The sequence below is a fragment of the Triticum aestivum genome, chromosome 3D (genome assembly GCF_018294505.1).
Source record: "Triticum aestivum cultivar Chinese Spring chromosome 3D, IWGSC CS RefSeq v2.1, whole genome shotgun sequence".
Taxonomy (NCBI): Eukaryota; Viridiplantae; Streptophyta; class Magnoliopsida; order Poales; family Poaceae; genus Triticum; species Triticum aestivum.
In genome coordinates, this window is record NC_057802.1 from 596,433,225 (window position 1) to 596,505,313 (window position 72,089).

Sequence of the window (72,089 nt, forward strand, 5' to 3'; positions counted from 1 at the left end):
AGGAATAATTCCGCGGAAGGTTGTGTTACTTTCTTTGATGCGGCTCCTATCTATTTTCATTTTATGGAGTGTGTCCTCATAAATGAGATTTAGTCCGCTGCCACCGTCCATGAGGACCTTGGTGAGTCGAAACCCATCCACGATGGGGCTGGGGGCTAACGCGGCTGGTGCTCGTACTGTTCTGTACTTTGGTTCGTCACCGGCGTTGAATGTTATAGCCGTGTCGTTCCATGGGTTTATTACAGCAATTTGGCATACTTCGTTGAGCTCGCGAAGTGCCCTTTTGCGCTTGTTATTTGAAGCGAATGTCTCGAAGACTGTCAATACTCTTGGGTCGTCATCTTCTGGGGGGTACTGTTCCAGGGCGTCCTTTATAAGGATGTCCTCGCCGCTCTTGGCTACCTGTCGTAGTATCCAACATGCTCTAAGGCTGTGGGTTGCCACGGTATCTATTATTGCATGTATTTTGCATGGGCTATCGAGCCACCCCTCCAGAACGGTGTCGTGCCGTATGGTGGCTTTGTGTTTTTTGACTGTTGGACTGGGCGTGCCCTGAGGGTACGCCCTTTTCGCCTGTAGGGGGAGTTGGGTTGGGGCTGGTGGTTCCCAGTGAGCTGCCCGAGTTTCCCAGGCGCTTTCCATCGCGTAGTACTTTTGTACGATGGTTGCTAAGTCAGCAAATTTCAGTATGCGGCGGCGATTGATGGTGTTGAGGATACCTTCGTCCGCGCAGTTGTTGCGGAATGCCGCTATCACGTCTTCGTCACGGCAATCTTTTACCTTATTTTTGACAAGGAGGAATCTGGCCCAGAAGTAGTGGACTGTTTCCTAAGACTTTTGTTTGATGCTCATGAGAGCGTCTATGTCCGAGTGGGTGGGTGGAGCGAAATCCGAACCCTGACCCGATTTTGGATCCGGAGTTTGAAGATCTACCGGACCTGGCAGTTCGGGCTCCGGGATATCGACTGATTTTTTAGGCTCATCGTCCGACTCCATGTTCGGGGGACGGGACATGCCTTTCTGCCGGAGAATATCCGGCCCTTCAAGATCAGAGATCCGAACATAGTTCGTCTTCAATATAGTAGAAGAGTTGCTCCGCTCCTCGACTACCGCTATCTGATGGGTGATCGGCGGAGTTTTGATTTCTCTCTGGTCGGGTTTAAGCCCAACCCGATCGTAGTCTGTAGCGACCCCCAAGGCGGCCATGCGATCCAGGAGTTCGCTTAACGACGACAACTCCATTGGATCCATGCGGGCGGAGTATTCGGGATCGACGCGGAGGCGATTTTCGATGACTTGAGAGGCCATCGTCGGCTTAAGGGCCGACCCGGCGGTCATGACAAATCCGCCTAGCAGGAGAGTTTGGCCTGGGGCCAGGACTCCTCTGGAGATGATATTATCCTTGGAAACAAGGCGAGCCATCAATCCTCTTTGCGACGGCACAGCGGAACTCTCAATGAAAGCACCAATGTCGGTGTCAAAACCGGCGGATCTCGGGTAGGGGGTCCCGAACTGTGCGTCTAGGATCGATGGTAACAGGAGACGAGGGACACGATGTTGACCCAGGTTCAGGCCCTCTTTATGGAGGTAATACCCTACTTCCTACTTGATTGATCTTGATGAATATGAGTATTACAAGAGTTGATCTACCACGAGATCGTAATGGCTAAACCCTAAAAGTCTAGCCTATGTCAATATGGTAATGAGTATATGTGGTGTCCTTTCCGGACTATCCCCTTCGGTTTATATAGACACCGAGGGGATCTAGGGTTTACAGGGAGTCGGTTACATAAGAAGGAATCTTCATAGTTGGTCGCCAAGCTTGCCCTCCACGCCAAGTAGAGTCCAATCCGGACACGGTGCAGTCTTCGGCCTTCACGTCTTCACAGCCCATCAGCCCGGCCCACGGATAACAGGCCGGACGCCTGAGGACCCCTTAGTCCAGGACTCCCTCAAGGGCCTTGGAGGGCAGGCCACCAGCCCCCTCCTATATAAAGGTGCGGAGGCGTTGTGGATAGCCGCCCTTCGACCCTTGCCCATTACCTCTCCCAACTCCTCCCACGTTTCACCTGTACGCGCTTGGCGAAGCCCTGCCAGAAATCCGCTGCCACCACCACCACCACACCATCGTGTTGGTTCAGATCTCATCTACCTCATCTCTCTCCCTTGCTGGATCAAGAAGGAGAGGACGCCACCGAGCCATACATGTGCTAAACTCATAGGTGTCGCACGGGTGGTACTAGATCGGATTGGATCGTGAAGAGTACGACTACATCAACCGCGTTACGACCTAACGCTTTCGGTCTACAAGGGTATGTAGACACACTCCCCTCTCGTTGCTTTACATCTCCATAGATAGATCTTGGGTGTTTCCTAGTAAATTTTTTGATTTTCATGCACGTTCCCCAACAGTTATCCTGTGTGATCGTGCATCGTGTGGAGACTCTAAGTCTGCCTTTTCATGATCCAGATCCACTTGATCTCCATCTGAAGCTCGGAGTGTCTCTATCCAATCTTTGATTCATTCCACCGCTTCATGTTCTTCATGATGCTCCTACCATCCTCACTCATGAAGCCATCAGGGAATATATTTTAGTCATATATATCAGTTCTTTGGTTATATGAGTTTTAAATAAATGTAACCGTATTTTACATTCCCCAAGTCCTAAATTCATAGCGACCACCCTATCATATAACAATATAGAAGGAACTAGAAAAACAATTTGTATCAAAACAAATGCAATAAAGCACCGCCACTTAGTATAACCTATTGAAAGTGACCTTAGGCCTTAGTGACATTAGAGATTTTTTTTTGCCGGTGCGGGAATGCGACGCGTAAATCAACCAACCCCCCCCCCCCCCCCCCCCCTTGCGTGCTATTCGATTTGCGAAGCACAACCGCTGGATCAACCATTTGCAATTGTGGGAGCCAGCTTGCCGACTAATCACACCACCTGCGGCCTGGCTCGTAGTGCACATACATATGTGTGATGAAGGGTTGTGCACGCGATGTAAAGTAAGGCTTCACTCTTTTCTCAAGATTTCGAAATTCCAGACTCACCGGAGCACAGTTTCCAAAACTTCACTCTTTTCATTACCCGTTTGTGCATCGTCATGGATGCATATAGTCCAACTAATTACAAAATGTATTACAAAGTCGCCAAATAATTGCCTTACAAAAGAAAGAGGGAAAGGCCAAGAACATAGACACCCCAAGGAAATAAAGATGTGACATGCCAACAAAGACTACAATATATATTAACAAGCCTATCATTGGCATGTCATCCAAATCGGGACATAAATCTATGTGAGATTTAAAACACCTGAATTCAGTCCCTCCCACCCGCACGCTGACGGCGAGTCTCAAAGTATCGAAGCCAGCATGCTTCTGTGCTGTTGAGATGCACACATCTAGACTGATTCACTTATTAGTTATTGTCCTTGAAGCCTGTAAGGAGGGGCTCTTTCTTCTCACTCCACTTGTTCAACCTTTTTTGTGCCTCCTCTACCTGAAGAATGTAGAAAAATTAACCAATGCAGTTATGTAGTGTATTTTTTCAACACATATTTTTGATCAGTTTGCATCAAGCGTATACTCTCAAGAAGGTTCTAAATCATGTGACGGAGGAATGGTGATGAGCAAGCAACATGTGTGCATGTTACATTTATGACAACATATATGGCGACAACGAAAGCTAGATTTATCCTTGGTCATCAGGGAGTTAATTTAGTATTCATCATTTACACTTTTGTACAAAAGAATGGAAATGCAAATTCAACTTTCTACACTATAGGTTTAATAACAAGCCATACCTCTTTCGTCCAGTCAGTTCTTATGGTGACCCACAACAGAATGGCTGTCTGCAAGGCTGTTCCCCCAATCAAACCACCCCAAATACCCTGCAAGTAGGCATACGATTCCATCAACATACGTTAGAACACATAACTGAAGATTTTGCCATCACGGAATATATATGAAAAATTTACAGACATGTCCATTACCTTTGCGCCAAGATTGAAGAAAAAACCAAGAACAACACCAAGTGGAACGCCTACGATGTAGTAAGAGCCGACGTTCACGTAAGCAACAAATTGTTGCCATCCACATCCAACAGCAACACCTAATGTTTCCATACATGTTAGTAAATTTCAGTCATTATGAATACGTGGTATCTCAAGAGAGAAAATATGCATCACAAAACATGGTAGACTTGTTTCCCTCATTGTACCTTCACTTTTTTCCACTAAGGGCCTACACATTGTCTTGCCCTATTCTTTTCTTGTATTTTGGTACTACAAAAAATAATCAAATCACGGTACGGAAACCTACTATATCCCTGAAATATGCGTTATCACAGTGTGGAAGAATTTGCATCTCAAAACATGATAGTCATGTTTCCCTCATTTGTACCTTCATTCTCTTTTTCCCGAGGGCCTACATCTTGTAGTATCAATTTTTTCTTTTCCCTTTCTTATGCGAAAAGAGAGTACCACATTCTTTTCTTGTGCATAATACTACAAAAACTAATAAAACCACGGTAGGGAAACATACTATAGTCCTAAAAAACATGAAAGACCTATAAAGGACTAGCCTGGAACTTGGGAGAGAACTTTGCACTATAGAACTTTGCACTATACATAAATTGGAGCTATGTTTAACACATATGATGCAGTTGCCCCACAAGTATGAAAGAGTCTACAGTCATTTCAAATATAGGTGTAGGTCATCTCGCAATACTCTGGTACGTTAGAATTTAGTAACTATGAAAATAATATAGATTGAATTAAAAAAACCGAAATTGCACATGAATTGTAACGTTAAACAAAACAGAAATGGGCTCCTATTGTTCTAATAATATACCTGCCATCTATCCTTTCTATAATTTTGTACTAACGGATTAGTCGAGAATCAAGAAATCACATGTTCTTCATGTAGAAAGTGTCTAAAATATTACCTGTCAGTACAGGTTGGATGCCACCGAGAACGAGTGTGACGGCGAGAAATGGGCAAAGATCCGCCACCGCATCCGAAACTGCTTCACCATCTGTGAATAAGTAGCTAATGTGGTTGCGAAGGCAAAGGATCACAACAGCAAGGATGGTAGAGATTGTTGTAGAGATCCCGGTCACGACCCACACAGAGAAAAATGCAGACTTCGGGTTGCCGGCGCCAAGCTCATTGCTCACTCTTACACTGAAGTGAAAAGGTATCCATTAGGTAGTTAGAGTACTTACCTAGTTGTCAGTAATCAATGCTATTGTTTATCAAGGCCTTTCAGTATAGACTTGCAGACCTTGCAGCGGCGTTGAACCCTACTGAGATCATGAACACCCAACCATAAATCGTCATACTGTACCGGCCAAACGCACAAATGAAATTTAATCAGCACCTACTCTGAAGATTGATTACTAGGAACAACAGTAAGTCTTAATGTCCAATGACACTCACCATATAGAGAGGGAATCCAGGGCAATCTCAGGGTTAGGGAGCAATCCAGCAATGATCACCAGCACCTGAAAGTACCATGTCTCAAGGCACAACATCACCGCAGACGCGGCGGAGAGCTTGAAGAAACTCGGCAAACCGGAGAAGGCCTGCCAACTGAACCCCGTCCACGTGTGCTGGCATGTCGGGCTGACGACAATGTACACAAATTGCGCGGCGACCATGATCCACCAGCTCACACTCAGCACCAACGAGGCACCGAGCAGCCCAAGGCCAACCTTGTACATGAGCACGCAACTCATCAACACATGTAGAATGAGCGTTGCCGTCGAGATGTAAGCACTCGGCAGAACGATACTCTGTGCCTGCAGGAACTTCTGAATCGGGAAGTTGACGGCGTACGCGAAGATTTGAGGAATCAGGCCGTACACGAAGATCGAAGCGGCACGGGCTATCTCCGGTGACTGTCCCATCAACAAGAGGAGTGGCTCCGAGAAAGCGTACATCAGAGCAAGTGGTATGCTGGTTAAGCCCAACAGTATGACGGAGCGCTGTAGGTAGATACCAAGCATGTCGTACTTGTGTGCACCGTAGGCCTGCCCGCAGAGGGTCTCCACTGCACTGCCCATGCCCAGCTGCAAACACGTAATGCTATAATTGTTAGGATTGTCACAAACTGCGTTCTAGCTAACTTGCAGCTTAGATTTAGGATAAATTAGGACTGCATGGGAAAAAAGGAAAGCCACAACTGAAATGAGCTTATTATTTTTCAGAATATGGAATGCGATTATGATTCACAATGATCTATATATCCAAGTGCAATGTGCTGTAGCACTACATCCTTAATACCGTTCCTCTTTTGTCTTCATTTGAAGTTTCATGGAGCTTCATCCCTCTTGATCAGATTCATCATTATGAGTTTCATATTGCTCCCTCCATGTCCTCCAATTTTTTATCTTACATAATTTGCGAAAGAATTTAGTATGTTTCATAGAGAAGAGCAAAAGAGCATGTAAACGTGTTTGATTTGCCAGGTTTCCAAGCAGACTTCTTATACTAGCAGTGTAACACTAAGTAAAATCTACAAAAACATGTGAAACGGACAAAATAGCTTAGAAATTAATTAATTAACAAATATGGAAAAAGGTACTGAATAACACAAAAACATTAATGAAGAAAAATGGACATTAAACAGTGAAGAAACACTGTTAAGCAACATGCAAGGAAACTTATGAATCTCAAGAGGCTCACTGAAATTCAAGCGACTTATTATCTTGTGTGCCTCATGACAAACTTTTTTTTGAGGTACAGCCTCATGAAAAACTTAATAGAGTTTCATGGAGCTTCACCGCTCTTAATCAAATTCATCATTATGAGTTTCGTATTGCTCCCTCCATGACCTCTAATTATTCTTCTTACATAACTTGCAAAACGATTTTGTATGTTTCTTAGGAAAACAGCATGTGCAAGTGCTTTCAAGATTACCCGCAAAAAAGGTGCTTTCAGGAAAACGAGGAAATATTTTCAACTGGTTCACCGTTTGGTGGATGCATGATTCATTTGCTCGGTTTCCAGGCAGACTTCTTATATGTAGCAGTAGAATTACACTAAGTAAACTGTACAATTATATGTGAAACAAACAAAACAGCCTTTAAGACTAATGAATTAATAAATAAGGAATAAGGTAAATAACACCAAAACATTCATGGGAAAAAAAGGAAATTAAACAGTGAAACTGTTGATCAACAACCAAGGTGACTTATCAATCTCAAGAGAGTAAGCACATTGAAAATTCAAAGCCGCATATAATCTATGTCTCGCATGATTGCAGAGTAGGTGCATCCGGTCCCTGAGTCCATATTCCCATTTACGTGCAGCGTCCTTGGAAAATTAATGAGTTAACAGCTACAGCATCATGATTTGTAGTACAACTAAGTGGGGTCGAAATAGTACTTTAGAGTTTAGACTAGCAAAAATGTCCGTGTGTTGCAACGGGTGAAAACATCCCAGACGCCCTTACCCACTGAGCATGACTAAAAATCTCACCCTCATGCCCCTAACATAGTAAACATGACGAATACCTCATCCTTAGGCCCGCATCTTCCATTTCAATATGACATGAGACCCATGTTTTCGCTTGTCCTCTCTGCGTCCTCGTCGCCGGTGGTCGCAGTACCAGTTGTCACTAACCAAGGTTGGCCAGGTCCAATAACTGGATCGTTGAGCCACCTTTGTGTCCGGTGAGATCAAGAGCGTTGAGCAAAGATATTTTTTTATCATCCGACTAATATAATAGGGAAAAGCACTGCATATAATATATGTCTGTGTTATCACGTAAACTGAATAGTTTGTGTCAGGTAGGCCATGAAATCTTAGTTGGACTCCTATTTTTTTAGGTGTAGTTAGACTCCTTATGCATTGTGACGGTGTCACTGGGCCGAGCGAGGCTGGTCGTATGTGAAGACGCGATGGAGAAAAAGATTCCTTCCATATCCCTTGTTTAATAATTCGAACTAAAACAATGCATCCGGGGGCATATTTCAAAAATTCACCTAGTTATATTAGTAGTATAGATTAAAAAACATAGCTACAGTGCCTCCTAGTTTTCAAAAATTATTCGTGTTTTGAAAAAATGTTTGCCTTTTCAAATTCAAAGTCCAAAAAATATTTGTGTTTTAAAAATGTTCGCAAATTCGGAAGAAACATTCACTACAGTACCTCCTAGTTTTCAAAAATTGTTCGTGTCTTAAAAATATTCAGCTTTAAAAAACAAAAAGCTATTTTATTTTTAAATGTTCGAGATTAAATTAATTGTTCACAACTTTGCAAATATTAAAAAAATTGTTTTGCTCTCAGTATATGACGCGGCTGTGTCTTAATTTCCGAAGTCGCGCCCCCAAGTAACAGCAAGCCTCATTTAGTAGAGTGGCTAGCAGTTTGAGGTGTCAAACGTGAGCACCCATCCCGGTTCTGTGCGTCGTAGATTTTTTTGGCAGAAACAAATCGGAGAACGTGGGTGCGTTGACGTACGAAAAACATGTGGGTCCCATCATAAATTTTAAGTTATATATAATAAAAATGCCTTTATCGAGAATGACATGAGACCTTTTTTACGTAGGGCGACGTATAGACCTTTTTTACGTAGGGCGAAGATTGATGGGATAGGTCACGTCATTAGACAAGCGTATTCTCTGCTTAGGAATTAATTGGCAATACACACCATAATGAAAACCATATATATTCACCTCGCGTAAGGCGTGCTCTGCTTAGGATTTGGAGAAATGATGGGGCTGATATGGTAGGCTAAAGTCATGCCTTCACTTAACTGAACACACTACACTAGTAGACGAAACAAGCTACTCTATCACTTATCTAGAAATTAATGAAATATGCGCAGCAGATCCCTACAGTATTTCTCACTAGTAGAAAAGGGGCTTTTGTCCCGGTTGGTAAGAGCCTTTAGTCCCGGTTTTTGAACCGGGACTAAAGGGTCGTTACTAATGCCTCCCCCTTTAGTCCCGGTTCTTATACGAACCGGGACTAAAGGCCGCGGCCACGTGGAGCTCCACAACCGGGACTAAAGGAAATTTTATGATTTTTTTTTCTGAAAAAAAATTTTTAATTTTTTTTGATTTTCAAATTTCTGAATTATTTTAACCTCTAATCTCTAATCACCACCCCTCATCACTGCTCAATTTATCCTCTAATCTCTAATCACCCCTCATCATTCCAAATCATCTAACTTCCCGGACGGTCACCCATCCTCTCACTACTCCAGCCTGAGCACGCTTAACTTCCGGGTTCTGTTCTCCCTCGTTTCCAAGTCTGCACTTGTTGTTTTCCTGACAATAGGAAGATGTCAATCCTATTAATCCTCAGGAATTTAGCTTGAGCATGAAGTGACACATTTCACTGTTTGAGTTTGAAACTATTGTTTTAAAAAACAATAATTATTTAGTAACACTAATATTTCTTGAATAATTAGTTTGACCATTGTTTGATCACAGTTTGACCAAAATTCAAAAAAACTGAAATAATTATTTAGTAACACTAATATTCTAGAATAATTAGTTTGACCATTGTTTGACCATAGTTTGACCACATTTTTTCAAAAAAAATTGAAACTAATTTTTTTTCTGTTACTAGTAAGTTTGAAATTTTTTCGATTTTTTTCCACTCTAGATCTTAAAAGCCCGTAACTTTTTTTCTGTAGGTTTTTGAGGATTTTGAAAATGTTTAACGGGGTTCCCCCCGGTTAAATTCGGATGTAACTTTTCGAGTAGATGATTTTTCATATAAAAAACTTTTTAATCCGAGTTCGTATGCAAAAGTTATGCCCATTTTATAAATTCCAGAGAGATTTTGCAAATAAAGTCGAAATTCATATTTGTAAATTTTCCCAACAACTAGACCACATATCATATGGGAAACTTTTTTTTTGACATTTCCATCATTTTCTTTTGTTTTTTCTAAAACGGAAAAGGCGGTCCGGGGGGGGGGGGGGTAGAGTTTGAAAATGGGACCTTTAGTACCGGTTCGTGCCATGAACCGGTACTAATGCCTCAAAGCCCATTAGTACCGGTTGGTGGCACCAACCGGGACTAATGGGCATCGCACCCTTTAGTCCCGGTTCGTGCCACCAACCGGGACTAAAGGGCCCAGGTGAACCGGGACTAATGCCTTAGCCGCACGAACCGGGACAAATGCTCACCTTAGTCCCGGTTCGTGACTGAACCGGGACTAATGTGAGCATTGCCCTGTGACCAAAGCCTTGTTTTCTACTAGTGTCTAAAGAAAAAGATCCCTCCCAAACTTAATATAAAACGTATTTTGACACTGTCATGCACTCTTAAAACGTCTTACAAAATATTACTGAGCAGTACAACTATCATAGACGGAACTAGTGTGGGAGGTGGCAAGTCGATTTTGAGCATTTCACACCTGCCACATACCACACGTACAAGACGGGCCACGCGGTACCTCCAAATCCGGAATACAAGTCATGAGTCATTGGCTTGTGCCAAATAGGCCTGCCAACCATAGAGACCCCACTCCATCCATATATAATCCCACTAGTAACCATGTAATCTACTGTAGGAAACATCTATGTCACGCTCCGTCGATCTAAGCAGTGGTTGGGCTGTGGCCATCACCTAGCCATTGATTAAGAGAGGGGAATATCCTCCCTATGTATATGTCCGCGACGACAAGGGTCCAAAATACATAGATGGCCACTCATGCAATATTAATTGTTGCGGCTGCTAGCGAGCGACCGCTAGAAACCAAACCATACATATCTAACCCTCATATCGACCGGCGATTCATGCATTTATTTAGCGTGGTCACAGTCGTCAGTGTACATCCCGAATTCCCGATCGACATTATCTCTCCCATGTCCACGCCGATGCTAGACCAGGTTGCCCTGTGACCAACGAGATGGATGGATGGATGGATGGATTGAGAGGCACGCACGTCACATTCGACCAGGTTCAATCCCCGCCATGTGCACGACCCATCTAGAAAGTGAGCAGGCAGGACGGGGCCACGGGGGCAGTGCCAAGTCGCCATGAATGAAAGACACTAGTGTACTTCCACTGATCCAGCCCTACTAATAACGATCGACAAGAATCTACTCCCACCAATCTAATCTACGGGTTACCAGAATCTAATCCACTACTTACTGTAACAGGAAACAATAGTACGTACTTGGTCTAATCTAAGCTGTGGGTGGGTGGGTTTGATCTGTGGCCACCAGCTTGCCAGCCGGGGACTACTGCATGCCTGCAAGATCCACGACCATCGGAAAGCATGTGCTCTCAAATCTCAGAGATCCTCCCAACATTTCGATCTACCCGATCGAGCATGTGGTCTCAGCAGCTCTCAATGAGCATGGGCAGCAGGAGAAACACAACGCTACTCGTCGGCTCATCAAACATTTCCATCTACCCGGCCGATGGAACAGTGCGGCCACGTATAGAGATGAGAGGAGAGAGTCGTGACGTACCATGAGGCCGTAGGCGAAGGTCTGGACGCCGGTGTTGCCGAGCGAGGCGGCGGCGAGCTCCAGGTTGCCCAGGTGGCCCGAGAAGATCTGCGTGGACATGGACATGACGTAGTTGATCATGTACACCACCACCGCCGGCGCCGCCAGCCGCGACAGCAGCCGCAGCTCGACCGCCCCCGCCGCCCACACGCGCTCCGCCAGCGGCGCCGACGTGTCCGTCAGGATGCTCTCCAGCCGACCCGGCGCGTCATGCTCATGCTCATGCTCGTCCCCGCCAGCCATGACGCTCGTGAGGTTTGGTAGCTAGGACAGGAGAGACTATGGCCAGTAGCTACTAGCTAGCTTGCTAGCTCGTATATATGGTGTATGTGCCAGTGTTCTCTCTCTCTCTCTCGGCGTTGACGCCCCGGTCGCCAATACCTACTACAAAAATAGTTGATTGCCTGGATACGCGCTGACAGTGGGACTCCCCACGCTCTGGCTCTGGCATCACCACGGCATGCCTGCCTTGCAAGTCGCCGTCCACGCACACCCACGAGGTTCGCGCGGCCACTTGCTGACAATGGTAGCTGGTGGTGGTGACTGCCTCTCCCACGCCGGCGCCAGCCCTTTCAAGGGGATGGGGGATCCGGGTCCAGACCTAGCTAGTAGTCCGGTGGCTCTCCTTCATCACCCGATCGATCCGCGGGGGAGTGGGTAGGTAGTGTTACGCAAGTGTAAGTGTGTATGGACACCATGCATGTGATGTGCGGCGATATGATGCGCGTACACATGGGAAAGAACATGGTCTTGGTTTTAGCCAGCTTGATCTTGCATCCGGAGAGCATCTATAGCCAGACTTCGCAACTCCGGCCAACAAAATCCCACAGACGCTCCCGGGCACACGGACTTATCCGGACGGCCCCTCATATATCATGCCTGGCATTCGCATATCTCAAAGTTCGGACAATTGAAATCATGCAAAGTATGCATGCCCATCGTACATGCCAATGCCGCACGTAAATAACAAATGTTGATACCGAAATACATAGTTTTAAAATAAAATTTATTTTTAAGTGCACAACTCAAACATTAGCTCTTTGATTTCTATTGTAGATCCACATATGCTGCACAAGATGATTGAGTAGCTGCGCATGCACAACACAAAATGGATCTGGTAGGACGAAGGGGTGGATTTGATGCAATTTGAGATGGGGTAGGGCTGTTGGATCCGACGTGGCTGGTGCGCCCGGGCGCCCCATATTTGGGTTGGATATGAGGGGTGTCGGCCAACCCGGACATTTTAGGCCCGTTTAAGAAGACCGTCTGGACCGCCTCTCCCGGACGTTTCAGGCGGGGTTGGGCGCCCGGCTGTAGATGGTCTGAACCCCAGTTTCCATAGCAATTATGGCTGGATATACATTTCACTAGAAACACTGATTCGGTCGTAGGACCGATCTTATGTTAACTAGTACTTCCTTCATTTCTTTTTAATCTTCATATAAAATTTGGCCAAAGTCAAACTTTATCAACTTTGACAAAGTTTATAAAAAAGTACAAGATTCACAATATGAAATCAATATCATTAGATGCATCATGACATTAATTTTCATACCGTATAGATTTAGTATTGTAGATGGTGATATTTTTTCCTACAAAGTTAGTCAAACTTTATAAAGTTTGACTTTGGTCAAATATTATATGCAGAGACTAAAAAGAAACGGAGGTAGTATACATATTGCTATAATCTTTCTTTGGTTACGAGATATTATTTGAGAAATGTAGTTTCCCTAACAAGTATGGTTGGACATACATGGCCCTATGAACACTGATTAAGTGTAGGATGGATCTTATGTAAACTTCTATATCACCAGAATCTTTTTTGGTTTCGGATATATTATTTGAGTGCTCTGCTCATCATGCTATAAGTTGTTGTAAATTTCTATGATATTATTTGCACATTGCAGCTAAGTAAATATATTATTCTCGTTCCTTTATCTCTCTCATCTTATCCGAATTATTTTCTAACATTTTATCCTAAAATGTTAAACTGATAAGAAATAACTCCACACTGATTTAATCTGAACACTCGAATCCTAAGATATTTTTATTTATTGGAATTGATGCTATAATTGGGGGTTTGAAGGCTCGATAACGATACTTCCCCTCCTCCCTCCGCTGGCATGTATGGTGGTGCTCAATCCAACTCGAATGATCCGCGCATGACATCCTGATCCACCTGCGGTGGGCGAGGAGATCATGGTGTGGCATTGGAGTCAGTGTGTTTATCACTAGTTTGCGGCGGTGAGGGCCACAATGGCAGTTTGTGGATCTGCAAAGCTTGATCAGTTGATCTGGTGTAGGGGCAGCGACGCTAGATTGAGATTTATGTCTCTGGTCATCGATCAATAGTAACACGTCAGGGTGGCGAGCTAGGTGGTTGGAGCCTTGAGGGGGTGTTTGGTTGCAAGGGACTAGACTTTTTTTTAGTCCCAGGGACTAAAGAAGAAAGGCCCTCCAGTAGTCTTTTTCTAGTCCCTATAGAAAAAGTCCCTTCTGTTTGATTACATAGGGACTAAAAGAGATTTTTCCTAGTCTAGTCCCTGTAACCAAACGGGGCCTGACGTGGTGAGATGTGCAGCTCTATGGCTCTTCTCTTTCTATGTCGCCACAACGATGGCGGCGTAGCACCCAAAAGTGACCCGGCCATGTGTTCTCTTTGGGTGACTAGACATGCGTGGGCGGATTGATAGAGAGGTGGATGGTTACGTTGGCGGTTGACGGATGTTTCTTGATTGAAAATATTATTTATCTATGTGTCGTTTTGCAAGCCATCAACCTCCCATTATCCATAAATAAATCGAACCCATGACACACGAGCTTGACTGCTGGCAGTAAACAAACGTGAAACATTACGTAGAACCGGAGGTCACTATTCCACCCCTGCACACGTCATAATCCAAGAGATTTTTGACGCTTCGCCTAAGCTGTGGGTTATGCCAGCCTGGAACCGAAGTAAACCTAGCAGGCAGAGAAACATAAACACTCCAGTACTTGCTAATTTGTTTCTTTATTGACACTAATTAATACTCCGGTACTTGTCAAGGGTTGATTACGCATTTCGATCTACTCGATCGATCGAAAGCGAAAACGGGGCATGTCATCAAGAAAAGGTACCCACGCGAATGATTTATAGCTGAAGCTGCCATGAGGCCATAGGCGAAGGTCTGGACGCCGGTGCTGCCTTGCGAGGCGGCGGCGAGCTCCACGTTCCCCAGGTGGCCCGAGAATATCTGCGTCACCACGGCCGGCGCCGCGAGCCGCGACAGGCTCGCTTCACACGGCTTGGCTGGCTGAAATCTCGATGACCTAGCGGTATACTATCAGCTTGGACCCACGCCGGCGCCGTTGTGGTTGCGGTGATACCTGGCAGTCGTCCGCACCCACGCGATGCACGCGCGCTCATAGCTGAGGGCATCGCCCATCCGTTTGCCTCCACCAAGGAACGACGGGCCTGTCACCACCTTTCCAACGACCCTGGTCCAAGACTCCAAGATATCTATTCCCTCCTTCCATCTATATAGGGCCTAATGTGTTTTTTAAAACCGCCTTCGACTATTGATAAGACTAATAATACATGAGATGTATATGTGAAAATTATATCATTGGAAGTTCCTTTCACATACGAATTTGACGGTATGCTTTGTGTAACTTGCATGTCATATATTATTGCTCTAACACTTGATCAAAGTTAGCCTTGAAAAACGATTAGCCCCTATATAGATGGAAGGAGGGAGTATTATCGTCTCTTTCCCCTGCATGCTTTGTTTACAAGACTAGTAGATTACCAGAAACGGGAACGTCACATCTCTAGATCTCCCTCAACGGTGGAGCATTGGCCATGCATGCCTTTAGTTGTGTCAGGTGCCACTCGCGCGACACATTCCATGGCGATGCATGCATGGTCCAGACGTAGGCTGGTTCAAGTAGCCGGACATTTCTTTGCCCGATCGTCCCCACCATACATCACAGTCGTTATCAATTTCACGGCCATGCTACGGTCCATATCAACTACGCTTGGAGATGCATTGTGCACTAGAAACACATATTAAGTGCTACAACACGGAACCGGATCTTCTAACATTGATAAGAAATGTTAGAGAAGCTACAGTACCCTAACTTTCCTTCTTTCTATTCATATGATTAAGGCGAAAATGACTTAAATTAATTTGTAAATTGATGATCTACTATGTACATTTATAGTAACTACATACAAATAAATTGATGGTGAAATAAAATCAATTTTGAATTATTTATATCTACAGTAAATATCAACAGTAAACAACCTGCTAACAGTTCCTAACTTTCCTTCTTGAATTTACACTAGACTAGCACTATAGCACGGTGACTTTCCTTGTGAATGTTAGAGGACCCACACACGGGCCCAAATCTCGCTAGCCTGGCAACAACATACTAAGTGCGACTCCAGCTCACACCAAGATCTAGCTAGCGCCGGCCATACCGAGCACACAACTCATAGGGCATCGCAATGACTTACGTCGCATTGGATTTTATCGCCCGGTAACCAGACCTTTGATGCGCAGTCACTCTTCGGAACACAATTGGGAGTGGACGATGCACGAGAATTGCAGATGTGCATGTGTATGTGGGTAGATGAGCTATCATGTGCACCGATTGGCAGAAGTATGCTTTTCGATCAGTAAGGATAAGCGCATAAGAAGGTTTGTTTGTCATGATTGCCGGATTAAGAGAAGATATCGCTTTGTCAAGATGGGGAGAGTTTGCAGATCCAAGACCAAATGGGGCTTGGCTGTTAAGGACTTGAGCAAACAAAATAACGGTTTATGACAAGATATTACTCATAGAAATTCTATCTTATCTTATATTATCTGAGTAAAACCTAGATTTAAGCACTCCTCGCTGTTAGAAGGATCAGATAATTGTTAAGGAGACATATTTTGGCTGGCAGGAAAGTGGACACAAATGATTGTAGTCTAGTTAGGCTTTGAAATGATCCATGGGCGAATGTTACCCCCTTCTATGTTCATATTATCCTTCTAGTCCAGTTAATTAGCTTTGAAATGATCCAAGACCTTTTTTAAGTAGGGCGACGTATAGGTGCCGACGAGGCATATTTCAACCTCTCACCCATAATCAAATGAGCTTGGGACTTGTCCTGCGTACGCTATCAATTGATTGGCTGATTGATTGAGAGAGAGAGGAGAATATATAAACACGATGACAAGAGTCGAAGATTGATGGGACAGGTCACTTCATTAGACAAGCGTATGCTCAGGTTAGGAATTAACTGGCAATACACCATCATGAAAAACCATATATATTCACCTCGTGTACGGCGTGCTCTGCATCCTTAGGATTTGGGACAAATGATGGGGCTGCCTTGACTTAGCCCAACACACTACGCTATAGCAGACGGGCCACGGGGGCACCGCCAAATCCGGAATACAAGCCATGAGTCGGTGGCGTGTGGCAAATAGGCTTGCCTACCATAGAGACCCCACTCAATCCCTGCTCCCACTACTAACCATGTAGGAGTAATCTACTACTGTAGTGCTCTCTCCGTAAAGAAATAGTGATCTAAATGTTTTATATATTTCTTTAAGGAGGGAGTACTAGTAGGAAATAGAGAGAATTCCTTATTTAGCCCTTTGTAAAAGTTTGGTTCCCTATTTGACCCATGTTTTCTCTCCTTTTTGACACCTAAATTTTATTTAGTTCCCTATGTGACATTTCCGTCAGTTTTGGCTAGTAACGGTGTTAAGTCTGACCAAAAAGACTGTTTTACCCTTAATGTAGTATGTGAACAGATTATTTACATGCAAACACAAACGTAATGTGAAATATTTTGTCCTGTTTAAATAAGTAAACAAAAAATGTATTTATATGACTAATAATAATACGATGAGTGAACAGTGATGAACCAATGTAGCCTCTACCGTAGCATATAAATTTGTACACATTAATCTAGCGTGTGATAAGTTAGAACGCGGCATGTCAATGGGTCATGTCGCATAGATGTGTTCATGCTTCAAGTGCTGCACACGCATAGGCCATTGCGATACAGATCGGCTCTCACGGATCGGGCTGCAATACATGGCGGGTTGTGTTGGCCCAGTCCCGACTACGCGAGTACTTCGGCGACGGCAACACGCAACGACGACGACAACGGACGAAGCAACAGACTTCCGACCGAGACGAGCAAAGCTAGCTACGTACGTACACCGGCCGTAGAAAAAAGCACCTCACACACGTATAAAACAGCAAACTAATCGATCCTTGCTTGATCGATCCGGGTAGCTGCACACACAGGAAACGCACACAATAGCGAGCTGGTTTGATACCCTCAAAAAAATAAAATAAAAGCTAGCTGGTTTGATGGCCGCACGAAAAAAAAGAATGTACACGTGTACACATGTATATAATCTTATATGACACAGGTGCACTTCGTGTTCAAGTCCTACAGGTTGGGCGATGGTGGCAGGAAAGTGCAGGGGGGATTAGGAGGAAGGAGAGGAGAAAGGAAAGAGGCACGAGTGCAGATTCCCCCATATTTTTTGTTTGTTCTCGCCCCTTCTCTATCCTGTTCTGTTGACATACTATGACCGGGGGCAAAATTGTCTTTACACGTTCTAATTAACACCTCGGGATGGAAAAATGGATGAAAGTGTCACATAAGGCACAAAATAAAGTTTGAGTGTCAAATAGGAAAGAAAACAGTTTTCTGGGTCAAAAAAGGAACTAAATTTTAAGAATGAGCCAAATAAGGAATTCTCTTTAGGAAATAAGGCTGTCGTCATGCTCCGTCTAAGAAGTGGGTGGGTTTTGGCCATCAGATAGCTAGCCGTGGATGCATGCTACCAGCTACCCATTGAATAAGAGAGGAGAATATCCTCCCAATATGTATGCGCGACGACAAGAGTCCAAAATACATGGCCACGTTATATTAATTGTTGCGGCTGCTAGGGAGTGACCGCTAGAAACCAAACCATCCAATCTAACCCTCCTTTCAATCGACCGGGGATTCTTGCATATCCGGATCGACATATCTCTCCCATGCCCAAGCCAATGCTAGAGCAGGTTGCCCTGTGACCAACGAGATGGATGGATGGAGAGGCACGCCCGTCGCATTCGACCATGTTCACCCCCGCCACGTGCACGGTGCAGATATGGCAGGACGGGGCCATGGGGGCAGTGCCAAGTCGCCATGAATGAATGACTGACTTGTGCCAAGTAGGCCTGCCATGTGCCATAGATCTCTTAAAAAAGACAAAGATGTGCTCTGTCAACTCTCAAAGATCTACTACCGAGCATCAACATGTGCTGCATGCTCTCTACGAGCAGAGAAGTTGGATAGGGTACTCACTAGTGTGGAATGATAACAAAAGTACCCATTGGTGTTAGTTCATGCGATGCAGAGAGGCTACACACGTTGCGAACAAGAATGCTTCCTCTTTCGAACTAAGTTGGTTCGAGAAAGAAAACTTTTTGGAGATCATTGCACGCGAATGGGCAAAGCCTGTTAGTGGAAGAACTAGTATTGAGAGATGGCAAAATAATATCAGACACCTGAGACCGTTTTTGCGAGGTTGGGCCAGAAATGAGAGTGGGATTTACAAACAAGAAATAGAGCGACTCACTCAGTTGATTGAAGCGCTAGATTAAAAGCTGAAAGTAACCTTCTTATGGTTAATCAGCAAAGCTCCAAGTCCGAAGCTAAGCAAGGATTACGAGCTCATCTTAGAAAAGAGGAGCTCAAGTGGGCATTGCGTGCTAAAGTGCTTAAGGTTGTCCAAGGGGATGACAATACACAATTTTTTCCATATGATTGCGAATGGCAAACATAGGAAGAAGAAAATCATACAGCTTGAACAGGACGAAGGGACAATTTTTGGGCATGAGAATCTGAAATCTTATATCTCTAATTACTATAAACAACTTTTTGGGCATCCGGAAGCAAGCACGGTGGCCCTAGATGAATCTGTTATTGGAGATATCCCTCAGTTTCAGGTAGAGGAGAACGATATTCTATCTGCATCGTTTACTGAGAAGGAGGTTCTGGATGCAATCTCACAAATGAAACCGAATAAAGCACCGGGACCAGATGGGTTTCCAGCTGAATTCTATAAGAAATGTTGGCATATTATTAAGGATGATCTTATGCCTATGTTTCATGATTTCTTTAACGGTCATTTAGAGTTGTTTCATCTTAACTTTGGCATGATTACGCTGTTGCCAAAGAAAGAAGAGGCAGTTCAAATCCAACAATTCAGGCCCATATGTCTTCTTAACGTGAGTTTCAAAATTTTCACAAAGGTGGGTACCAATAGATTGACACAGATTGCTCATTCTGTGGTACAACCGAGCCAGACAGCGTTCATGCCAGGGCGACACATACTTGAAGGGGTGGTCGTTTTGCATGAAACTCTACATGAAATTCATTCGAAGAAGCTAGATGGGGTTATGTTCAAAGTGGATTTTGATAAGGCATATGATAAAGTTAAGTGGCCTTTCCTTCAGCAGGCAATGTGCATGATAGGATTTAGTGAGGTCTGGCGGAACCAAGTGGGTTCTCAAGTCTAGAAGGGTAGTGTCGGAATCAAGGTTAACGATGATATCGGTCATTACTTTCAGACACATAAGGGTTTGAGACAAGGGGATTCCATGTCTCCTATCTTGTTGAATGTAGTGGCCGATATGTTGGCCATTCTTATTGGCAGGGCCAAGCAGCATGGTCAAGTGGAGGGGTTAGTTCCTCATCTGGTCGATGGAGGAGTATCCATCTTACAGTATGTTGACGACACTATCTTATTCATGGAACATGACATTGCTAAGGCGCGTAATATGAAACTTATACTATGTCTCTTCAAACAATTGTCTAGTTTAAAGATAAACTTTCACAAGAGTGAGTTGCTCTGCTTTGGAAAGGCCAAAGACGAGCAAGACACTTATAGACAATTGTTCGGGTGTGAATTAGGCTATTTACCATTTAGTTATTTGGGCATACCGATTCACTACCGTAAGTTATCCATTAAAGAATGGAAGTGTATCGAAAATCGAATTGAAAAAAAGCTTAGCTGCTGGGAGGGCAAGCTTATGTCTTATGGAGGTCGGCTAGTGCTGACTAGTATGCCGATGTCCCTACTATCGTTCATCGAAGTTCCGAAAGGGGTTCGTAAGTGATTTGATTTCTTCAGATCTTGATTTTTCTGGCAGTCAGATGAGGCCAAGATGAAATACCGTCTAGCGCGATGGGATATCCTTTGCCGACCAAAAGACCAGGGGGGTCTCGGTATTGAGAACTTAGAAATCAAGAATAAATGCCTTATGAGCAAATGGCTCTACAGGTTAGAGACAGAGCCGAAGGGCATGTGGGCACAGATTTTGCGTAATAAGTATTTACAGTCAAAAATACTCGCCCAGGTTACCATGAGACCAACTGACTCGCCATTCTGGAAAGGGCTTATTAGAACGAAGGACCTGTTCTTTCGTAGGGTCAAATTCTTGGTTGGCAATGGGATGTCAACAAGATTTTGGGAGGATATGTGGTTAGGAGAGACACCCTTGACCATACAATATCCTACCCTTTATAACATTGTGCAACATAAGGAGGATTATGTAGGCACAATTTTTCCAGACGATTCCCTTTAATATTCAGTTCAGACGCGCGTTAGTTGGTGAGCGATGGACTGCATGGATGCACTTGGTTCGGAGATTGATAGATGTTCAACTCTCCGACCAGCCGGATTCGATGCAATAGAAATTAGCTAAAAATGAGGTATTTACGGTGAAATCTTTCTATTTGGATTTGATTAATTCGGGCCCAATCTCGAGATCGTTACATATTTGGAAGATTAAGGTTCCCTTGCGTATTAAATTTTTTATGTGGTCCGCCCACAAGCAAGTAATACTCACCAAGGACAACTTAATCAACAGGTGATGAGTAGGTAGTCCACGTTGTTGTTTTTGTGATCATGATGAAACAATACAACATTTATTCCTTGAATGCCCACTCGCCAAATTGCTTTGGAGAACGATTCATATAGCTTTCAACATTAATCCTCCAGTTGACATTGAGTCGTTGTTTGGAACGTGGTTAGCTGGGGTTGAACATACTACTGCGGCTCGTATTCGGATTGGAATATGTGCGCTTCTGTGGGCTATATGGAACTGTAGGAATGATTTGATTTTTAACAGACAACACAGTTTAGCTTTCTTGCAGGTCATCTTCAAAGCTACCGCATGGATCTGTACGTGGTCTTTACTCACTCCTATGGACTCCAAGGAGCCTTTGGTTATTGGGTGCAATCTTTCTATTTGCATTTGATTAATTCTGGCCCAATCTCGAGATCGTTGCATATATTTGAAAGATTAAAGTTCCCTTGCGTATTAAAACTTTTATGTAGTTCGTCCACAAGCAAGTAATACTCACCAAGAACAACTTAATTAAGAGGCGATGGGTAGGTAGTCCACGTTGTTGTTTTTGTGATCATGATGAAACAATACAACATTTATTTCTTGAATGCCCACTCGCCAAATTGCTTTGGAGAACGATTCATATGGCATTCAACATTAATCCTCCAGTTGACATTGAGTCATTGTTTGGAACGTGGTTAGCTGGGGTTGAACATACTACTGCGGCTCATATTCGGATTGGAATATGTGCGCTTCTGTGGGCTATATGGAACTGTAGGAATGATTTGATTTTTAATAGACAACACACTTTAACTTTCTTGCAGGTTATCTTCAGAGCTACCGCATGGATCCGTACGTGATCCTTACTCACTCCTATGGACTCCAGGGAGCCTTTGGTTATTGGGTGCAACCAGTGGGAGATGGTAGCACGGGCTATATTCAACCGGTTCGAATGGTGGTCGCATAACAGGGTAGGAGTCTAGAAAGCTTGTCCTTCATATTGCCGTACCGGTTGTGATTGTCAGCATGTTTCTTTTATGCAATTGCTTCGCTCCGCTTGCGAGTTGTAATACTTTTATGACTCTATGATACTTCGTAAATTTTTTAATAAGATGGTTGCATGCATTATTATAATGCAGAGGCCGGTGGTACACCTTCATTTCGAAAAAAACGAGCATAGCCATGGGATCCAAGCACGCCTGCCAGAGAAACAAAACATTTCGATCTACCCACCGATCGGAGCATTGGGCACGTCTATCTAAAACCAACGACGTAGAGATGTGAGGGGAGGAGTGCCAGCGCGTACCATGAGGCTGTAGGCGGAAGTCTGGACGCCGGTGTTGCCGAGCGAGGCGGCGGCGAGCTCCAGGTTCCCCAGGTGGCCGGAGAAGACCTGCGTGGACATGGACATGACGTAGTTGATCATTTACACCACCACCGCTGGCGCTGCAAGCCGCGACAGCAGCCGCAACTCGACCACCCCCGCTGCCCGCGCGCGCTCCGTCACGTGTCCGTCAGGATGCTCTCTAACCGACCTGGCGCGTCATTCTCATGCTCATGCTCGTCCCCGCCAGCCATGATGCTCGTAAGGTTTGGTAGCTACTAGCTAGGACAGGAGAGACTATGGCCAGTAGCTACTAGCTAGCTAGCTCAGTATATCTCTACTCCTAATATCTTTTTTTTAACTAGAATACCTTGCATTCCACAGATTACGGTGGACCGACCAAATCGGCGGCCACAGCTCGGACTACATCGACGGGGAACTCCGAGAGCCAAACAGACTGGCCATTTGGGAGATTCCGATTGACAGAGGCTGCCAGCACATGCGCTGGTTTGTTACAATCTCTCGGCTGAAAAACTATAGTGGCATCGATAAACTCATGTTGCATCTGGAACTTGGCTTCTCTAAAAAGGACACCCAGGGGGTTGCGATCTAACATCGAAGAGGTAGTTGCTTGCTGCAAAGGGAGGCAGTCTGTCTGGAAAATCACCCTCCCCATCCCGACATGATCAGCTACCTCGATGGCCTTGAGCAGTGCAGATGCTTCCGCGTGCATGGCATCCTGCACATTCTGTAGCCCTCCTGCCGCAGCTAGCACCATCTCTCCTTCTGAATCTCTAGAAAGGGCACCCCGGCTCGCTGACCCTGTTGCCACATCAAATGAAGCGTCGAAGTTGATCTTAACATAGTCAGCAGGGGGGGGGGTGGGGGTTCCCAGCGGGCGGCCGGCCTTGACGTGCCCTGACTCTTTTTCCCGAGAAATTCTGTCCATTCAACCACATCATGACACACTTTTGCTCCGAGTGCTTCAGGCGTTAATCTCTGTTTATGATGATTAGCTTTATTCCTCTCGGACCACCATGACCACAGGAGACTAGCCGCTTTGAGGCCCGTAGCATCTGGGAGTTTAAAGATGAACTCCAGCATGGCTTTGGGAGATTGCATAAGTAGGGGTTCCGTTCTGATATGATCAAGTCCACATTCCCTCCACGCCTTCTTCACTTCCTTGCACCGTAGGAATAGGTGCCCTCCGCCCTCCGCCTGTCGGCCACACAGAATGCAGGATGTATTAAGCTCGACCCCAACACGTTCAACATTTCGGAGTAGAGGGTGGCTATTATGGGCCAGTCGCCACAGGAAATGATGCACACGCGCAGGGCACCGGATTCGCCAGAGCTTATTCCAAAACCACGCCCTTTGCTGGCTTCCAGCAATGCTCTCACCCCTTTGCCTAGTGCTTAGCCGCAACTTCAGATCATTATACACCCGGTAGGCCGACCGTACAGAAAAAAGGCCTCTCTTATCAAAGTGCCAAGCCACAAAATCCTCATATTGGTCGCAGATGGGAATGGCCAAGACCGTAAGTGCATCTGCCGGCGAGAAGGTTTGTGACACTAGCTGGTGATCCCACCGGTTAGTTGCTGGGTCAATGAGCTCAGAAACCTTCGTTAGCAGGTTTCCCCCTTCCAGCGTACTGGGTCTCCTTGTGTCATTAGACGGCAGCCATGGGTCGGACCATATGTGTATGTTTTCCCCCGATCCAACCCTCCAGATCATCCCGGCTTTGACAACCTCCAGTCCCTGCAGGATACTTCGCCACACATAACTCATCCCAGGTTTAGCCGTAGCTTCAAGCATGTCGTAGTCTGGGAAGTTCTTTGCCTTTAAGATTTGGGCACAAAGGGACTCCGGTGCCTGGATGAGTCTCCACACCTGGCGAGCAAGCATGGCCACATTGAACGTATCCAGGTCCCGAAAGCCAAGTCCACCTTGGTCCTTCGGTAAACACATCCTCTCCCAACTAATCCAATGATGCTTATGTTCGTCTTCCTGGTTAGCCCACCAGAATTTGCATACCATGGCACTGATGCTCTCACATAACTCTTTAGTAAGATCGAAGCAAGCCATAGCATATGTAGGTACGGCTTGAATGACAGTTTTGATTAGGATCTCTTTTGCAGCCTTCGACAGCAACTTGATTTTCCAGCCCTTTAAGATTTCCCAGATTTTGTCACGTAGGTACTCGAAACATTTTTGACAGGAACGGCCCACATAGCTCGGCAGGCCCAGGCGTTTCCCATGCAAGCTTTCAGACCAGAGCCCTAAGGCAGTGAGCAGGACAAGTTTTTTAGTAGAGGATGTATTTTTGCTGAAGAGGACCGCTGATTTGTCTCGATTAATGACTTGGCCTGATCCACGCTCGTACGCATACAGAATTTGATTCACAGCCGCAATGCTTTCCGGGGTTGCTTCCAAGAGTAACAACGAATCATCAGCAAAAAGCAGGTGGCTAATGGGGGGTGCCTGGGGGGCCAACTGAATCCCTTTGATCTGCCCTGCCTGCTCTGCATGGTTCAGAAGCGCTGACAGACCCTCGACACAGATTAAGAACAGGTACAGGGTGATTGGCTCGCCCTGACGGAGACCCCACTCAGGAACAACTTGGTCTGTACAAGTCCCATTAATTTTGAATCTGAAACGAACCGACCTGATGCATGTACTTATTAGCTGCACAAATTGTTCAGCAAACCCCAATTGCCTCATCACCTTCTCCAAAAAGTTCCATTCAACACGATCATATGCTTTACTCATGTCAAGTTTCAGCGCAGCATAGGACGTGCTTCCCGTCCGCTTTCTTTTCAAAAAGTGCGCCATCTCATAGGCCAGTATAGTGTTATATGAGATTAACCGTCCCGGCACAAAGGCACTCTGGTTTGGTGAAATGATCTCACCCAAGATGCATTTTAGGGCGAAGATCCTTCATATGTTCAGGGTTTTGTACCTTTGGGATAAGAACCACTAGGGTATCGTTCCATCCCTCCGGCATACTACCGCCTCGCAACACATGCAACACCTCCCGTGTTACCTCACCCCCGACAAGGTGCCAATAATGCTTGTAGAAAACTGCAGGAAGGCCATCCATACCCGGTGCTTTGAGGTCACCAATATCATCCAAGGCCGCTTTCACCTCTTCCTTGGTAAATTCAGCCAACAATTGTGCATTCATTTGGTCGGTTACCCTCAGAGCTATATGGTTTAGAATATCATTTGTGTCCTCACCTGCCATAGAGGTAAAAAGAGAAGAAAAATAATTAGTGACGAGCTCCTTCATCCCTCCTCACTTTCCACAGCTTCCCCATTGTCCTTCCTCAACCTAAGAATGGAGTTCTTCCGCTTTCTCTCCGAGGCAAAAGCTTGGAAAAATTTGGTGTTCCGGTCCCCATTAACATGCCAGTTGACATGAGCCCGTTGCCTCCAGACCAAGTCTTCCTATTCCTCGAGGCGACCCGGTTTAAAACTAATAGTTTGCTCCCGTCTCACCTGACTATCCGAAATGGGCTCCCTCCTAATAGCCTCCAACTCACTCCTCAGCTTCCTGATCCTCTTCCCCAGATCGCCCAAGACATCCCAGCTCCAAGTGTTTAGAGCCTTGACAACCCCTTTCAACTTCTCCCAAGCATTCACCCCCTCTCCCCCTCCCAAGATTCCTTCACAATGTCATCACATTTCTCTTCCAATAGCCACCGAGCCTCAAAACGTAACAGGCGGTCCCCTCCCGCATCTCGTCGCGGCCCCGGTCTACCATCAAGCGAGAGTGTGATAGGCCGGTGGTCAGATTTCCTTGGATCCCCATTAACAACTGAAAGATCGTGGATATCGCCTAGAGGGGGGGGGGTGAATAGGCGCTTTAAAATAATTACGGTTTAGGCTTGAACAAATGCGGAATAAACCTAGCGGTTAATTTGTCAAGCACAAAACCTACAACAACTAGGCTCACCTATGTGCACCAACAACTTATGCTAAGCAAGAAAACCTACTTAGGTGATAGCAAGATATATGACAAGAAACAATATGGCTATCACAAAGTAAAGTGCATAAGTAAAGGGCTCGGGTAAGAGATAACCGAGACACGCGGAGACGACGATGTATCCCGAAGTTCACACCCTTGCGGATGCTAATCTCCGTTTGGAGCGGTGTGGAGGCATAATGCTCCCCAAGAAGCCACTAGGGCCACCGTAATCTCCTCACGCCCTCGCACAATGCAAGATGCCGTGATTCCACTAAGGGACCCTTGAGGGCGGTCACCGAACCCGTACAAATGGCAACCCTTGGGGGCGGTCACCGAACCCGTACACTTTGGCAACCCTTGGGGGCGGTCACCAGTACCCGTCAAATTGCTCGGGGCGATCTCCACAACCTAATTGGAGACCCCGACGCTTGCCCGGAGCTTTACACCACAATGATTGAGCTCCGAACACCACCAACCGTCTAGGGCGCCCAAGCACCCAAGAGGAACAAGCTCAAGGGCACCAAGCACCCAAGAGTAATAAGCTTCTCAACTTGGAACTTCCACGTATCACCGTGGAGAACTCAAACCGATGCACCAAATGCAATGGCAAGGGCACACGGAGTGCCCAAGTCCTTCTCTCTCAAATCCCACCGAAGAACTAATGCTAGGGAGGAAAATGAGAGGAAGAACAGGAAGGAGAACACCAAGAACTCCAAGATCTAGATCCAATGGGTTCCCCTCACATAGAGGAGAAAGTGATTGGTGGAAATGTGGATCTAGATCTCCTCTCTCTTTTCCCTCAAAAACTAGCAAGAATCCATGGAGGGATTGAGAGTTAGCAAGCTCGAAGAAGGTCAACAATGGGGAAAGAACATTGGGGAAGAAGACCTCCTTATATAGTGGGGGGAACAATCCAACCGTTACCCCCACTTCAGCCCCGCAGAGAGCGGTACTACCGCTTGCCCCTATAAGCGGTACTACCGCTCCCCCTCGCGGTACTGCCGCTGGGCCCAGAGCGGTACTACCGCGGTGGCAGGGCGGTACTACCGCATACGAGCGGTACAACGGCCCCCCACTGCCGTGGCCAGTACCGTAAAACCCGACACGAATAAAGACCCCTCGAATCGAGGCGGTACTAGCACGAGACCGCAGCGGTACTACGGCTGGGGGCCACCAGCGGTACTACCGCTCTGGAGCGGTACTACCGCTCTTTAGCGGTACTACCGCTTGTAGCACCCAAGCGGTACTACCGCTCCGGCCCGCGGTACAACCGCTAGGAAACCAAAACTGCCATAACTTCTGCATATGAGCTCCGAATTGAGAAAACTCAAGCTTGTTGGATTGAGGAAGACGAGTAGCATCAAAACAGCCGAGGAGTGAAACCTCCAACCGAGAAGAACCGGCATAATCTCCAACATCGAAAACATCATAGAAGATGCGAGTGAACTCCGTTTTCGATGAACTCGAGCTTGTCATCAAGATGACCATAAGCTCCAAAGCTCACAAAGAGAAGAACCAAACAAGAACCAATAAAGATGATGCAAGGATGCAATGGTTTGAGCTCTCTATGAACGATACGATCAAGCTACTCATCGAGAGCCCCCTTGATAGTACGGCAATCGATCCTATAACCCGGTCTCCCACCTACCATCATGAGACCGGTAAAATAGAAAACCTATCAAGAGCAAACCTTTGCCTTGCACATGGTCCACTTGAGCTAGATGATGACGATCTTGACTCCCGCAAGTTGGACCACCTTTCTTGATTGTGTTGGTTCGATGAAGACTAGTTGATTGCTCCCCCATGCTGCACTATGGGTGAGCCACACTTCCGCACATCTTCACAAGTCCATTGTCACCACAATGGACGGCAAGCTTCAAGCATTTGATCTCTTCATGATGCTTCACTTGAACTTGCACACCGCAACCTAACCCCACAAAGAACTCTCACGAAGATCATGGGTTAGTACACAAAGCGTAATTGACAATGCTTACCACACCATGGGATCGCTTGATCCCTCTCGGTACATCTTCTACGCTTTGTGAGTTGATCAAGTTGATTCGCTCTTGTTTTCGTGTTGATCAACCATGAATCTTTTCAACTCTCTTCATTTGGATGATGTCTTGAAGATATACATGAATGATCACACAATCTTCTTCTCCAAGACATGCTTGCAATAAGCTCAACTCTCACATGACCAATCTTTGGATAATTCCTTAATAACACCTTGGTCACCACATAAACTCCTTGAAACCAACACATGAACTTCAAGAAATGCCTATGGACAAATCCTTCAAATATAACTCAAGGCAACCATTAGTCCATAGAGATTGTCATCAATTACCAAAACCAAACATGGGGGCACCGCATGTTCTTTCAACAACTTTATACGCCGGGAACCGGGCACGCCACTCCGGCGTGGCTACAACCCTGTCAAGTCTTTCACGAATATAGCCATCAACACGGTAGTTTTTATTCCTCCATGTAAAAACATCTCCCTCAAAGCCGAGGTCATGCAAATTACAAAAATCAAGGGCATCACGAAAATTTTGCATACACCTATGGGAGCGGGGGACCCCCCCTTGCTTCTCATGGTTGAAGAGGATTTCATTAAAGTCACGAAGACAAACCCACGGAAGCTGGACTTGATGATGGAGCGTCCTAAGTAGCCGCCATGTTTCAACCTTCTTGTCCACGTGTGACTCTCCGTACACACCCGTCAAACGCCATTTGAACCCATCCTTCTCCTCCACAATAGCATCAATGTGCATTCTACCCATCCACCTTACTGTCACATTTATTCCGCTCCTCCAGAACAGTGCTAAGCCACCGCTCTTCCCTTTATTATCTTGGGCCACCATATGATGTAAACCTAACATATCTCTAAACCTATCCATCCTCTCTTTATTCATCTTCGTTTCTGACAAAAACAAATTATCGGGGTCCTCCCTCTTTTGGATATCCAGAAGACCACGAACTGCCGGCCTGTTCCCCAATCCCCGGCAGTTCCAAGCGATTATTTTCATTGGGTCCCGCAGGGCTGTCCTGGCAGCCCCGCTTTCTGATCGGAAAGTACTATCTCCCCACCTCCATTGGCGTGCCCTTCCTTCTGCTTCATTCTCTTTGTAGCCTCGTCTCCATCACCTTCAAGAGTCTCAGCTGCCCTCTTAAGGCCAGATATGTTCTCATAGTTGCGTGCAGACAGTGCCCTTTCCTGTCCTCTCCCCTTCTTCTTGTAGGTGCCCACATATTTGCCTAGTTGTGCCTCTGAACTCTCCCTCTCCAAGGCTGCTCCATCCTCCCGCAATTGACGTACCGGGGAAGGGTTTACGTCGATCTGCATGGTACGTGCGGCCTGTATGGCCTCGTAGTCCGTGACTCGGCCAATGGGTTCACCCTGGGTCCCCCCACTGGATCGTCTTAGTTGATAGGACTGCGTCTAGGTTTTCTTTCGTCCCACAACTTTCGCACGGTTTATTTTTAACCGGTTTTTTTCGTCCCCACCCCCCACCCCACCCACGCACACAGCCCAAAGAACACCCCACAAAAAAAACCGCCAGAGCTCGCCTCCAGAATCCCCTTCCTATCGATCCCCTCGAGAACGACGCCGCCGCCAATCTCACTGGGAAAACCCTGTCAGATCTCGCCTCCACGTTACGAATCGGCGTCCGATCTCCTTGAAGACACAGCGCCACCGATGCCGATCTCACTGGGAAAACCCCGCCAGATCTCGCCTCCACGTTACGGAATCGGCGCCCGATCTCCTTGAGGACACAGCGTCGCCGATCTCACTGGGAAGAACCCACGGGATCTCGCCTGCACGCCACGGTTCTGGATCGCCGCCGCGGACGTAAGAGGTCACGTCGGCGCCGCCGCGGACACAGGGCGGTTTCAACCCCAGGTATGTTGTACGTGATCAAACAAACAAAACTCAATAATCTGGGGTTAAACAAATCGATAGGAGTGCACGCCCCAGGTATGCTGTACACGGATTCTATTTGTAAGTTCGTCGTGTAGAGGTCAAACAATTCTGGGGTTCAATCAAATGACGCCCCATCTTGACTGAAGTTCTGTAACATGTACTGGCTGTAGTTCAGTCAAATGACGCCTCATATTGATCCCTGTTCTGTGACATGTATAGCATAAATCTACAGCAAGCTGCCCTTATGGACCGAAGTCCTGTACAATAGCAAGCTGCCCTTGCGATCTTCGACGGCCTTTAGAACTGTTGTAATTTCACTTGATCTCGCTGCAATCAGATGAACAGTTCGTGTTAGCATTTTGAATTTTTAACATGTAAGGAGCAATCAGATGAACAGTTCATGTTTGCAGAGTAGAGTCTGTTAGACATGTCTTTTTTCTTTTGACCTCTACAGAAAAACTCATATATCAATGTAGCAGAGTCTGTTGGACATATATGCCCTTATGGACTGAATTTCTGTACAATAGTTCTAAAGGCATTATTAAGATGTAAGCAACAAAGTATTTGCTAATAACCTGAGTCTGTTGGACATGTCTTTCTTTTTTTATATTTACATATGGGGAATCAACACAGCAAGCCAACGGAGCAGACGACATCGTCACATGTACCTCCAGGTATATGTCCAACTATAAATCGTGCTATACATGTCAAACACCATCCCAGGAAACTGAATGTGTTGCAGGCCCGATGGAGGCGACAGATGTTAACTACTATAACCAAGGGATTATACCCGTAGCCGACGATGTTGACAAAATTTACCCAAGTAGTCCAGCTATAAGGCTGTGCAAAATTATGGAGTTAAATTTTACTAGCTTGGGCATGACCGATTCTAATGTACCAAGCATGTGACTTGTAGGAGTCCATATTCCTCCCTCGGAACGGGTGATAGTTGAACAGACCGATGGTGATAGCACATATGATAGTCCAGGTATATATGTACCTCCAGGTATATGTTCAACTACAAATTTTGCTATACATGTCAAGCACCATCACAGGAGACGCGATGGATGGGACAAATGTTGACGACTATGACCCAGATATTATACCCGTAGCCGACGAAGTTGACATGATTTACCCAAGTAGTCCAGGTTTTAAGGCTGTGCAAATATATAGAGCTTAATTTTATGTGTTTTATGTGATCAACCATACCTAACAGACTTGTGACTTGTAGGAGTCCATATTACTCCATCGGAACGGATAATACTTGAACAGACCGATGGTGATAGCACATATGTTCATCAACCTTCCCATCTGATTTCGGGTAAGTATTCTGTTCATCAACCTTCCCATCTGATTTCGGGTAAGTATTCTTTTGCTGAAGGGTTAACACCATGTGCCTACAACTTTGAATTCAGTTGTAGATTGCTATTCTATCAGCCCTCTATGGAGGTGATTATTAAATGAAAGTTATACATATGTACTTGCAGATAAAGTGATATGAACATTGAACCATGAATTAATTCCTAGGCATATGCATTTTTTAGTTCAGTTTGATTTCCGACTCATTAGCCACAAGATATATTTATGTAGTGATTTTAAAACCGGCACTCTAGAGAATTTTTTGTACTTCAAAGTTACAATTAAACCCTTTGGTTGCCGGTATGTCTAGCAGTCTGAACTAATCCTCCTATACCTAAATCAGAGGCCTATATTTCTGAACTAATCCTCCTATACCTAAATCAGTGGCCCATAGTTCTGAGCTAATTGTTCTGCACCGATTCCCAATTGTACAACTCAGCTCTGCAGCAACTGATCATCGGGAGCACTAACACTACTATGATGACCGAGAAAATCAAGTCTTCTTCCATGAACCGAAGCCAACACATGCTTGCGGCAGATTGAGCGACAAAAGGACCGGTCGCCACAGAACAGGATTCCTCACATTCGCTCGTTAAGATACTCGATTTGTTATATAAGAAGTTCTATCTATTGTAATGAGGCCAGTTTAATTTATTCATAGTTGACACTGATTTTCTTGTCATTGGTCATGGATTGAATCGGATATCGATAAAATTATCCCTATGCACTTAAGTCAACTTAATCAATTTCATAGTTGACAGACACTATTTTTTTATTTTTGTTCTAACTTGTTATTGACCATGGATTGAATAAAATAGCTATCATAAGCCCACAGGATTAGTTCATGCTCCTAGGAAACAAGCAAGAAATCGAAGCTCATGAGAGCAACAAAGCAAGAAGAGAATTTACCTGTGTTGTTCTATCATGTCTCATGTGGACGTACATCTGAATCTCCTTGCGAACGAAAGAAGGCACCGCGGGAGCACTCCATCGTGAGCATGCAGCGTCCGGGTCTGCCGCCTCCGGCTATGTGCAACAGGCCCATACACTAGAAAATGCTTGTGTCTAACTAGACAATAAATAATCCAACAATAATCATTATTGGCAGACTTCAAGCTAGGAAGGAACATGATAGAGAAGCAAAAGTAACTTGTCAAAAGAACAAAGGGATATTGTGAGGATAAACTGATTTCACACTGAAAGCCACATGATGAAGACCTACCTTATGAGGATTTCACATAAGTGCATTTTAATAATATAACAACAAAAAATCACATATGTGCATTTCACACTGAAAGGCACATCTATCTTATGAGGATGAATTTTGAAAATTGCATAGGTTGGTCTGGAGAGGGAAATGGCGAGGAAAACATGAAGTAACCAAAGATTATCAAGAAGTATTGGGAGTACCCCTAGGTATGAACATCTCCAGACCTTACTAGATTCTGCTTATGGTTCCGAAACTTATTACTCTTCTGACCTTCGGCTCTTCATTGACACGACAACTGTTGGGGAACGCGGTAATTTCAAAAAATTTCCTACGGACACGCAAGATCATGGTGATGCATAGCAACGAGCGGGAGAGTGTTGTCCACATACCCCCGTAGACCGTAAGCGGAAGCATTATGACAATGCGGTTGATGTAGTCGTACGTCTTCATGATCCGACCAATCCTAGCACCGAAAGTACGGCACCTCCGCGATCTGCACACGTTCGACTCGGTGACGTCCCACGAACTCTCGATCCAGCTGAGTGTCGAGGGAGAGCTTCGTCAGCACGACGGCATGATGACGGTGATGATGAAGCTACCGGCACAGGGCTTCGCCTAAGCACTTCAACGATATGACCGAGGTGGATTATGGTGGAGAGGGGCATCGCACACGGCTAAGAGATCAATGATCAACTTGTGTGTTCTAGGGTGCCCCCTTGCCCCCGTATATAAAGGAGCAACGGGGAGGCCGGCCAGCCCTCAAGGGGCACGCCCCCAAGTAGGATTCCTACTAGGAATCCTATTCCTAGTAGGTTTCCAACAAGGGGAGGAAGAGGGGGAAGGAAGGAGTGGGAGAGAGGGAGGGAAAGAGGGGACGCGGCCAGCCCTAAGGGCCCCTCCTCTCTCTCACACAAGGCCCATGTTGGCCCATTAGTTCCCCCGGGGGTTCCGATAACCCCCCGACACTCCGATATTTATCCGATGACCCCCGAAACTCATCCTGTGTCCGAATAACATCGTCCAATATATCAATCTTTATGTCTCGACCATTTCAAGACTCCTCGTCATCTCCGTGATCACATCCGGGACTCCGAACTACCTTCAATACATCAAAACACATCAACTCATAATACCGATCGCCACCGAACGTTAAGCGTGCGGACCCTACGGGTTCGAGAACTATGTAGACATGACCGAGACTCATCTCCGGTCAATAACCAATAGCGGAACCTGGATGCTCATATTGGTTCCTACATATTCTATGAAGATCTTTATCGGTTAAACCGCATAACAACATACGTTGTTCCCTTTATCATCGGTGTGTTATTTGCCCGAGATTCGATCGTCGGTATCTCAATACCTAGTTTAATCTCGTTACCAGCAAGTCTCTTTACGCGTTCCATAATGCATCATCCCGTGACTTACTCATTAGTCACATTGCTTGCAAGGCTTATAGTGATGTGCATTACCGAGAGGGTCCAGAGATACCTCTCCGACAATCAGAGTGACAAATCCTAATCTCGATCTATGCCAATTCAACAAACACCATCGGAGACACCTGTAGAGCATCTTTATATCACCCAGTTACGTTGTGATGTTTGATAGCACACAAAGTGTTCCTCCGGTATTCGGGAGTTGCATAATCTCATAGTCATAGGAACATGTATAAGTCATGAAGAAAGCAATAGCAACATACTAAACGATCAAGTGCTAAGCTAACAGAATGGGTCAAGTCAAGCACATCATTCTCTAATGATGTGATCCCGTTAATCAAATAACAACTCATGTCAATGGCTAGGAAACTTAACCATCTTTGATCAATGAGCTAGTCAAGTAGAGGCATACTAGTGACACTCTGTTTTGTCTATGTATTCACACATGTACTAAGTTTCCGGTTAATACAATTCTAGCATGAATAATAAGCATTTATCATGAAATAAGGAAATAAATAATAACTTTATTATTGCCTCTAGGGCATATTTCCTTCAGTCTCCCACTTGCACTAGAGTCAATAATCTAGTTCACATCGCCATGTGATTTAACACCAATATTTCACATCACCACATGTGATTAACACCCATAGTTCACATCGCCATGTGACCAACACCCAAAGGGTTTACTAGAGTCAATAATCTAGTTCACATCGCTATGTGATTAACACCCAAAGAGTGATCATTTTTTGCTTGTGAGAGAAATTTTAGTCTACGGGTCTGCAATATTCAGAGCCGTATGTATTTTGCAAATATTCTATGTCTACAATACTCTGCATGGAGCTACTCTAGCTAATTGCTTCTACTTTCAATATGTATCCAGATTGAGACTTAGAGTCATCCGGATTGATGTAAAAAACTTGCATCGACGTAACCCTTTACGATGAACTCTTTATCACCTCCATAACAGAGAAATATTTCCTTAGTCCTCTAAGGATAATTTTGACCAATGTCCAGTGATCTACTCCTAGATCACTATTGTACTCCCTTGCCAAACACAGGGCAGGGTATACAATAGGTCTGGTACATAGCATGACATACTCTATAGAACCTATGGCTGAGGCATAGGTAATGACTTTCATTCTCTTTCTATTTTCTCCCGTGGTCGGGTTTTGAGTCTTACTCAACTTCACACCTTGCAACACAGGCAAGAACTCTTTCTTTGACTGTTCCATTTTGAACTACTTCAAAATCTTGTCAAGGTACGTACTCATTGAAAAACTTATCAAGCGTCTTGATCTATCTCTATAGATCTTGATGCTCATATGTACGCAGCTTTACCGAGGTCTTTCTTTGAAAAACTCCTTTCAAACACTCCTTTATGCTTTCCAGAAAATTCCACATCATTTCCGATCAACAATATGTCTATCACATATACTTATCAGAAAATTATAGTGCTCCCACTCACTTTCTTGTAAATACAGACTTCACCGCAAGTCTGTATAAAACTATGTGCTTTAATCAACTTCTCAAAGCGTATATTCCAACTCCGAGATGCTTGCACCAGTCCATAGATGGATCGCTGGAGCTTGCACATTTTGTTAGCATCCTTTGGATCGATAAAACCTTCAGGTTGCATCATATACAACTCTTCTTCCAGAAATCCATTCAGGAATGCAGTCTTTACATCCATTTGCCAAATTTAATAATCATAAAATGCAGCAATTGCTAACATGATTCGTACGGACTTAAGCATCGCTACGGGTGAGAAGGTCTCATCGTAGTTAACTCCTTGAACTTGTCGAAAACCTTTCGCGACAAGTCGAGCTTTGTAGACAGTAACATTACCGTCAGCGTCAGTCTTCTTCTTGAAGATCCATTTATTCTCGATGCCTTGTCGATCATCGGGCAAGTCAACCAAAGTCCACACTTTGTTCTCATACATGGATCCCATCTCAGATTTCATGGCCTCAGCCATTTTGCAGAATCTGGGCTCATCATCGCTTCCTCATAGTTCGTAGGTTCGTCATGGTAACATGACCTCCAGAACAGGATTACCGTACCACTCTGGTGTGGATCTTACTCTGGTTGACCTACGAGGTTCGGTAGTAACTTGATCTGAAGTTTCATGATCATTATCATTAGCTTCCTCACTAATTGGTGTAGGGATCACATGAACTGATTTCTGTGATGAACTACTTTCCAATAAGGGAGCAGGTACAATTACCTCATCAAGTTCTACTTTCCTCCCACTCACTTCTTTCGAGAGAAACTCCTTCTCTAGAAAGGATCCATTCTTAACAACGAATGTCTTGCCTTCGGATCTGTGATAGAAGGTGTACCCAACATTCTTCTTTGGGTATCCTATGAAGACACATTTCTCCGATTTGGGTTCGAGCTTATCAGGTTGAAGCTTTTTCACATAAGCATCGCAGCCCCAAACTTTAACAAACGACAACTTGGGTTTCTTGCCAAACCACAATTCATAATTGTCGTCTCAAGGATTTAGATGGTGCCCTATTTAATGTGAATGCAGCGTCTCTAAAGTATAACCCCAAAACGATAGCGGTAAATCAGTAAGAGATGTCATAGATCGCACCATATCTAATAAAGTGCGGTTACGATGTTCAGACACACCATTACGCCGTGGTGTTCCGGGTGGCATGAGTTGCGAAACTATTCTGCATTGTTTTAAACAAAGACCAAACTCGTAACTCAAATACTCTCCTCCACGATCAGATCGTAGAAATTTTATTTTCTTGTTACGATGATTTTCCACTTCACTCTGAAATTCTTTGAACTTTTTAAATGTTTCAGACTTATGTTTCATCAAGTAGATATATCCATATCTTCTCAAATCATCTGTGAAGGTGAGAAAATAATGATACCCGTAGCGAGCTTCAATATTCATCGGACCACATACATCAGTATGTATGATTTCCAATAAATCTGTTGCTCGCTCCATTGTTCCGGAGAACGGAGTTTTAGTCATCTTGCCCAAGAGGCATGGTTGGCAAGTATCAAGTGATTCATAATCAAGTGATTCCAAAAGTCCATCAGAATTTAGTTTTTTCATGGGCTTTACACCAATATGACCCAAACGGCAGTGCCACAAATAAGTTGCACTATCATTATCAACTCTGCATCTTTTGGCTTCAATATTATGAATATGTGTATCACTACTATCGAGATTCAACAAAAATAGACCACTCTTCATGGGTGCATGACCATAAAAGATATTACTCATATAAATAGAACAACCATTATTCTTAGATTTAAATGAATAACCGTCTCGCATCAAACAAGATCCAGATATAATGTTCATGCTCAACGCTGGCACCAAATAATAATTATTCAGGTCTAAAACTAATCCCGAAGGTAGATGTAGATGTAGCGTGCCGACGGCGATCACATCGACTTTGGAACCATTTCCCACGCGCATCGTCACCTCGTCCTTAGCCAATCTTTGCTTAATCCGTAGTCCCTGTTTCGAGTTGCAAATATTAGCAACAGAACCAGTATCAAATACCCAGGTGCTACTACGAGCATTAGTAAGGTACACATCAATAACATGTATATCACATATACCTTTGTTCACCTTGCCATCCTTCTTATCCGCCAAATACTTGGTGCAGTTCCGCTTCCAGTGACCAGTCTCTTTGCAGTAGAAGCACTCAGTCTCAGGCTTAGGTCCAGACTTGGGCTTCTTCACTTGAGCAGCAACTTGCTTGCCATTCTTCTTGAAGTTCCCTTTCACCCCTTTACTTTTTTTCTTGAAACTGGTGGTCTTGTTGACCATCAACACTTGACGCTCCTTCTTGATTTCTACCTCTGCAGCCTTTAGCATCGCGAAGAGCTCGGGAATTGTCTTGTTCATCCCTTGCATATTATAGTTCATCATGAAGCTCTTGTAGCTTGGTGGCAGTGATTGAAGAATTCTGTCAATGACACTATCATCAGGAAGATTAACTCCCAGTTGAATCAAGTGATTATTATACCCAGACATTTTGAGTATATGTTCACTGACAGAACTATTCTCCTCCATCTTGCAGCTATAGAACATATTGGAGACTTCATATCTCTCAATCCGGGCATTTGCTTGAAATATTAACTTCAACTCCTGAAACATCTCATATGCTCCATGATGTTCAAAACGTCGTTGAAGTCCCGGTTCTAAGCCGTAAAGCATGGCACACTGAACTATCGAGTAGTCATCAGCTTTGCTCTGCCAGACGTTCACAACGTCCGGTGTTGCTCCTGCAGCGGGTCTTGCACCTAGCGGTGCTTCCAGGACGTAATTCTTCTATGCAGCAATGAGGATAATCCTCAAGTTATGGACCCAGTCCGTGTAATTGCTATCATCATCTTTCAACTTAGCTTTCTCACGGAACGCATTAAAATTCAAAGGAACAGTAGCACAGGCCATTGATCTACAACAACATAGACATGCAAAATACTATATGGTAAGTTCATAATAAATTAAAGTTTAATTAATCATATTACTTAAGAACTCCCACTTAGATAGACATCCCTCTAATCATCTAAGTGATCACGTGATCCAAATCAACTAAACCATGTCCGATCATCACGTGAGATGGAGTAGTTTTCAATGGTGAACATCACTATGTTGATCATATCTACTATATGATTCACGCTCGACCTTTCGGTCTCAGTGTTCCGAGGCCATATCTGCATATGCTAGGCTCGTCAAGTTTAACCCGAGTATTCTGCGTGTGCAAAACTGGCTTGCACCCGTTGTATGTGAACGTAGAGCTTATCACACCCGCATCACGTGGTGTCTCGGTACGACGAACTTTCGCAACGGTGCATACTCAGGGAGAACACTTGTACCTTGAAATTTAGTGAGAGATCATCTTATAATGCTACCGTCAATCAAAGCAAAATAAGATGCATAAAAGATAAACATCACATGCAATCAATATAAGTGATATGATATGGCCATCATCATCTTGTGTCTTTTATCTCTATCTCCAAAGCACCATCATGATCACCATCGTCACCGGCGAGACACCTTGATCTCCATCGTAGCATCGTTGTTGTCTCGCCAGCTGTTGTTTCTGCGACTATCGGTACCGCTTAGTGATAAAGTAAAAACAATTACAGGGCGATTGCATTGCATACAATAAAGCGACAACCATAAGGCTCCTGCCAGTTGCCGATAGCTCTGTTACAAAACATGATCATCTCATACAATAAAATTTAGCATCATGTCTTGACCATATCACATCACAACATGCCCTGCAAAAACAAGTTAGACGTCCTCTACTTTGTTGTTGCAAGTTTTACGTGGCTGCTACGGGCTGTGCAAAAACCGTTCTTACCTACGCATCAAAACCACAACAATTTTTTGTCAAGTATGTGCTATTTTAACCTTCAACAAGGACCGGGCATAGCCACACTCAATTCAACTAAAGTTGGAGAAACTGACACGCACCAGCCACCTTTGTGCGAAGCACGTCGGTAGAACCAGTCTCGCGTAAGTGTACGCATAATGTCGGTCCGGGCCGCTTCATCCAATAATACCGCCGAATCAAAGTATGAGCTGCTGGTAAGCAGTATGACTATTATCGTCCACAACTCATTTGTGTTCTACTCGTGCAAATAACATCTACGCATAGACCTAGCTCTGATACCACTGTTGGGAATGCAGTAATTTCAAAAAATTTCCTACGCACACGCAACATCATGGTGATGCATAGCAACGAGCGGGAGAGTGTTGTCCACATACCCTCGAATACCGTAAGCGGAAGCGTTATGACAACGCGGTTGATGTAGTCGTACGTCTTCACGATTCGACCGATCCTAACACCAAAAGTACGGCACCTCCGCGATCTGCACACGTTCGGCCCAGTGACGTCCCACGAACTCTCGATCCAGCTGAGTGTCGAGGGAGAGCTTCGTCAGCACGACGGCGTGATGATGGTGATGATGAAGCTACCGGCACAGGGCTTCGCCTAAGCACTGCAACGATATGACCTAGGTGGATTATGGTGGAGGGGGCACCGCACACGGCTAAGAGATCAATGATCAACTTGTGTGTTCTAGGGTGCCCCCTTGCCCCCGTATATAAAGGAGCAAGGGGGAGGCCGGCCAGCCCTCAAGGGGCGCGCCCCCAAGTAGGATTCCTACTAGGAATCCTATTCCTAGTAGGTTTCCAACAAGGGAAGGAAGAGGGGGAAGGAAGGAGTGGGAGAGAGGGAGGGAAAGATGGGGCGTCACCCCCCTCCTTGTCCAATTCGGACTCAACAAGGAAGGGGAGCGCGGCCAGCCCTAAGGGCCCCTCCTCTCTCACAAAAGGCCCATGTTGGCCCATTAGTTCCCGCGGGGGTTCCGATAACCCCCCGGTACTCCGATATTTATCCGGTGTCTGAATAACATCGTCCAATATATCAATCTATATGTCTCAACCATTTCGAGACTCCTCGTCATGTCCGTGATCACATCCGGGACTCCGAACTACATTCGGTACATCAAAACACATAAACTCATAATACCGATCATCACCGAACGTTAAGCGTGCGGACCTACGGGTTCGAGAACTATGTAGACATGACCAAGACTCATCTCCGGTCAATAACCAATAGCGGAACCTGGATGCTCATATTGGTTCCTACATATTCTATGAAGATCTTTATCGGTCAAACCGCATAATAACATACGTTGTTCCCTTTGTCATCGGTATGTTACTTGCCCGAGATTCGATCGTCGGTATCTCAATACCTAGTTCAATCTCGTTACCAGCAAGTCTCTTTACTCGTTCCGTAATGCATCATCCCATGACTAACTCATTAGTCACATTGCTTGCAAGGCTTATAGTGATGTGCATTACCGAGAGGGCCCAGAGATACCTCTCCGACAATCGGAGTGACAAATCCTAACCTCGATCTATGCCAACTCAACAAACAACATCGGAGACACCTGTAGAGCATCTTTATAATCACCCAGTTACGTTGTGACGTTTGGTAGCACACAAAGTGTTCCTCCGGTATTCAGGAGTTGCATAATCTCATAGTCATAGGAACATGTATAAGTCACGAAGAAAGCAATAGCAACATACTAAATGATCAAGTGCTAAGCTAACGGAATGGGTCAAGTCAATCACATCATTCTCTAATGATGTGATCCCGTTAATCAAATGACAACTCATGTCAATGGCTAGGAAACTTAACCATCTTTGATCAATGAGCTAGTCAAGTAGAGGCATACTAGTGACACTCTGTTTTGTCTATGTATTCACACATGTACTAAGTTTCCAGTTAATACAATTCTAGCATGAATAATAAACATTTATCATGAAATATGGAAATAAATAATAACTTTATTATTGCCTCTAGGTCATATTGCCTTCAACAACATATCATGGATTATTTTAATATTTAACTAAAATCCTTTAACAGTACAAAATTTGAACTCTAAAGAGTCCATTGCAGTAGTTGAACTGCTAAAATCAAGATTAGCTGAATAGGGACTAACTGATTTAATTTTGATGTAGATTCTCACATTAAAGTTTAGCTTCTGGCAATTGCTGAAAAAATGTCTAGCAAATACAAACCCAATTTATATTGACCATACTAATCCGGCTTCAGTTCCTGAACCCCACTTGAGCATTCTGTTCTTATCAATTGTATAAGCTACCTTAACCTTTGCATTCCCCAATAGCTTTTAGTTAAGTGCATCTATACTTCCCCAATAGAAAAAAATGAAAAAAGGAGACACACTACACACAAAATAAAAACAAACGGATGCGGATAAACACTTAAAAAGACTAACTGTGATGCAGTAAGAGCAAAAGTCAAACACCTTTGGTTTCCCGCCGGTTACTCTGCCAGAAATCACATACTTGTTGATGCCAGTGAGTATCCAATCATACACAAGCACACAGAAATCAAAACCACTTGTGCGCTCTATGTGAACAGAGAGTTGCCACGGAAGCGGTCTGTGGATAGAAAGTTGCAGAGCAAAATTTGATGCAAATTTGCAAAATGCTTAATTTGATGAGAACTTAAGATGATGCAAATTTGCAGATTAAAACTTAAGCATAGCAGAGCATAATGGCAAAAATGTTGTAAAAAGATGAACACAGCCTGTGAATAGAACCTCAATTCAGTAAAGAGCAAAACATAAGCATATCAGCATAGCAAAATGTGAACACAAACTCATGGAGTAGCATCAGTTTAAGCATAGCATCAGCTCAAAAACAAGCCGTATGAACAGAAAGTTGCCATGGAAAAGCGGTATATTTATAGTGGCCAGATTAGAAATCATGGCGAATATGCCATGTGAACACAAGTTAAGTTGCAGTAATCTCAATTCAGAAAAACAGGTTGGCACATACATGCTGATCATCTAATTTGCTGAAAATTTATGACACAAAGTAATGAAAATTGCCATCTCTAAGATACTAGGAAACTAACTACACACCATGAGTTTTGCCATGAGCAAGAAACATAGTGAAAGCTGCCATGTACTCCTACCTATTGTCCTTAGTTTAAGCAAACTAAAATGACATCAAACATGACCAAAAAAATATCACCAATGGCCACTAGGCGTCCATCAATAGCATCATTGATAGGAGCTGGGTTCCTACCGGGTCTAGCTTGTAGGTTGTAGGGGTGTAAAGGGGCTTGGCGTGGAGGAAGGCGAGGTCGCCGGCGCTGGGGCTCTGTCGCGCGAGAGAGAGAGGGCGCAGGAGGCGGCGGCTAGGGTTACGTCTCCCGGCTCCCTTCAGGAAGCCGAGCAAATATGATTGCTTCTGCTTAACTTCAAACGAGTCCTTACCTGAGTTTATATAATCTCCAAATACGATAACTGGGCTAAGCCCCTAATAACGATAAGATAACTGGGCCGGGCCACTAACTGCCTGGGCTGTAGTATATGCCGACCATAACATCTCTCCCCGCCCGCACAAACAGCTCGTCCTCGAGCTAGAAGGCGGGGAAGCGCTTGCGGAATTCCTCGAGGTGATCAACGGGTGCCAAACACCACCGCGTCAGCTGGGGCGGTAGGTCGCCGAGCCCGGCGGCGGCGGTGCCCTCCTCAATGTAGTCCGCAGCCTCCAGGTAGAAGAGTCGCGGGCAGACGTGGCCGGGCACGTAGGGCTCGTCACAGTTGAAGCACAACCCTTGGCGGCAACGCTCGAGTTGCTCGGCCGGGGTGAGCCGGCGAAACGGGCGCGCCCGGTCATGGTGAGGGGCGCCGCGGAAGCCCGAGCAGGCCGACCCTGCGCGAGAACTTCTGGCCAGGGTGGCGGCCCAGCGGCCTGGGGCGGTGATGCCTGCTGGATGGCCACCGCGCGATTCTCGAACGCGCGGGTGTAGTACATGGCCGTTGATGTCTACTACTAAACCTTCTTCTTGTAGACGTTGTTGGGCCTCCAAGTGCAGAGGTTTGTAGGACAGTAGCAAATTTCCCTCAAGTGGACGACCTAAGGTTTATCAATCCGTGGGAGGCGTAGGATGAAGATGGTCTCTCTCAAGCAACCCTGCAACCAAATAACAAAGAGTCTCTTGTGTCCCCAACACACCCAATACAATGGTAAATTGTATAGGTGCACTAGTTCGGCGAAGAGATGGTGATACAAGTGCAATATGGATGGTAGATATAGGTTTTTGTAATCTGAAAATATAAAAACAGTAAGGTAACTAATGATAAAAGTGAGCGTAAACGGTATTGCAATGCTAGGAAACAAGGCCTAGGGTTCATACTTTCACTAGTGCAAGTTCTCTCAACATAATTGGATCATATAACTATCCCTCAACATGCAACAAAGAGTCACTCCAAAGTCACTAATAGCGGAGAACAAACGAAGAGATTATTGTAGGGTACGAAACCACCTCAAAGTTATTCTTTCGGATCGATCTATTCAAGAGTCCGTAGTAAAATAACACGAAGCTATTCTTTCTGTTCAATCTATCATAGAGTTCGTACTAGAATAACACCTTAAGACACAAATCAACCAAAACCCTAATGTCAAATAGATACTCCAATGTCACCTCAAGTATCTGTGGGTATGATTATACGATATGCATCACACAATCTCAGATTCATCTATTCAAACCAACACAAAGTACTTCAAAGAGTGCCCAAAGTTTCTACCGGAGAGTCAAGACGAAAACGTGTGCCAACCCCTATGCATAGGTTCATGGGCGGAACCCGCAAGTAGATCACCAAAACATTCATCAAGTGAATCACGTGATATCTCATTGTCACCACAGATAAGCACAGCAAGACATACATCAAGTGTTCTCAAATCCTTAAATACTCAATCCGATAAGATAACTTCAAAGGGAAAACTCAATCCATTACAAGAGAGTAGAGGGGGAGAAACATCATAAGATCCATCTATAATAGCAAAGCTCGCGATACATCAAGATCGTATCACCTCAAGAACACGAGAGAGAGAGAGAGATCAAACACATAGCTACTGCTACATACCCTCAGCCCCGAGGGTGAACAACTCCCTCCTCGTCATGGAGAGCACCGGGATGATGAAGATGGCCACCGGTGAGGGATCCCCCCTCCGGCAGGGTACCAGAACAGGGTCCCGATTGGTTTTTGGTGGCTACAGAGGCTTGCGGCGGCGGAACTCCCTATCTATTCTGTTCCCCGAAGGTTTTAGGGTATATGGGAATATATTGGCGAAAGAAGTCGGTAAGGGGAGCCATGAGGGGCCCACGATGGTGGAGGGCGCGCCCAGGGGGTGGGTGCGCCCCCTGCCTCGTGCTCTCCTCGTTGATCCCCTGACGTGCACTCCAAGTCTCCCGTATTGCTTTCTTTCCAAAAATAACTTTTCCGAAGGTTTCATTCCGTTTGGATTCCATTTGATATTCCTTTTCTGTGAAACACTGAAACAAGGGAAAAAACAGAAACTGGCACTGGGCTCTGGTTCAATAGGTTAGTCCAAAAAATAATATAAAAGTGCATAGTAAAGCCCATTAAACATCCGAGATGGATAATATAATAGCATGAATACTTCATAAATTATAGATACGTTGGAGACGTATCAGCTGTCTGGAGGTCCTGTGGCCCACACATCTCCACGTCCACGCGGATGTGGTCAGGTAGGCCGCCGACGAAGAGCTCAGCCCGCTGATGAGCCGAAACGCCGGGGGCGTGGCACGCCAGTGCCTGGAAGCGGTCGGCGAAGTCTAGCACTATGGTGAGGAATGGAAGGCGCCCGAGCTCCGCTAGACGGCTCCCGCATATAGGCGGACCGAAGCGCAAGAGGCACAGATCGCGAATACGCTCACATGGTGGCATGCCGCCATCGTCCTGCTCGAGGGCGTAATACCACGTCTAGGCGGCGCCTCGTAGATGATAGGAGGCGATCCAGGTGGAGCCGGACGCGAGCGTGCGCTGCCCCCTGAAAAATTGGTCGCATTGGTTGAGCCAATTCAGGGGGTCGACGGTGCCATCGTAGGTCGCAAACTCCAGCTTGGAGAATCTCGGCGGTGGCTGGGCGTGGACGACAGGCGGGTATGTGTCATCCGCGCGGAACTACGAGGGCGACTGCGCCGAGTGTGCGGGCTGTAGAGTACCGCCATGGGAAAGGGGCCCGTCCACACCGTCGTAGGGACCGGCGGCACCCGAGGACCCGGCGAACTGCATGGCCGGGGGCGGCGCCGGCGGTAACAGCACGTGCGCCTGTCTTAAGGCCATCGTGTAGACATGCTCGATGGACCCGGCGAGCCAGGCCGGTAGCGGAGATGGCGACGGGGGATAACGGACCTGGTGGATGGGCACCTCGGGCGCCGTCGATGGATGTCGATGGAAGGCCCGGCCCCGAGATCGCCGGTGGCGGCGGCGGTGGCTGCTGCTGCTATGGCAGCGGCATGATGGATGCGACGGAGGTCGCCGGTGGTGGCGGCTGCCACGGGAGCTGCTGCAGCCCCATGATGGTGGTGACGGGGGCGGGCGGCTGCAGCCCATAGTGCCCCGCGAGGAAGGTGCGATGCCCTGGACCGCCTGAGTCAGGTCCCGGAGTGCCGCCGTCATCTCCTCCGGGGTGAGCACGACGGGGGCGGGTGCGGGTGGCGTCTAGGCGGCGGAGGAGACCGGCCCGGTCAGGGATGGCGTGCTGGCCGCGGTGGTCATCGGCGACGAAGAGGCGATCGGCAGCGAAAGGGAGGGGGTGGGCGGTGGCATGGGCATGATCAAACCTGAGACACCTAATACCAGATTGATAGGAGCTGGGTTCCTACCGGGTCTAGCTCGTAGGCTGTAGGGGTCGAAGGGGGCTTGGCGTGGAGGAAGGCGAGGTCGCCGGCGCTGGGGCGCCGTCGCGCGAGAGAGAGAGGGCGCAGGAGGCGGCGACGAGGGTTAGGTCTCCTGGCTCCCTTTAGGAAGCCGAGCAAATATGATTGCTTCTGCTTAACTTCAAACGAGTCCTTACATGAGTTTATATAATCTTCAAATACAATAACTGGGCTAAGCCCATAATAACGATAAAATAACTGGGCCAGGCCCCTAACTGCCTGGGCTGTAATATATGCCATGTAGTAGAACAATGGGGAGGTAAAAATGCTCACGGGGTGATTCGTCGTCGCATATGACGAAGGCCATGGGCACCGCGCCATTGTCCTCCTCGTCTTCCTCTGCTCTGTGCCTCAAGCCGTCAAGGAGAAGGGCCTTGACGACATCTCCTCGGCCGTCTTCCAAGGCACGCAAATAATGTACTAATATAATTTGCCATGTGTTATTCTAGCATGAACAAGTAATAGGGTGGAGATGACAACTAGGGATGGACACTGAAAAACTGCATATCAAAATGCATCGCCCATTTCTGGATACTTCACTACAAGAATGTGATCAGGCATCCAAAGTCATTTAATTATTTTCCTTAGGGATGCACAACATATAATCTTCCTATTGACTTAAATAATCACATAATATACAATAGTGTGCTTCTCTGAAGAACATTTCAGAGCACAGCCATTGTCTACACTTCATAGAGCGCCTAAAGTGGCAACGTTGCATACTACATGGGCAGAAAAATGGCACAAATAGGGGATTGAAACAAACCTGGACTGCTCAATCAACAACAAAACAGTGAGAGGAACCGCTGATCACCATCTTCCCCGCCTTCATCGTTGACGCGTCCAACACAGTCTGCTACCGTGCCTCCGCGACACAGCCCCCGCCCCTAGCACGGCGAAGAATCAGCAGCAGCAGCAGCAGTAGCAGCAGTAGCATGGGCCTCCTGTAGAAAGCGCAACGCGTCGCAACCAGCACGCCCGACGGGCGCGGAAAGATGCAGCCGCGTCGACGGGATTTCCGCAGCTTGCGGGAGCGGCCACGGAATGCGGCGACGACGAGCTGCCACATCGGATGTGAGGCAGTCTCATAGAGAGGGTCGAGCAGCCCGGGGCGGCGGCCTCTAATGGCGGCGCGGACGATCAGCTCGGCGACGGAGGACTCCGATGGCGTCGAGGACGGTCAGCTCGGTGACGGCAGCCTCGGATGGCGGCGAGGACGGACAGCTCGGCGACGGCGGGAAGGGCAAATGGAGGCTGCTCAGCCGCCGCCGCGCACTCGGCCTCCGCCCACGACGGCAGATCGAGCCGGGCAGCGCGGATCCGGAGCACACCGGCTGGTGCTTCACGTCAGCGAGTATCGCTGCGAGCTACCCGCGGTCGGCCTCCTCCTCACTCTTTGCTGGATCACGGGGTGTGTTAAGGAATGGATAACAGGACCTCTCCTCGCCGCCAGAACCTCTCCTTGCCATCCTCTCGCCGGGTCTCGAGGTCGCCGGCCGGAGTGGGGAAGAGAGTGGGGAAAATGGATAGGGGAGTGGGGCTGTGTGCTGTGGGTGGGGAGTGGGATTCGTTCGTCACCACCGCTTCGGATTCCGAACTCTTGGCTCTGGATGACGTGGCGGGGATGAGCTCTAAGATCCGTGCATTTCGATCAAGTGGCTCTGGACGCGTTCAGGACGAGATGCAAAAATACAGGTCATTCCGGAGTTATTGATTCCGAAAGAAAAACGACCCAGACCTGACAGGCGCCACACAGGGGATAGACGGAAGCGAGCAAATAAACCGAAGAGAATAAATCGAAAAAAAAACTCTTCATAGAGCCGATCTGAATCGAATCCTGAATTCTCAATCCCTAAAATTAGCACGTTGTACTTGTCAATCCTAGCCAATCCCGTCTTTAGACCAGTTTGTCACATCGGGAAAAAGGTCAATCGCGAACGCAATGCTCACGTGTCATCTACATCTTTTTCCTTACTCTTTCTATCGCACGCCCGTGCAAACCCAAGAATATGCGAACAACATTGCTAACTTGTCGCACATAATAACTGTGTTACTTAGCAATGGTTGGAGACTTGCCTCTCCATGAGCATGATGGAGGAAGAGATTAGCATGCTTTACGCTGTCGACATTCATGATGTACATGTCTATGCTCTTCAAGTGGGGAGAAGATGTATGACAAGTGGACCCGCTTAGTCAGTGAGAGAAGTTATGATCTCACTAAGAATTGTCTGTTTGTCAGCGTCCCAAACCAATATAGATCATAGAAGGTCAGGATTGACCGGGATCGATAAGTATGTAGCGCTAATTTCAGGGATTTTTAGGATTTAATTCAAACTGGCTCTACGAATTTAATGTTTTCTTAGACTTTTCTCTAAACCAAACAGTGCTATGATTTGTGCTAATCCGACAGTCACAAAAGATGGCCTGAAGCCAATTTAAAAACAGAAGACTGGAAAGTACAAAAACTGTTCTTTTATACATGCGAACATTGACACGCATTATGCTAACCACACAAAATTTAAAAAGCCCGTGGCAGGCGTTCCACTAATATGGTGATGTGCCAGTGTTCTTTCTCTCAGCGTTGACGCCCCGGTCGCCAATACCTACTACAAAAATAGTGCATTGCCTGGATTCGCGCTGACAGTGGGACTCCCCACGCTCTGGCTCTGGCTCTAGCTCTGGCATCACTACGGCCTGCCTGCGCTGCCGTCCACGCACACCCACGAGGTTCGCGCGGCCGCTGTTGACGGGCCACTTGCTGACAATGGTAGCTCGTGGTGGCTGGGCTGCCACCGGCGCGACCCCTTTCAAGGCGATGGGCGGTCCGGTCCAGACCTAGCTAGTCCGGTGGCTCTGCTTGATCACCCGATCGATCCGTGGGGGAGTGGGTAGGTAGTACGCAAGGGTAAGGCCAACTCCACCGCGCGACTCCATCTTGTCCGGGTGCGTCCGTTTGGGTTAGAACGGACGAATAGCGCGGCCCAAATGCGCGGCCCCAAACGGATAAATGTTCGGATTCCTTCCGTTTTCGATTTATCCCCGGCCCAAACTTGCGCTGAGTTTGGGGTAAAACGGACATCGCGCGGACGGGCTTGCCGCACGCCCTTGTCCCCCCGTGGCCCGCCTGTCGGGGATACTAGCAGTCCCTTCGCTTCCAACGCTTCCACCCCCTCTCCCCTGCCCGCGCCCGCCGCCCGCGCCACCGCTATTCTCCGGCCGCCTCCTCACCGCGCAGCCCCCGGCCGTCTATACCAAACCACGTCTCAACATGGCTGCCACCACGCCCGCGCTTTCGCCGTAGTTTTGGCCGTCGATCGGAGGTCGTTTGCCCGTCGCCGTCGCAGCCGGCGGCAGAGGGGATACGACCGCCGGCGATGTACCACGGCGGCCACGACAGCTTCCGTCGGGTGCTCCAAAGCATGGCAGGATCTTTGGATATGGCATTCTTTCTTCGGCATGGCAGGTTCTAACAATGATATCAACGTGCTGCAGCTTTCTCCAGTCTTTGCAAGGCTTGCAGAAGGCCACTCCCCACCTGTCAACTTTGAGATCAACGACCACCAGTACAACAAGGGATACTATCTAGCTGATGGTATATATCCTCAATGGTTAACTTTTGTGAAGACAATCTCCAACCCCCAAGGTGAGAAGAGAAAGAGATTGGCCCAAATGCAAGAAAGTGCTAGAAAGGATGTGGAACGTGCTTTTGGTGTGCTTCTATCCCGGTGGGGTATCGTTCAAAACCCTGCACTGTCATGGGATGAAAGGAAGCTTTGAGAGGTGATGACTGCTTGTGTGATCATGCACAACATGATCGTTGAGGACGAGCGTGATGAGAGTATCTTCGACCAAGAATTTGATTATCAAGGTGAAAATGTTGAGCCCCTGCACCAAGAACCGGTCACATTTGAATAGTTTGTGCAATTTCATCGTGAGCTGCGTGATTGGCACACTCATTTGGATCTTCAAAATGACTTGGTTGAGCATGTGTCACTAGTAGAAAAAGCGTCTTTTGTCCCGGTTTATAAGGAACCGGGACTAAAGGGTCGTTACTAAAGCCTCCCCCTTTAGTCCCGGTTCTTACACGAACCGGGACTAAAGGCCGTCCACGTGGCCGCAGCCTGGAACTCCACCTTTAGTCCTGGTTGGTAACACCAACCGGGAGTAAAGGAAATTTTATGATTTTTTTTCAAATTTTTTTTTGATTTTTTTTATTTTCAAATTTTTGAATTATTTTAACCTCTAATCTCTAATCAACACCCCTCATCACTGCTCAATTTAACCTCTAATCTCTAATCACCCCTCATCATTCCAAATCATCTAACTTCCCGGACGGTCACCCATCCTCTCACTACTCCAGCCTGAGCACGCTTAACTTCCAGGTTCTATTCTCCCTCGTTTCCAAGTCTGCACTTGTTGTTTTCCTGACAATAGTAAGATGTCAATCCTATTAACCCCCAGGAATTTAGCTTGAGCATGAAGTCACACATTTCACTGTTTGAGTTTGAAACTATTGTTTTAAAAACAATAATTATTTAGTAAGACTAATATTTCTTGAATAAGTAGTTTGACCATAGTTTGACCACAGTTTGACCATAGTTTGACCAGATTTTGACCACAGTTTGACCAGATTTGACCAAAATTCAAAAAAACTGAAATAATTATTTATTAACACTAATATTTCTTGAATAATTAGTTTGACCATTGTTTGACCATAGTTTGACCACAGTTTGACCAGATTTGACCAAAATTCAAAAAAACTGAAATAATTATTTAGTAACACTAATATTCTTGATTAATTATTTAGTAACACTAATACTTCTTGAATAAGTAGTTTGACCATAGTTTGACCAGATTTAACAAAAATTCAAAAAAAACAGAAATTTAAGCATAACTTTTTTCCTTTTAGAATTTGAGGATTCTAAAAATTTGCAAACAGGTCATAGGCGGTCAAAATCGGTTGCGGATTTTCGTGCTGAACATTTTGATATATTATACGTTTTTTCTGACATCGTATGCAAAAGTTATAGCCGTTTTACATTTTCCCTACACTTTTTGCAAAACATGTTCAAATTTAAGTTTTCAAATTTTCCTAACTAGTACATGTAGTAACATAACTACATCTGGAAGGATTTTAATTTTTGAAATTTTTCTCATTTTCTTTTGCTTTTCACAAAACCGAAAAGGCGATCGGGGGGGGGGGGGGAAGAGTTTGAAAATGAGCCCTTTAGTCCCGGTTTGAGACACGAACTGGGACTAAAGGGCATCACACCCTTTAGTCCCGGTTCGTGTCTCAAACAGGGACTAAAGGGCTCAGGTGAACCGGGACTAATGCCTTAGCCGCACGAACCGGGACCAATGCTCACATTAGTCCCGGTTCAATGTTAATATTGCCCTGTGACCAAAGCCCTGTTTTCTACTAGTGTGTGGGATCACATTGGCAACCAATAGATGTATTGGTTCATTTTATGTTCATTCAAGACAATTTCGATTTGGTTGTAAAACTATTTTATTAGAGACAATTTCTATTGGGTTGTAAAACTATTTTTATTTTCAGACAATTAATATTTGGACGTGCAAACTTGTTTTGATTTGAAAATATGGGCATTTTTGGCCCTGGCGGACAGGATGGGGCAAACGGATGCGGCCGCGCGCTGGGCACACAACCACCGCATCCCAGGACAGGCTGGATGCGACCCCATTTCCCTATCCAAGCGGACCGATTCCGGGCAAAGCGGATGTTCGTTTAGGGTCGCGCGGTGGAGTTGGCCTAACTGTGTATGGACACCATGCATGTGATATGGGGCGATATGATGCGCGTACACATGGGAGCGAAATATTGTCTTCGTTTTAGCCAGCTTGATGTTGCATCCAGAAACGTAGTTTCCATAGCAATTAAGCCCTCCTCCTCGAAACAAGCTTGCGCCATGCTGTATTAATATAGCAAACATCCGACAGAGCCAACGGTAGGTGCAAGGGCGGCAGCTGCACAATCATGCCCAAAAGAAAAATGAAAAAATACAAAAGAAACAAATGCCGACAACGACGGATCAGCAGAAACGATGAAGCCCCGCGACCGTTGTGCTCACCTCTGACCTCTGACCATGCTCCTTGACTCCGAAGGGCCGGTACGAAACAACACCTTCAAGAAAGGACGCAACGATGACGACGCTTTGCAAAGGGTTTCCCCTATTACACGGCAAGGAGAAAGGAAGGGTAACACCCGACGCGCTTCACCATCATCGGGGGGGGGGGGGGGGGGGGGGGGGGGGAGGGGACGAATGGGAAGGGGGCCGCGCACCGCCCCGGCCTTCTACCGGGGAGACGGGGCCAGGAGCGTGCTTGACAAATGACCATCCGCTCATAGATACATCGCACTAGAAACACCAATATTAAGTGTAGGATGGATCTTAAGCTAACTTTCTATATCAGTAGAATCTTTTTTTGTTAGGAGATATTATTTGAGTGCTCTGCTCATCATGCTATTGACTGTTGTAAATATATATGATAATTATTTATACATTGCACCTAAGTAAATATATTACTCCCTGTCATGACACTTTCTTTTGGATTAGAGGGAGTATTCTCTTTACTTTATCTCTCTCATCTTATCCAGAATATTTTCTTAAACTTTTCTCCTAAAATATTAAACTGATAAGAAATTACTCTACATGGATTTAAGCTGAACACTCGAATCTTAAGATTGTTTTTTTATTGGAATGGATGCTATAATTGGTGGTTTAAGGCTCGTTGACGATACTTCCCCTCGTCCCTTGGATGGCATGCATGCTGGGGCTCAATCCAACACAAATGATGTGCGCATGACAACCTGATCCACCAGTGGTGGGCGAGGAGATCATGGTGTGGTGTTGGAGTCGGCGTGTTTGTCGCTAGTTTGCGGCAGGGAGGGCCACACTGGTAGTTGGATCTGCACAACTTGATCTGGTGTTGGGGCAGCGACACTGGATTGAGATTTACGTCACGAGTCATCGATCAATAGTAACACATCATGGTGGTGAGTATTGACGGTTGGCGTCTTGAGGCAATGAGATGTGAAGCATTGTGCCTTTTCTCCTTCGATGTCGCCACAACGATGGCGGGGGAGCACTCAAAAGTGACCCGGCCACATTTACTCTTTGCATGGCTAGACATGTGTGAGATGGCTGATAGAGGGAGGTGGATGGTTACGTTGGCGGTTATAGGTCGTTCCTTTGGTTGGAAAGTCATTATTTAGTGTTATGACTGGATCCAAAAAGAGTAATGCTAGACACACGGAGGGAAGGATTATGGGACTCACGGACTAGCAAACGTGGGAGGTTGGGATTGGAGAAGAGGGGAGGATGGGCCCCACCGCGGCTGAAAATCGGGGGGGGGGGGGGGGGGGGAGTGAGTTAGAGAGAAGAATCCGTATAGCCCCGTAATAGTCCGTGCGTATAGCATTACTCTTTTATGATTGCGAGTGAAGTGAATTTCAGTTATTTTTATTACTGCTGCAGGCTATCTTTTGTATACATACAAAGTTATATATGCATTACATTTACAGGTGCAATCAGGAAAAAAATCTATATCTGCAAAATTTGATATGCATTGTATTAGTAGGTGCACATAAAAAAAAATGTCTGACGTCCGTGTGTCGTTTTGCAATCCATCGATCTCTTATCTCCATACACAAATCGAACACATGACAGGCGAGCTTGACGTGAAATATTACGTAGAACCGGAGCAGGTCACTAATCCACCCCTGCACACGTCACAATCTAAGATATTTGTCACGCTTTGTCTAAGCTGTGGGTTATGCTAGATCGATGGAGGGTGTGCTTGAACAGAAGTATGCCAAGCAGGCAGAGAAACACAAACACTCTAGTGCTTGCCAAGTTTTACTTTTATGATTGACACGATTCGCACGAATACTACAGTTGGGAGTTGGGATTGGGTCGTTCGTGGCTCTACTGTAGGCTCTGCCTGCTCCACACGGCTTGGCTGGCTGAAATCTGAACAACCCACCCACGTGATGCACGCGCGCAGATAGCAGCTGAGGGCATCGCCCTCCCATACCAAGGAACGACGGACCTGTCACCTTTCCAACCCGGGTCCAAGCTATCGTAATCCCTGGTGGCCCCTCTCTATTATCGTTTCTTTCACTGCATGCTTTGTTTACAAGACTAGTACACTAGTAAAAAACAGGGCTTTGGTTGGGGCTGGCCAGCCTATTAGACCTGGTTCTGTCACGAACCGGGATCCATGGGGCATACGTCCCGGTTCGTGTGCAAACAGGCATACGCCCCGGTTCGTGCCAATGGACCTCGCTCCTGGCCCACAGCCACTGGTCCCGGTTCGTGCCTAGAACCGGGACGGAAGGGGGCCTTTAGTCCCAGTTCCTGCCACGAACCGGGACCAATGAGTTGCCTATATATACCTATCGCCCGCGAGCAGAGCACTCCACAGTGCTCTGTTTTTTCTGGCCGGCGAGGGGAGAGCTTTGTGGTGCTCTAGCTCACCTCCTATGCACATGTGGTGTTCGATGAAATGCCCGACCCATACTAGTTAAGCTTTCTCCTCTCGAAGCTCGACCTCCAAGCTCCATTTTCCCCGAGATTTGTCTAGGTTTAGCGGTCCGTCATGTCCCGTCCCCGTCTTCACCCCCGTCGACCGCCCGCGCCGATCTCGTCGCCGGCACCACCGTGGTGAGCCTCTTGTTCTTATCTTCTTCTGCAAGAAAAAAAATTCTTACTTTAAATAGATACTTGTCTAATTTTCTTACTTTTATTATTGCTTGTTATTATATAGTGCGATGGTTTTGGTATCCGCACCCCGTCGGCCCTCGTCCTATCTATGATTCGGATGTGGTATATATTGTCTTTTATAACTATTTGGTTCATTTAGTATTATGACAATTATGCCCATCAAGTTGACATAGATTTTATTTATCTAGGAGGTAGTTGAACCGAAAATTCCAACCGACCCTATTGTCGAGAGGTTAAATTTAGTTGAAGAAGAAAACAATTATTTGAAAGAAAAAATAAAAAAAAAATTAAGGAGGAGAAGATGATATTGGTGTTGCATGTTGCGGATGTTGGAACACGCGGTACGCTACGCTAGCGCCAAATAAAATTTTCTACCGCGCACCAAAGATCATGCTGCTGGAAATAGATCACGGGATCGGGTTTACCACTAGACGCGCAGTCACCACAGCGGAAGTAGAGTTGGTGATGCGTGTAGCCGATCTCCCGGGCCGTCTCCTCCTCGCGTTGCCGATCTCCTGCGAACAGCGAAGACCCGTGAACGGTGATCTCCCGCGAACGGCACCTCGCGGTTCCCTCGAACGGTTCGTCCAAGCACCGCAGATGCGATGCGTCCAAGGTATCCACACGTACGGGGAGCAGCGTCGAGCGGCGGACTGCTAGGTCCGGTCGCGCGGCATGGGCATGGGGAGTGGCGGTGGCTAACCAGGGTTCAATCCGATCAACCCTAAGTGGTGTGCCCACTCCCCTTTATATAGGCCTCCGAGGTGGGCTCAACACTTGAGCCCACTAGGAGTCCACATCCATTTTCCACTCAGATCCAATCCGAATGGGCTGTAGCCCCTTCAGTGTGCGACCCTATAGGTTCACGTACACATGGACACGACCAGAGTCGATAGTTGGTAGCGGCTCCTAGCAGAACGTGCCAACTCCCATGTGGGCGTAAAGTCGTTTGACGAACCTCAACAATGTGGCATATGCAACATTCCTTTTGCCTCACGATATTTGTTGTCGAGCTCAAGGCGAGTACTTGTCACCCTTGTGTTAGCTCGACCTCTCTTCTCGAAACCATGATACAGATTCCCGAACTGGGTTAACACTTAACCCAAGTCGCATGGCCATGCTTTCCGAATCTGATCACTCGAGAGGGCCCAGAGAATATCTCTCCAAATAGGAGGGGCAAATTCCATCTTGGTCAACCATGTCTCGCGGCATGTCTCACGACTCACCTGAAAGCTACCTTTATAACTACCCAGTTACGGAGTAGCGTTTGATAGACCCTAAGTGAGTCGATCCTCATCCCGAGAACATGCGAGGACCTCAGGTCTAGGACATGGCATAGACATTGCACTTGAGACTAACAGATGACTATATCTCGCTGCGTCTCAAAGTGGGTCTGTCCGGCTCGGTGATCTCCATCCCCGAGCCCATACTATCGGTTTAGCATCTCCATGCACATGACTTGTGAAACATAGTCATCAACCGAGTCGTATACTAGTCAAGGATATGTGTCCGCATAACCTTATCAACTAGGGACCATTAAAACAATCATCATACAATACATAGTTCCACAAACAAGTCACATACTTATTGATACATATCATTGATGATGTTCAAGGACAATACAAAGGACTCATGAATACATATGGAAATATCATCATCACATGATTGCCTCTAGGGCATATCTCCAACAGTCTCCCACTTGCACTAGAGTCAATCATTTAGGCATCGTATGCCCATGGAGCTCATGTGCGCCTCATGCTTCGGACGTGGGAGAGGCTTCGTCAATGGATCAGCAACATTTGCATCCGTGTGTACCTTGCATATGTTTACATCACCTCTTTCGACAATGTCGCGAATAAGGTTAAAACGCCTGAGTATGTGTTGGGTTTTATGATGGTTCCGTGGTTCCTTGACTTGCGCAATGGCACCACTATTATCACAATAGAGGTCCAATGGATTAGACGCGCCCTCAACCACACCAAGATCAGAAATAAAATTCTTCACCCAAACACCTTCTTTTGCAGCTTCAGAAGCCGCAATGTACTCGGCCTCTGTTGTAGAATCAGCTACCGTATCTTGCTTGGAGCTCCTCCAGCTCACTGCTCCTCCGTTCAGAATGAACACAAACCCAGATTGCGATCGACTATCATCCCTATCTGTTTGGAAACTAGCATCGGTGTAACTATTTACAACGAGCTCATCCTCACCTCCATAAACCAGGAACATATCCTTAGTCCTTCTCAAGTACTTAAGGATATTCTTAACCGCTGTCCAGTGACTCTCCCCTGGATCAGCCTGGTATCTGCCCACCACGCTAAGAGCAAAACTAACATCGGGACGAGTACATACCATAGCATACATGATGGACCCAACAGCCGAAGCATACGGAATCCCATCCATGCGTCTTCGCTCATCAGGAGTCGTAGGACTCTGAGTCTTGCTAAGACTAATGCCATGTGACATGGGCAAGAAACCTTTCTTGGCATCTTGCATGTTGAACCGCTTCAACACCTTGTCAATATACGCACTCTGGCTTAATCCAATAAGCCTTCTCGATCTATCTCTATAGATCTTGATTCCCAAAATGTAAGCTGCTTCTCCCAAGTCCTTCATAGAAAAACTATTTTTCAATGAGTCCTTGACAGATTCAAGCATTTGAACATCATTTCCAATCAATAATATGTCATCCACATATAAGATCAGAAATGCAACTGAGCTCCCACTGACCTTCTTGAATACACAATGATCACAGTCATTCTTGATGAAGCCAAACTCTTTGACAGCTTCATTAAAACGAATGTTCCAATTCCGAGATGCTTGCCTTAATCCATAAATGGATCTCTGAAGCTTGCATACCATGCTAGACTTCTTTGGATCGACAAAACCCTCGGGTTGTGTCATATACACATCCTCGGTTAAATTTCCATTAAGGAAAGCCGTTTTGACATCCATCTGCCATATTTCATAGTCGAAATATGCCGCTATAGCAAGAATGATCCGAATTGATTTAGGCATCGCTACCGGTGAGTAAGTCTCATCGTAGTCAACTCCTTGAACTTGTCGATAACCTTTAGCAACAAGTCGAGCCTTATGGACTGTGACATTTCCGTCCATATCAGTTTTCTTCTTAAAGATCCACTTGCACTCAATGGCTCGAACGCCATCTGGCAGATCAACCAAGTTCCAAACTTGATTGTCATCCATGGACTTTAATTCGGATCTCATGGCCTCAAGCCATAACTCGGAATCAGGGCTCTCCATCGCTTCCGCATACGTAGTCGGCTCGTTGTTCTCCAAGAACAACACATTGCAGTCATGCAAATTGCGTAACCTTTCCGACCTCCGTGGAACCGGTGTCGACTCCACTACGGGTTCCCTGACTAACTCCGGTGTGACAGTATCACCTACCGGAACGTCCCCGTGTGGTTCTCGAATTTCTTCTAGTCGGACCGTCCTCCCACTAGCCTTCCGATTGAGAAACTCTTTCTCAAGGAAAACTCCATGTCGAGCGACAAACACTTTGCCCTCTTCACGGTTGTAGAAGTAATATCCCAAGGTTTCCCTTGGATATCCCACGAATATGCACTTGTCCGATTTGGGTGTGAGCTTATCCGACTGGAGTCGCTTGACATATGCTTCACATCCCCAAATTTTCAGAAAAGACAAACTGTGACTCTTCGCAGTCCATATCTCATATGGTGTCTTATCTACGGACTTAGATGGTACCCTGTTTAGTGTGAAAGCTGCAGTTTCTAGAGCGTATCCCCAAAATGACAAGGGTAAATCCGACTGACTCATCATCGATCGGACCATGTCCAACAGGGTCCGATTCCTCCGTTCTGACACACCATTTCTCTGTGGCGTACCCGGAGGAGTCAGTTGTGGAACTATTCCACGATTCTTCAGATGATCATCAAACTCCTGGCTCATATACTCACCGCCACGATCAGATCGTAGAAGTTTGATTTTCTTGCCGAGTTGATTTTCCACTTCGTTCTGAAACTCCTTGAACTTTTCAAAAGTTTCTGACTTGTGCCTCATCAAGTAGACATATCCATATCTACTCAAGTCGTCGGTGAAAGTCACGAAGTATTGGAAACCACCTCTGGCTGCCGTGCTCATTGGTCCACATACATCACTATGTATAAGTTCCAACAACTCGGACGCCCTCTCGCAACTCTTTGCAAAAGGAGTCTTAGTCATCTTACCGAGTAGGCAAGACTCGCATGTCTCGAATGATTCAAACTCAAACGAAGTTAGAATTCCATCATCATGGAGCTTCTTCATGCGCTTTTGACTAATGTGTCCTAGTCGACAATGCCAGATGTAAGTCGGATTTATCTCATTAGGCTTATGCCTCTTGACATTTATGTTATAGACTGATTCACCTTCAAGATCTAGGATAAATAACCCATTTACAACGGGTGCAAAGCCATGAAACATATTATTCAAGTAAATAGAACAACCATTGTCCTTAATACTGAATTCATAACCTTGTCTCATCAAACATGAGGCAGAAATAATGTTTCGACTCAAAGCAGGAACATAATAACAATTATCAAGTTCCATTACAAATCCTGAAGGTAAATTAAGTTGCATAGTGCCGACGGCCAATGCAGCAACTCTTGCTTTATTCCCGACGCGAATGTCAACTTCTCCTCTTGCGACATTCCTAGTTCTGCTTAGCCCCTGCATCGAGTTGCATATGTGAACAACCGATCCGGTATCATATACCCAAGAGCTACTAGAAACATCAGCAAGATAAATGTCTATAACATATACAACAAGTGTACCTGAAGAAGAAGTCATACTTCCAGTCTTCTTGCCCTTCTCGGCAAGCCACTTGCTACAGTTCCTTTTCCAGTGTCCGGGTTCCTTGCAATGAAAGCAAATACTCCCCGAAGCCGTCCCTGACTTAGGCGCAGCGGCTGTAGTTGGAGTTGCCTCCTTCTCTTTGCCCTTTGCCTTAGCCTTTTTCTTGGACCAGCTCTTCTTGAACTTAGCCGAGTTCTGCACCATCAACACTTGACGATGTGTACCTTTCTTGATATCCTGCTCTGCCACTTTGAGCATCCCATGCAATTCAGTGAGCTTCTTTTCCATCCCATGCATATGGTAGTTCGAGATGAACGGCCCATAGCTGTCCGGAAGAGAACCCAGAATTGTATCTGTGGACAACTCATCCCCAAGTGGGAAGCCCAGCCTATCCAGAGCTTGCATGTACCCGATCATCTTGATCACATGCGGGCTCAGTGGATCACCCTCTTTCAGCTTACAATCCATCAAGGATCGCCAGACGTTGAACCTTTCGGTCCTAGCCTGCATTTGAAACATGCTCTTAAGGTTCTCGATCATATCGAAAGCCTCAATATTTTCGAACTGCTGCTGCAGATCGGGCTCCATAGAAGCCAGCATGAGACAGCTGATCTCGTTTGATTCATCAACGAGTTTCTGGTAGGCATTTCTGGCTGTGGCATTAGCATTATCGGCAGGTTCCTCTGGAAGCGGATTCTCTAGAACTTGTTCCTTTTTCTCATGCCTAAGAACAATTCTCAGGTTTCTATACCAGGTGGTAAAGTTTGTTCCATTCAATTTATCTTTTTCCAGGATTGATTTCAACGCAAAAGGGGTAACTTGAGCAGGTGGTGCCATTGATCTACAACAGAAATATGCAAAACACTAAGACATGTATTCATGAAGAGTAATTCATATTAAACATTTTAATAAGATCATTACTCCCACTAAAATCAACATCCCTCGGTTGATACTTAGTGATTCAAGATCCAAGATCAACATGTCAACTAGTGAGCTTTTGCATCACCGCTAGAGGACAAGATCACTCGGTAAGCAACTCTTGCTAATCGTATCTCCATACGACTCTTGTTGTTGGGGACATCTCATGCCTCGCCAACTCCTATGCCTCGTAGCCCAAAACTGTTTTGATAGCCACGACAAGTCAACCAATGCTCCGCGTGTAAGTGTCCGACACAAACCCATCACTTCAAGGAGATCTAGTGGCACCCTAATTTCATAGGCCCGCCACTAAATATACTTGACATGTGAAGGTGCAGCAATTGGGGAGGCATTTGTACTTGACATTCTTTGAGGGATCACCCTACTTAAAACATCTACCATGCAAAAGGAAGGGTGCATAAAAGGGATAAACTTTCACAGGCAGTTTATGTATGTGTGATATGGTATAGCCCCTTTTCACAGCGCGTGGTGATCTCCATCTCCACGTGCGCAGTCTGCCCATGCATGGTTGTCCTCGTGGTGATCTCCATCTCCACGCCATGGTGTCAACCGCCAAGTGTTACATAAGATACTATGCTATTAAAAACTAATAGCTACTGAAAGTAAATTACATTACATGGCTTCTCATGTTGACACGCAGGTCATTAATACAATAATGGGACAACCATATGGCTCCTGCCGGTTGCCGCACTCATGACACGCAGGTCATGAAACAATAATATACAAGCAACATACATGGGCTATACCAAATCACAGTCATTCCCTGCAAAAACGAGTCAGACGTTCTACCGCCGAAGATAAAACCTCCTGAAACTCTATCTTCCAAGCGGATTTTGGCCTAGCCAGAAGCGCCGAAATCCTGTTCTAGAATTTCGCCGCTAATCCAACTTTTCGTTAGCTTCAGTTTGACAGGTCGTGGAGCAAAATCGGAGTTCGTATGCAAAAGTTACAGCCGTTTTACCGAGACCGCTCCAACAGATTTCAGCACCGTGGAAATCACATTTCCAAGGTGTTGATCTATGTTCCGATTCGATCAATCTCATCGATCTTCGCGTGCTGCATCCGGATTTACGTTCCACTGTCTACCCCGATGGCGGACAACCGACCGGTAGGGGTAAGTTGTGTCACGACCTCTGCATCACGATCACGGAAACAAGATCACGAAACCAACCTTCAACACTGACATGCGCGACCGATCTCATTGACCCGCACCTGAACCGATCTACATATCTCATATGCATATCATCGAATCTATTACCACACAGCGGAGGCTCTGATACCACTGTTGGAACGCGTGGTACGCTACGCTAGCGCCAAATAAAATTTTCTACCGCGCACCCAAGATCATGCTGCTGGAAATAGATCACGGGATCGGGTTTACCACTAGACACGCAGTCACCACAGCGGAAGTAGAGTTGGTGATGCGTGTAGCCGATCTCCCGGGCCGTCTCCTCCTCGCGTTGCCGATCTCCCGCGAACAGCGAAGACCCGTGAACGGTGATCTCCTGCGAATGGCACCTCGCGGTTTCCTCGAACGGTTCCTCCAAGAACCGCAGATGCGATGCCTCCAAGGTATCCACACGTACGGGGAGAAGCGTCGAGCGGCGGACTGCTAGGTCCGGTCGCGTGGCATGGGCATGGGGAGTGGCGGTGGCTAACCAGGGTTCAATCCGATCAACCCTAAGTAGTGTGCCCACTCCCCTTTATATAGACCTCCGAGGTGGGCACAACACTTGAGCCCACTAGGAGTCCACATCCATTTTCCACTCAGATCCAATCCGAATAGGTTCACGTACACATGGACACGACCAGAGTCGATAGTTGGTAGCGGCTCCTAGCAGAACGTGCCAACTCCCATGTGGGCGTAAAGTCGTTTGACGAACCTCAACAATGTGGCATATGCAACATTACTTTTGCCTCACGATATTTGTTGTCGAGCTCAAGGCGAGTACTTGTCACCCTTGTGTTAGCTCGATCTCTCTTCTCGAAACCATGATACAAATTCCCGAACTGGGTTAACACTTAACCCAAGTCGCATGGCCATGCTTTCTGAATCTGATCACTCGAGAGGGCCCAGAGAATACCTCTCCAAATAGGAGGGGCAAATTCCATCTTGGTCAACCATGTCTCGCGGCATGTCTCACGACTCACCTGAAAGCTACCTTTGTAACTACCCAGTTACGGATTAGCTTTTGAGAGACCCTAAGTGAGTCGATCCTCATCCCGAGAACATGCGTGGACCTCAGGTCTAGGACATGGCATAGACATTGCACTTGGGACTAACAGACGACTATATCTCGCTGCGTCTCAAAGTGGGTCTGTCCGGCTCGGTGATCTCCATCCCCGAGCCCATACTATCGGTTTAGCATCTCCATGCACATGACTTGTGAAACATAGTCATCAACCGAGTCGTATACTAGACAGGATATGTGTCCGCATAACCTTATCAACTAGGGACCATTAAAACAATCATCATACAATACATAGTTCCACAAACAAGTCACATACTTATTGATACATATCATTGATGATGTTCAAGGACAATACAAAGGACTCATGAATACATATGGAAATATCATCATCACATGTTTGCCTCTAGGGCATATCTCCAACAGCGGATGTCATCGATGATCACAAGATCAAGATGGATGCAATGCGGTTGAAGATTAGAAAGATTAGAAAATATGCCATTCATACCGAGGCTTGGTATCATTATGCCGTTGGATCAATTGTTACCTTGATTGTGATTATGATCGCATTTGTTGTTGCATTGAAATGTGTTACATAGTTTCAATGTATGGTTTAATTAGATGCTCTGGAGAGTTATATGTTGTTGAATGAGAACTTTGTATGTACTTTGGTTTTAATGTGATGATGAACTTCTATTAATTTGGTCACTTATCTATCCATGTGAATCTGTAATGGTTTTTGACACACATAATTATATGTAATGCATGCAGATGAACCGGCAATGGATGTACGGTAACAGACACACCTCCGAGTACGTTAATGGCGTGCATAATTTTCTCAAAGTGGCTGAGGCAAACAAGCAGAATGGTTTTATGTGTTGTCCATGCCCTATATGTGGGAATATGAAGTCTTACTCTGACCGGAAAATCCTTCACACCCACCTGCTTTATAAGGGTTTCATGCCACTATAATGTTTGGACCAGGCACGGAGAAATAGGGGTTATGATGGAAGACATCAAAGAAGAAGAGGACGATGACAACTATGTGCCCCCGGAATACGGTGATGCTGCAACGGGGGAAGCTGCTGAAGATCAAGAGGAACCAGACGATATTGTGCCCGATGATGATCTCCGTCGGGTCATTGTTGATGCAAGGACACAGTGCGAAAGTGAGAAGGAGAAGCTGAAGTTCGATCGCATGTTAGATGATCACAAAAAAGGGTTGTACCCCAATTGCGAAGATGGCAACACAAAGCTCGGTACCGTGCTGGAATTGCTGCAGTGGAAGGCAGAGAATGCTGTGCCTGACAAAGGATTTGAGAAGCTACTGAAAATATTGAAGAAGAAGCTTCCAAAGGATAACGAATTGCCCGACAGTACGTACGCATCAAAGAAGGTCGTATGCCCTCTAGAGTTGGAGGTGTAGAAGATGCATGCATGCCCTAATGACTGCATCCTCTACCGCGGTCCGTACGAGGATTTGAATGCATGCCCGGTATGCGGTGCATTGCGGTATAAGATCAGACGATATGACCCTGGTGATGTTGACGGCGAGCCCCCCAGGAAGAGGGTTCCTGCGAAGGTGATGTGGTATGCTCCTATAATACCATGGTTGAAACGACTGTTCAGAAACAAAGAACATGCCAACTTGATGCGATGGCACAGTGAGGACCGTGAGAAAGACGGGAAGTTGAGTGCACCCGCTAAAGCAGTGGAGAAAAATCGAGAGAATGTACCGGGCTCAGTTTGCAGGTGACCCAAGGAACGTAAGGTTTGGTTTAAGCGCGGATGGCATTAATCCTTTCGGGGAGCAGAGCAGCAATCATAGCACCTGGCCCATGACTCTATGTATGTATAACCTTCCTCCTTGGATGTGCATGAAGCGCAAGTTCATTATGATGCCAGTTCTCATCCAAGGCCCTAAGCAACCTGGCAATGACATTGATGTGTACCTAAGGCCATTAGTTGAAGAACTTTTAGAGCTGTGGAATGAAAATGGTGTACGTGTGTGGGATGAACACAAACAAGAGGAATTTAACCTGCACGCGTTGCTATTTGTAACCATCAACAGTTGGCCCGCTCTCAGTAACCTTTCAGGACAGACAAACAAGGGATACTATGCATGCACACACTGTTTAGCTGACACCGAAAGTATATACCTTGACAAATGCAGGAAGAATGTGTACCTGGGCCATCGTTGATTTCTTCCGACCAACCATCAATGTCGAAACAAGGGCAAGCATTTCAAAGGCGAGGCAGATCACCCGAAGAAGCCCGCCATGCATACCGGTGATCATGTACTTGCTATGGTCAATGATTTACACGTAATCTTTGGAAAGGGTCCCAGCGGACTATCTGTTCCGAATGGCGCTGAGGGACACGCACCCATGTGGAAGAAGAAATCTATATTTTGGGACCTACCCTACCGGAAAGACCTAGAGGTCCGCTCTTCAATCGACATGATGCACGTGACAAAGAACCTTTGCGTGAACCTGCTAGGCTTCTTGGGCGTGTATGGGAAGACAAAAGATAGACCGGAGGCACGGGAGGACCTGCAACGTTTGCACGAAAAAGACGACATGCCTCCAAAGCAGTATGAAGGTCCTGCTAGCTACGCTCTTAACAAAGAAGAGAAGGAAATCTTCTTTGAATGCCTGCTCAGTATGAAGGTCCCGTCCGGCTTCTTGTCGAATATAAAGGGAATAATAAATATGCCAGAGAAAAAGTTCCAGAACCTAAAGTCTCATGACTGCCACGTGATTATGACGCAACTGCTTTCGATTGCATTGAGCGGGCTTCTACCGGAAAACGTCTGATTAGCCATTGTGAAGCTATGTGCATTCCTCAATGCAATCTCTCAGAAGGTGATTGATCCAGAAATCATACCAAGGCTAAGGAGTGATGTGGCGCAATGTCTTGTCAGTTTCGAGCTGGTGTTCCCACCATCCTTCTTCAATATCATGACGCACGTCCTAGTTCATCTAGTCGACGAGATTGTCATTCTACACAATATGTTCCCCTTTGAGAGGTTCATGGGAGTCCTAAAGAAATATGTCCTTAACCGCGCTAGGCCAGAAGGAAGCATCATTGGGTTTTGTGTTGACTTCATTCCTGGCCTTAAGAAGATATGTCTCCCTAAATCGCAGTATGAGGGGAGACTGACTGGAAAAGGCACGCTTGGAGGGGACTCAATAATATGCAGGGACGGGCATTCTTGGTCTCAAGCACACTACACAGTTTTACAGAACTCTACCTTGGTGACCCTGTATGTCGATGAACACAAGAACAGTCTGCGCTCCAAACACCCGGAGCAGTGTGATGACTGGATTACATGTGAACACATCAGGACTTTCGACAGTTGGTTGGAAACACGTCTCAGAGGTGACAACACTATTTGTGATTAGTTGTACTCGTTGTCCAGGGAACCATCTTCGACTGTATTGACTTACAAAGGATACGAGATAAATGGGAATACATTTTACACGATCGCCCAAGATTAAAAGAGCACCAACCAAAATAGCGGTGCCCGCTTTGATGCAGTAACCAAGAGGGGAAAGGACACATATTATGGTTACATAGTGGACATATGGGAACTTGACTACGGGCATGATTTTAAGGTCCCTTTGTTTAAGTGCAAATGGGTCAATCTATCAGGAGGCGGGGTACAGGTAGACCCACAATATGGAATGACAACAGTGAATCCGAACAATCTTGGGTACACTGACGAACCGTTCGTCCTAGCCAATGATGTGGCGCAAGTTTTCTATGTGAAGGACATGTCTACCAAACTGAGAAAAAGAAAAGATAAGGAAGCGAACACATCATACGATGAGCCAAAGCGCCACATAGTTCTTTCAGAAAAAAGAGACATTGCGGGAGTGGAGGGCAAGACAGACATGTTCGAAGATTATGAAAAGTTTCATGAAATTCCTCCCTTCAAAGTCAAGGCTGACCCAAGCACCCTGTTAAACGATGAAGATTATCCATGGTTACGGCGCAATAAGCAAAGGGCAGAAGCAAAGAAAAAGTGAAGACTTTCTCTCCACGACTATTATGATGATGCCTTTGATCTAGAATATCCATGTAACAGACGAGTTTCCGTATGAAACCCTGATACTTCGAAAGAGATTGTCCGTTTTGTACACGAAGTGCATCCAGTTTTTTCTGTAACCCTGTCAACTTTTTAGCACATGCTATTTGGGTGAAACGATGATACCATGCCAACTTTCAACCTTTTCAGAGTTCATTTGTAGTGCTTTTCAATTTCAGGGTCATTTAGCTCAAAAAAAATCAGTAAATGCATGAAAAATAACAAATGAAGTCAGAAACGGTTGAAAATTGATGATGTGGCTTTGAATGGTGCATTTTGAACACACAAAATGTCTGGAGTTAAAATAAGTTCTAAAAAAATGAAATCCCTTTGTAACAGATGAGTTTTCGTCCGAAACCCTGATACTTCGGAAGAGATTGTCCATTTTGTACACGAAGTGCATCCAGTTTTTCCTCTAACTGTCTCATCTTTCTAGCACGTGCTATGTGGGTGAAATGATGATACCATGCCAACTTTCAACATTTTCAGAGTTCATTTGTTATGCTTTTCAATTTCAGGGTCATTTAGCTCAAAGAATGAACTAATATAAAAAAGAAATGAACTAATAGCAAAAAAATGAACTAATAGCTAAAAGAATGAACTAAAAATAATCAATTAAAATATTTTGTTATGATCGACTAAAACAAAACTATAATATTCTTCAATAGCAAAAAGAAAATCAACTAAAAACTTTTATAAAACTCTAATAGCAAAAGGAATCAACCAAAAAGCTTTTATAAACCTCTAGCATTTTTTAAACTAAAATTATATAAAATTTATGCAACTAAAATTATCAAAGTATTTTCTGTTCAAAACATTATAAGCAAAAAGAAAATAAAATAAATAAGTAGAAGCAAAATAAAATAAATAAGTAGACAAATTAAAATAAATAAGTAGAAACAAAATAAAATAAATAAGTAGAAACAAAATAAACTTTAATAAAGAAGTAGAAACAAAATAAAATAAAATAGCAACAGTAAGTATTTTGTTGTAAGTAGAAACGAAATAAAATAAATAAAGCAACAAAGAATACAAAAAAAGTGCCACCTATTAGGTCAGCACGGCCTGAATACGACTAGAAACCCAATCATGGGCAAGGATTCAGGCCCGCAAAAGGCCTAGTAGGCCCACAGGCACACAGTGACAGGTTAGGCCCGAAAGCCTGCAATTGAGAGGAGCTCGAGAGGGTGGGCGCAGCAGCGCTTATAAACCACTCTCGAGCTCCCTCAGCTAGCGAGGTGGGACTAAACTTTTGACGCGGGCAGCACAAGGCCTTTGGTCCCGGTTGGTGGCAGCAACCGGGACTAAAGGGTGGCATTAGTCCCGGTTGGTGCCACGAACCGGTACCAATGCCCCCCTTTAGTCCCGGTTGGTGCCACCAACCGGGACCAAAGGTCTCTGCTTCGACCTTTGGTCCCGGTTGGTGGCACCAACCGGGACTAAAGGGGGGCATTGGTACCGGTTGGTGCCATGAACCGGGACCAATGCTTTGTGTATATAAGCAGGACTTGTGAAAATTTTCAGTTTCATCAACCATTTGCCCCGCGCGCCGACGACGCTGAACTCATCGCCGCCGCCAGGCTGCCCGACGCCGTCGCCGTCGCCGCCCCCGTCGCCGCCTCATGCCCCGTCGCAGCACGCGCCCAGCGCCGTCGCCGTCGCTGTCGCCGCCCCCGTCCTGCGCCGTCGCCGCGCCCTGCCTCGTCACCTCCCCGCGTCGCCCCGACGCTGTCGCCGCCCCACGTCACCCTGACGCCATCACCGACCCGCGCCACCGCTGCCCCGACGCCGTCGCCGCACCGCCCCACGGTCCGGCGGCCTTCCGATGTTTTTTTCATATATGTGATGATGTTGATATGTTGTATTTTTTCATAAGATGTTCATATGATTTTTATGTGCATATGATGTTTTTTTCATATGATGTTTTTTTCATATATGTATTACATTTTTTATTTCGGTTGTTAATTAGTAGATATCAATTTTAGGTTAGTGCATTTTAGGTTAGTGGAGAGGAAAAAGTAATATAAGGAAAAGGAAGAAAAGAGGAAGAAAGAAGAAGGAAGAAGAAGAAAAAGAAGGAGAGGAAAAAGGAAAATAAGTATAGGAAGAAGGAGAAGAGAAGAAGGAGAAGAATTGGAGAGGAAGAAGAGGAGAAATAAATAGAAGAGGAAAAAAGAAGAAAAAAAGAGGAGAAGAAGAAACGAATAGAGGAGAAGAAGAAAAAAATAGAAAATATTCTATTTTTTCTTCTTCTCCTCTATTCATTTCTTCGTCTCCTCTTTTTTTTCTTCTTCTTTTTCTTCGATCTTCTGCTCTATTCCTTTCTTCTTCTCCTCTTTTTTCTTCTTCTTCGTCTTCTTATTTTTATTGGGTATGTCGTTGTCGATATACCCCCTCCCCGATAACTTCGACATGAGGGGGGGTCGATATACCCCCTCCCCGATAACTTCGACATGAGGGGGAAGTGGAGGGGGTCGGCGAGGGTTTGAGGGGGCGAGGGTCGGGAACTAGCTAGGGTAGAGGGCCGAGGGTCGTCGAGGGTTCGAGGGTCGAGGGGTCGAGGGTCGTCGAGGGGCCGAGGGTTCGAGGGTCGAGGGTCGAGGATCGCGGAGGGGTGGAGAGGTTGCATAGTGTCAAAGTATTGAAGAAATCCATGCCTTCATCATTAGCCGGAATAACCGGGGCATGTTGGTACGAAGTTCTGCAAAGTTGTTCTGGAACGAAGTCCCAGATAAGATGATCCGCCTTTTGGTACGAATTTCAGCAAAGGCCTTCCAAATAGCGATATTCGGAAGGCTCTTGCTGAACTTTGTACCAAAAAGCGAAATATCCTATCTAGAACTCCGTTCCAGAACAACTTTGAAGAGCTTCGTACCATCATGCGCCTGTTACTTTCGCCTAATGATGAAGACATGGTTTTGTTGAATCCTTTAACACTAGACAAACGTGACATGAGGGGGTCGAGGGTCGGGAACTAGGGTAGAGGGTCGCGGATCGCCGAGCGGTCGAGGGTCTCGAGGATAGCCGAGGGGTCGACAGGTTGCCTAGTGTCAAAGTATTGAAGAAATCCATGGCTTCATCATTAGCCTGAAGTAACCAGGGCATGATGGTATGAAGCTCTCCAAAGTTATTCAGGAACGGAGTCCCGGATAGGATAATTTGTCTTTTTGTACGAATTATCCTATCCGGGACTCCGTTCCAGAACAACTTTGGAGAACTTCGTACCACCATGCGCCTGTTACTTTCGCCTAATGATGAGACATGGTTTTGTTGAATTCTTTGACACTAGACAATTTTCTGCACACATCCAGAATGGCGCCATTTTGTTAAATCCCTTATCAGTTCGGACGTCGGACAATCATGAGAGAGGCGGTCCGGCCCAAACCCTAGAAGGACTGCCGAGGCCACCCAAATTTACCAAGTTAAAAGAGCGTTGTCGTCGAGGCCACTCCGAACCCTATAAACGTTGCCGAGGCCACCCGAAACCCTAGAGAAGCGTCAAGGCCACTAATATGATTCCTTGTTGTGATTAGGTAGCTAGGCCTACATTTTCCACTAATATATCCACCTGCTGTCATGTTTGTATAATAATTGCCATGTTGTCATATTTGCAGAAACAATGGAGCACAGACGAGATGAGGCAGCAGAAGAGGTGTTGGGGGACATAATCGCAGCCGAAGCTGATGTCTTGTCGTATCTTAACGACAGCGATGGTCTGGAAGGACAGGGTGAAGAAGCAGGCTACGGTGATCGAACAATGGAGGAGGAGGGACATGATTATGATGGCTCCGTTGACCGAATGCCGGTGGAAGAAGGACACTGTGATGACGGCTCCGGTGACCGAACAGAGTCCGGCCAGGTATATATATTAATTAAGCCTGTGCTGACTAGATGCATTCATTATTTTGGTACATATTAACTCTCGTCTTGCTTCTTTTTTCTAGCCCTCCAGATCGAGCACAAGTTCGGTAAAGAGACGAGGCCCGAAGAAAAAGTTGCGCTCGGATGAAAAGTTCACGATCACAGTAATCGCGCGTGATGGCCAACCGATTGCACCCATCCGGACTAAGGAAGCATTTTCTGCTTAGTGCGGGGTTCTTGTTAGGGACATCATCCCGATCAGCATCCACCAATGGTATATGTCTAAGGAGGAAGACCCTGAGGTGTCTTATGTCAACGATAGGTTGAAAGATGATCTTTGGACCAAGCTGAAGGCAAATTTCACCCTACCGCCAGAGGAGGATCCGGAGAAGCTAGTTATAGAGCCATTGGTCAAGGTTCATGCTCTTAAGAAGATGGCGGCTCTATTCAGGAGGTGGAAGACTGAGCTGAAAACAACGTTTGTCGACAAAGACAAGACTCCAGAATTCACCGGCCGGTATGAGAAGACTAGAGATCACTGGGACGCATTTGTGGCCCACAAGACATCAGACAAGAGTAAG

General features: G+C 45.9%; 1 protein-coding gene and 1 long non-coding RNA gene across 2 annotated transcripts; one reads left to right on the forward strand and one right to left on the reverse strand.

Annotated features, from left to right (window-relative positions):
- Positions 1-3,071: 3,071 nt before the first annotated feature.
- Positions 3,072-11,786, reverse strand: LOC123080797 (protein DETOXIFICATION 40). The gene is made up of 7 exons (XM_044503749.1): positions 11,451-11,786; positions 5,450-6,081; positions 5,295-5,351; positions 4,956-5,194; positions 4,003-4,121; positions 3,814-3,900; positions 3,072-3,509 (listed from the first exon to the last, which is right to left on the reverse strand). Exons 1-7 carry the CDS (start codon positions 11,730-11,732, stop codon positions 3,429-3,431), a joined length of 1,497 nt encoding a protein of 498 aa, XP_044359684.1. The 5' UTR covers positions 11,733-11,786; the 3' UTR covers positions 3,072-3,428.
- Positions 11,787-30,230: 18,444 nt separating this feature from the next.
- LOC123075776 (uncharacterized) lies at positions 30,231-32,592 on the forward strand. Its single transcript, XR_006436200.1, has 3 exons — positions 30,231-31,744; positions 31,828-31,917; positions 32,395-32,592. It is a non-coding gene; the product is annotated as an uncharacterized lncRNA (long non-coding RNA).
- Positions 32,593-72,089: the final 39,497 nt, after the last annotated feature.

What these genes read in the sequence shown, in the direction of transcription:
- LOC123080797 (XM_044503749.1), bottom strand. Translation starts at nt 11,732, where the DNA reads ATGGCTGGCGGGGACGAGCATGAGCATGAGCATGACGCGCCGGGTCGG. An exon ending in CCTTCGCCTACGGCCTCATG is followed by an intron (nt 6,082 to 11,450) that starts GTACGTCACGAC and finishes ACGTGTTTGCAG; the next exon opens with CTGGGCATGGGCAGTGCAGT. An exon ending in TCTTCAATCTTGGCGCAAAG is followed by an intron (nt 3,901 to 4,002) that starts GTAATGGACATG and finishes GCCTACTTGCAG; the next exon opens with GGTATTTGGGGTGGTTTGAT.